General features: G+C 39.3%; 2 protein-coding genes across 3 annotated transcripts; both read left to right on the forward strand.

The window, feature by feature from the left end:
- The first annotated feature begins 12,463 nt into the window (after positions 1-12,463).
- NAA30 (N-alpha-acetyltransferase 30, NatC catalytic subunit) lies at positions 12,464-35,001 on the forward strand. Of its 2 annotated transcripts, XR_013967198.1 has the most exons (6): positions 12,464-12,597; positions 12,862-13,633; positions 18,843-18,966; positions 21,068-21,123; positions 31,544-31,764; positions 32,472-33,060. XR_013967198.1 is itself a non-coding variant. In XM_080809592.1 (5 exons), the coding sequence occupies exons 2-5, from the start codon at positions 12,863-12,865 to the stop codon at positions 31,679-31,681; spliced, it is 1,089 nt and encodes a 362-aa protein (XP_080665718.1). In that variant the 5' UTR covers positions 12,464-12,597; position 12,862; the 3' UTR covers positions 31,682-35,001. The 2 variants fall into 2 exon arrangements, 1 of the variants encoding a protein (XP_080665718.1); XM_080809592.1 differs by having other exon boundaries at positions 31,544-35,001.
- Positions 35,002-42,360: 7,359 nt separating this feature from the next.
- LOC308346713 (prolyl endopeptidase-like) lies at positions 42,361-48,497 on the forward strand (the record flags this gene model as incomplete). The annotated part of the gene is given in 5 exon segments (XM_080809744.1): positions 42,361-42,398; positions 46,708-47,152; positions 47,154-47,484; positions 47,578-47,876; positions 47,880-48,497. Coding segments are annotated over 5 exon segments (1,731 nt in total).
- Between the last annotated feature and the right edge of the window lie 19,322 nt (positions 48,498-67,819).

The following is a 67,819-nucleotide window of genomic DNA, read 5'->3' on the forward strand; positions in this document are numbered from 1 at the left end:
CCAAAGGAGTTTGAGATAGGGGAGGGCCCTGGGGGTATGGAGAAGAGGACCACACAGATACTATCTCCCTGCTTGCTTTGCAGATGGAAATCAAAATGTGTGAGAATTTGCACATACTAAGATGCGCGCAATTGCCTTAAACCTTCCATTTTCTCATGCTCTTAATTTTTAGAGCCTAGTCAGTTAATCAAATTACAGTCCTATTTAAGTACCAGTAAATTAAAATATGTAAAAGACCATACATTTTTTCTGATCTAATCATTAGAACACACTCTTCCTTTAGAAATTTATTATTTTTTTAATCTTAAAAAATAGTCTCTTCCATTGAGATTTAATGGGTCACATATTCCTAGTCAGAAAAAATGAAATTATTTCCATTTTGAAAATAAATATATGTGTATGCCTGTATATGTATGTATCTACATATTTTTATATAATATATATATTTTTCATATATACGTAAAGAATCCAGGAGGAAAAAAATATTTTGTCTTTGATGTCTTTTCTGTAGTGGATCTATATCCTTGTTTTTCTATAAACAGAAACCAGGCAATATGGAAAGTAGACTCACTTCTTTCCAGCATTAAAAAATATAACTCAAATACATGCAAAATTCATTGCATGGATGTTGGCTCTAAATTTCCTTGCAAATTCACTAAAAAGATAACACGTACTGACCAGATTGTAAATGTCTTTTGAAAGAATTATGCTTGATTAAAAACATTGAATTATTTTATCTTATGCAAACATAATTTATTGTTGTGCAAGATTGCCCTCTTGTGTTTTCTCTAGTTAAGTCATTATTATTTTTATCAACTTAATATTCAATTTTCAACTTTTCCATCTAAAATTAACTCACTCCACAACATGGTTGGAGCTAAAGTGTATTACTGCTAAGTGAAATAAGCCAGAGAAAGTCAAATACCATATGATTTCACACATATACGGAATTTAGGAAACAAAACAGGTGAACATGGGGGGAAAGGGGGGAGGAAAACCAAAAAACACTCTTAACAATAGAGAACAGACTGAGGGTTGCTGGAGGGGAGGTGGTGGATGGGCTAAATGGGTTCTGGGCATTAAGGAGGGTACTTGTGTGGAACACTTGGTATTACATGAAAGTGATGAATCACTAACTTCTGTAACCAATATTACATTATATGTTAACTAACCAGAATTTAAATAAAAACCTGAAACATTGAAAAACAAATTAATTAAATAAAATAAAATTAACTCACTTCCAAAGGAACTTTAAAGCCTTATATTCACAACCCTACTGATCAGTAGTTAGTGCTATAGTTTATGGTACACCCATTCCTTTAAATCTCTGAGTTAATTTGTAAAATATCGTGGCCTAAAGTTACAAGGAAACAGAGTCCATCAGAAGTAAATACATAAACAAAAAATTAGAATTATGTCAACAAATACTGAAATCCTGATACTTACTACTCACTTTACCAAGTTATGGAAGGTGCAGCCAATTCGTCTGTTATATGGGTCTGGCTTAATAACCTAGCAGTCAGTTTCCCCCATTAGCTTACTTAGTTATTATGGTTATATAAAAACACTGATAACGTTTTAAATTATTTTTTAAAAGATTTATTTATTTATTTATTTGACAGAGAGAGATCACAAGTAGGCAGAAAGGCAAGCAGAGAGAGAGAGGAGAAAGCAGGCTCCCTGTGGAGCAGAGAGCCTGATGCGGGGCTCAATCCCAGAGCCCTGGGATCATGACCTGAGCTGAAGGCAGAGGCTTTAATCCACTGAGCCACCCAGGCGCCCCAACATTTTAAATCATTTTAAGAAAAATTTCCTTGTCTATTAAATTAGCCAAGATTTCTTTTCAGTGTTGCCTAATTAGAACAAGTACTCTCATATATTGAAATGTAAATCTGGTACACTTTTTTGTAAATCAAATTGGCAGTATATGCTAAAAGCCTTTAAAAAAAAGCCTTATTAGGTTTGCTTCTAGGAATTTATCTCAAAAGCACAGTCCTAAGTACCCCTAAAACTTCATGCCCCAACTACTCATCATAGCCTTATTTATAGCGCAAACACTGGTAACAGCCTAAAGATGGCTGTGTGTTGAATTCGATTGGAATACATAGAGTGGAATTTTTGCAACAACTACAATTTTAATGTAATATTTAAAATGACATGAAATTTTTCTATGTTATGATGTTAAGTTTAAAAAATTCAGGGTATAAATATACATGTGTGTATGTGTGGGTGTGTATCACCATGATTTAAAGAAATTCTTCCCAGATTATGATCAAAGAATAAAACAAAATGCCTCAAAATATTAATAGTGGTTGTCTTTTGGCGGTGACACTATGGTGGCTATTTCTCTATTTTTCACTTGTCTGTGTTTTCCATGTTTTTACGTTGAACATGCGTTACTGTTATAATAGGGGGACCCCACTTGTCACTAATATCAGCAGAATTGAGGTACTGTCCTCATTGTACAGATCAGGAATTTGGTGGTTTTCTGTGCAACTGGCTCAGGATAGGTGAGCCACTGTAGGAAACTGGAGAAGCCCCCAGATTAGGAAAAGAGTGGGATAGTTCCTTAGGATGGAGACCTTCTCTCTCAATACTTAATTCTTTGGGAGAAGAAAAAGGTAGAATTAGGTGGTGGATTTCTTTTCCAAACACAGAAACGAGCAAACAAAGCAACAACCATTTATTTGGTGCTTAATAGATGCTAGGTTGGTTTGAAGGGGTCAAAAGCTAAATGTAATGAATGGCTGGATGAAAAGGATGGTTACACAGTCTCACGTCCAACCATCTCCTAGGACCCCTCAGGGGCACTGTAGCCAAAGAGAGGCTCTTCCCGCCTGGAGCAACAATCCTTGATTACCTTAACTCCCATTCTCATCCATTTTTCAGACTGCAGAGAGAGTGATCTTTTCAAAGAACAAACCTTCCACAGATTCCCAGTGCCTCTGGAGATAAACTCTAAATTTATGGGGGTTGACAAGGCCCTTTATGGTCTGGCTTTGGCTAAATATATCCAGCTTCTTCTTTGGTCTTCTCCAAGCATTCTGATCTTCCCCAGGCTTTGCCCATCCTGTCTCTTGTTCAGTTAACTCCTGCGTAGTTTTTAAGTGTCTGGTTCAGTGTTTCCTTCATTGGGAAAATGCAGCTGCCCCTCTATGTGCACCTATCATAATCCCAGCTTTCCTGATTAGAGCCCTTTCTGGGTGTTATTAAATTCTCTGCTTTGACGGTCTTTATCTGGACTTTGGGCTCTGAGAGAGGGAAGGGCTGAGTCTGCCCTTCACCTAGATACCTAAGTGCCGAACAGGGGAGCAACAGGTGTTTACTGAATAAATGAATGAGTGGATGAATTAAGTGAGATAGCTTCATTATATTCAACTTCCCCCAAACGTCCTCTCTAAAGATGTACTCTAACTAATGAAGGTGCATATTAATATAAAGAGGATACCTTGTGATGATGGTCGTCCTGGGGACGCTGTGAGTTCTTCGTTCAGCCCTGCCATGCTGAATCCAAGTCTCACTTCACAGATCCATGTGCATATGTGTATATACTTCAGAGATTTTTCAAATTAATTTTTCAAGCCCCTTATGGGAGAAAAAGGGGTCACTATGAAACATTAACTAATTGTCTCTAATCCTTTAAAAAAAGATATTTTCATCCAACAATAAAGGAGTAATTTAATTATGATTCATAAAATAATTACAATCTTTAAAGACATAAGAAAATAATATAATACCAAATTTCTATAAAAGTATACACACCACATATACAGAACAAGCTAATCTCTCCTACATATAAAAAGTACATATCACACATTTGCATAATACCAAGATTGGAAGAAAATGCATCAAAGCGTATATTGTGATTATTTCTGAGAGTCGTCACTGTCAGAAAAGTAAAGTACTTTTCTTCCTTGTACTTATGTATTTATACTCCCATACAGCACATATATACTTAAAAATATTTTACTGAATAAATTAAATAATGCAAAGATTTTATACTTAATAGATTTACTAATGCAATGAGCTTTAATGCAGATACTACTTGAAGACACTATAGAACTACAATCATTTTGAATTTGACTTCTCCAATATCCTCACGTTGGGAGTTTTCCATATTTCTCAAAGGGAACAAGGAATATTTTATGAAATGGTTTGGAAAGTAAATTAATGCATACATTATTATGCCAAGCACAAATGAGATGGCATTTTAAAAAAAGAGATTAAAGGATAGGCTGGAGGCAGTTAACTAAGCGTATAGGTACTGGAAGTTGATTAGGGGAGAGGCTAATTTGGGCAGAATTCCCTCTTGAAACAGGCCACAAGCAGCAGTTGGGACAAGCCTGGGAAAGTCCCTCACCTGCACCACCTATCCCAATAGATCTAGGAAGTTGCTTTTTTGTTTTTGTTTTCATTTAACAATAGGTCCACTGATAAGCAAAATTGCCCTCCTGGAAAGCTCCCTGAAGTGCAAAAAGACTAAGAAGATCAAAGGAACCATTAACCACTCCCTGAACTTCAAAGGTTTCTCCTTGAGAACTCAGAGAAGCAGCTGTGAGTTTATACAGGACTGAGAGACTTCCATTGCAGTATAGAAATAGAACAAATATCTCGATTACATTATTTGTTTTATTTCTCTGCTGTGGTCGCATTTTGGATTTTACCAGTTTTGTACACATATTAAAATGAGTAATAAATCTAAATATATTAGGACTAGAGACCTGCACATTCCCAATGAGCGCTATGACGCTATTCTTAGCACTACTCTCTTTTCATGCTTTCTAAATCTAGCTTTTTAGTGTCTTGGTTGGTGCTATATTTGCTCATTCAGAAAGAAATAAAATAACCACTTTGCCTTGCATAGTTTGTGTTTTAATTCAATATTCAAATAAAGTCTACAAAATCACTTGCTTTTCCTGGACTGGTTTCCAGACTCAGGTCCCCAATGATGGAAGTTCTCTCTTCAGTAAAGCATTTCATGCAGGCTGTGGTGACCTACAGCCCAAATAACTCAGTCAGCCATGAGTGTGTAGCACTCATTTTAATAATAAAAAATGCATCTGTAATTTTTTTTACTTTTTGTGAAATTCTTTATTAAAAATTAATTTTTATATTGAAATATCACATATAAATCATAAGTTTATGGCTCAACAAAGTTTCACAAAAAGGATATACTCATGTAATAACCAGCACTCAGATTAAAAAAAATAGATTATAGAATATTTCTAGCACTTCAAAACTCTCTCTTGGGCCATCTTCCACGTTCCTGACTTCTACTCTGAGATACTGACTGTACTAGCCAACAGTGGCCAGACATATATAAAAATAGAGCTCTGGGGGCACCTAGGTGGTTCAGTTGGTTAAGCATCTGCCTTTGGCTCAAGTCATGATCCCTGGGGTCCTGGGGGATCGCTCAGCCTTGGGCTCCCTTCAAAGCAGGGAATTGGCTTCTCCCTCTCTCTCTCTCTGCCCCTCCCCCTGCTCATGCTCTCTCTCTCTCCGTGTGTCTCAAAAATAAATAATAAAAAATTTTGATTAAAAAAATAAAGCTCTAACCCACAACCCACAGCACCCTGCCCACCAACCCTTTATATATCATGAATAAACCAGGAAGCCATACTGCTCTGAGTTGGATTTGTAGGAAGTCACACTGCTACCTCTAGTAACAATCTGGGAGTCCAAACTAACTTCTGTAACAACTGACCCCAATGGCCAGGACTTGATTAATGATGGATAGCTTCTCCAATTTTTGTCTCTACTTCCAACTTAGAACGAATGCATGAAAGTCAAGTATGCACCCTCAAGTCAATCCTGTAAGTGCTTATTTTAAGCAGAAGAATCTTAAGCAAAAGACTCTAGAAGATACTATTAGATTCTTAAGTCCTTCGAAGATACTTTTCTTACCACTTCTAGTAATAAAAGTCCTATATAAATAAACTTGTTTAAGACATTTACACCAAGAGAGACATCTACAATCTGAAAAGGTGTAGAACAAGATCGATCTTTGATGCATACATTCAGAATCATGTATTATGCATCTACCAGGAATAAGAGGATAAGACATAATTCCCACTCTTAAAAGTCTTCTAGAAGAAGCCACAGAAGAGCAAAGAAGTCATGAACAAGTTTGGCCACAGAAATCCAAAGCAGTCACTGAGCAGGGAGAAGTCAGTTTTGCAAGTAGAGAGGGTGTGTGTGTGTGTGTGTGTGTGTGAGAGAGAGAGAGAGAGAGAGAGAGAGATTAAGAATGGTGAAGGTGATGATTTCTAGGACCAGTAGCAGAATGAGCACAGATACAGAGACCAGAAAACCATCTTGCACATTTTGGGTACTACAAGCAATAGTTTGGTTCAAATTTCACTCATCCATAGATACAATAATTATTAATTAAATACTTTGAGTTAAAATTGTGAATGTCAAGAAATAACTTCTCCTTCAAGATAAGATCATCAAGAAGGCCTTGTCTATGCAGTGAACATAGAACGTGGCCTTCCTAGAATCCATTCCCCATTCTTCTAACAGAAACTTAATTTTGTTTAGTATGTACCCTTCCCCCCACAACACATATGCCTCCAAAGCAGCTCACTCACTCCTAGTTCCAGGTGGCCCAAGAGAGGGTACACTTAGTCTCTTTCCAGTGACTGACTTTGGAATAGCTCATGACCAATTCTGATAAACGACACACCAAGAGAGGTTTGCTAGAGGTCTCTGGGAAAGTAATTCTTGGTGCGTTACTGAAAGCCCCTCCCTTCCCCTCACTGGGCATGAATCAAGAAATACATGGCTCCAAATACTTATGGCAACCATATGGTAACTACAAAGGAAGCAGGTTTAGCATGGAGCTGACTCTATGAATGGCAGGAGAGAGAAAGAAACCTGGGTTCTTAAATAATATCATTGAACCAATTGACCCTGAACTTCACCCTGCCTCTGACAGTCTTTTACATGATCTAGTTCACTGCCTGACTTTTTAAAAAGCTGGATTGAGATGGTTTTTCTGTTATTTGTGGCCAAAGCACCCTAATCTAGATTTGATTATTAGGCGAAGGGGAGTCACTGAAGAAGTTTAAGCAGGAGATGGACATAGTTTGCATTTTATGAGGACAGCAGTGGCAGAAATGTTGAGGATAGATGGGTCGGATGGGAGACTGGCTAACATTTATTGAGGGCACACCATGTGCTTCTACTAGGCTAAAAACTCTACACATATTAATTCATTTAACCCTTCCCATCCCCTATGAGGAATGTAGTATTATCTGCATTCAATAAGAATAATCTGAAGCTCAGAGACATTAAGTTGTCCAAGTTCACAGAGTTAGTAAGTGGCAGAGCCAGGATTTGAACCCCAATTTTATTATAGACATTTCTTCACACACCCCTTACCCCCAGTAATACATATCAGGAGAAGAGTGTATTCCTCTCAGCCACAAATGGGCCTCACTGATCTAAGAGTAAACCACTGACTGGGTTTCCAGTGACTGACTCAGGAATAGGCTGGTGACCCAATTCCGGTCTGGCTTCTAGCCACCAATTCATGCTGCACATTTCATAGCATTATTGTGAGAACTAAAGTGGGCTATTGCTTATAACATACTTAATACATGGTAGGCTGACAGTAAATGCTAGCTACTGCTGTGATGATTACAGACTACTATATATCAAGAAAAACTGAGAAGGAATGTTCAGAGAAGGAGGGCAAAGAAGTATGGTATGACAGAAGCCAAGGGAAGAGTTTAGGAAAGGCATAGCAAAATCAAATGCCATGGGAAAATAAAGTGACATGAAGAGTTGAAGAGTGGAATGGATCTAGTCTTTGGGACATGACAGGTGACTTTTGCCAGGGAGGTGTTAGTGGAAGGGTTGAGGTGGAAGGGCCACCAATTGGCTAAAGAGCAAACTTGCATCTGGGTGGAGATGGTGGCTACCTATTGCAGATTAGCAGTTTCACTGTGATGGAAAGGAGAGAAAGTCAGCATTTATAAACTTTTGAGGCAGAGAGTGAGAACAATGATGGGACAGGTGCCAAAGGGTACTGAAAGGATGACATCAAGCTCACAGGTAGAAAGAGGTATTAGTCTTGAAAAATTGGGCCATCTTCTACCCTCTAATGGTTTTCCTGGAGGTGGGGAGGATAAGGGTAAATTCAGATAGAGATGCATTTATTGACATGGTGGGTGAGGGTGGAGGGAGTTCACCTTTGGAATAGTTCTTTTTTCCTAGTGAAGTGGAGGCAGGGTCATCTGCTGAGGAGAGTGTGAAGCAAGTAGTGGTCAATGATAGTTGCTTTTGGGTGAAGCTAGCCTGGAAAACTGGTAAAAACAACTCTAGAGTACTGACAGCTGAGGCATAGCTAAATTGGAGACCAAGAATTTTCAACAGCTTTAATATATAGGAATATAAGATTCTCTCGAGCATCTTTCACCTACCCAGATAGAGATAGAAGAAAGAGCCTGTCCGTGCCCTCAGCAAGTTATGGAAGTATGAGGTTCAAAGTAATGGAAATAGCGACCATTTGAATGTAGTCCTCTCTGGTTCCTCATACACCCCCAAGGCCCTCAGTCATACAAACAAAATCTATGCCTACAACTGGGACTGCCAACCACTGTTGTCAAAGGGTCAGAGGGTTAAAGAACAGACTGTCACTCCCTCAAATTCAAAGGGAAGAATCAAATTGTTAATCAAAGCACTTTACCTGGGAATCTCACAGTGTTCCAAGATTACAGGTGGTAAAACAATACTCATCCTTTGATTAAATGCTATGCATCTCAAATTTGATGTATCCCCTTTCTTTCATCTAGGATAAAACAAAGTTAAAGACACTCATATTTAAGGCTTTATGTCCAATGGGTAGGATTAGTAGGACTAAGAGCAATATGGCATGTAAAATAAAACTACACAAATATTTAAATTATTCAGTATGTGTGCCTATGCCACAAACATGACATCCTGCTGAGTCAAGAGAACTTAAAGCATCTCTCCATTATTAGCATCTTCATTCCCCCAGTTACCTTTCAGGTAGGTATACAGCTAGGATTCCCGCTTAAACCTGGCTAACAAGAGAAAAATGTCTACCTGTTAGAATTTGGAAGGAACTTTTCTCCTTCAGGAAGTTGCCTTAAGATATTGGTTCAAAATTGCTCTTGGTTATTTTAATTGATTTAACGAGCTTTTTCTTCTAAAAAACTTAAGGTGTGTCCTTTCATTGTTCAAAAGAGAACAAAGGCAATAGTAAACAAGTGACTATTGTATCATAAGGTATGTCAAAGCAATGAAAATACCAATTATCCAGATAGAAGACTATCACTGGTTACACCTCCCCTGCTTGGACACCATGCCTTCTTCTGAAGTCATCACTCTCAGAGAGAGTTGTCTTTTCAGAGCTTCTTAATAGACAAATATGCCTAAAGCATTAGCGTGAACTAATCCTATTTTTATACCTAAAATAATGCTGCCATCATATCAGCATATAACAAACATGAGTAAAAAAGAAAAGGCTTACAAAGACAGATTTCTTAGAGAAGTCTTCTTAGAAGATCAGCATTGGGATTTTAATACTGGGATATAAAGTGGAGTCACAGGAGCTTAGATATCAGAGAACTTATTAGCTTATGAACTAGCAAGGAGGCCAGAATTTACTTTTTAACTATAAACATCCTAGACTGCTGAGAGAATAGCATAGTGTAGGGAAAAAAAACAACAACAAGTCTCCTTTTAAGTATTAGATATGTGAATAATAAGTGAATAAGACTCCGTCACTGACCTCATGGAGGTCTTTCCAACTCTCATCTTTCTGAAAATAACTGTGAGACAACATTAAGTGAGCTCCTCAGCAAGAAAGCTCAGTGCCAAGTTACAGTATGGAAAGAACACTAAGACTTACTGCCACTCATTCCTTACGATGGAGTCACATTAGATAGGGTTACAGTTCACAGATAACAAGAGACATTTTTCTAAGTAAAAATTAACTTTAGGGGCACCTGGGTGGCTCAGCTGGTTAAGCAACTGCCTTCGGCTCAGGTCATGATCCTGGAGTCCTGGGATTAAGTCCCACATCAGGCCCCCAGCTCCATGGGGAGTCTGCTTCTCCCTCTGACCTCCCCTCTCATGCTCTCTCACTCCGTCTCTCTCTCTCTCTCTCTCTCTCAAATAAATAAATAAAAATCTAAAAAAAAAAACAAAAAAACTTTAAATATGTTTTGGGGAGTTGTGTGGGGCCATTTTGGTCATTATTTCCTGCATGACTTGAACAGATCATCGTTTGGCTGACCATCCAGGTTACACTTCAAACCTATGTCATTTGAAAAATATGTATTGTTAAACAATGTATGTACATTTGGAAATATGGTTTTGTTTTTCTTTTTAAAAACCATAAATGGGATCCCATTGTACTTATTAGTTTACCTCCTTAGGGTGTTTAGGAAGTCTTAAGCACCTATGACAACTTGTGCTTTCCAAAAATGGCCACAGCAATATTTCTGGTTCCATGTTCTCTTTAAAAACCTTGCCTCTCCTTATCAAGAAGTAGGGTCTGTTTCCCCAATCCCTGAACTTGGATGAGGCTTTGTGAGGGTATGGAGAAAAAGAAGGCAGTAGAATTGACACTGCATGACCTCTAAGGCAGATAAAAGGTGGCGGTAGAAACCTGGCTCTCCTACTCTTGGGATACTCACCCTTGGAAACTAGCCATCATGCTCTGAGAAAGCCCAGAGCAGTCCATAGTAAAAGGCCACCTGGAGAGATCTACGTGGAGTTGAACTGAGTTCTCCAGCCTGTGACCCCCAGCCATTATCAACCATCGACATGAAAGTGAAAAGTTTTCAGATGATTCTAATCCTCAGCCTTCCAGTTGAGGCCCTATGCATAAAGAGAGCAAAGTCATTCCTGCTGTGCAGTCTGAATTCCTGACCCACAGAATCCATTGGCATAATAAATGTTTATTTTATACAACTGTGTTGTGGGGGTAATTTGCAATGCAATCATAGTAACCGGAAGTGTACCAAATATATTCCATTATATTCAATCTATTTCATTCTTTCAGCAATAACATAATTAACTATAGTATTTAGGTATCGTAAGCTTCTTTTAATCATTCCTGTATTGATAGATACTTAGGTGGTTTGGACTTGTTTCCAATTATAGATAAGGCTGAAATAAATAAGCACCTACACCTCTATTTGTACACAAATGTCAATATTTCTATGGAAATCTATAAATTAGTTTTTATAAAACCTATAAATGAGTTAACAAATACTCATAAGGTACTTGGTGCCTGGCACATAGTCACGCATTTTGTTATTTTTTTTATTACTATAGATTGAACTTGTAGATGGAAGATGATAGTTTGTCCTATCTTTAGTGACAAGGATCCTAACAATTGTATTTAACAGCTACAATACAGTGTAACCCACTTTCCAGAGTTTTTATCATGGCAGAAAGTTGCAAACACAATCAGTCATAGAATTATGTCCCTGAAAACATCTATATGCTGCTGACATGACCAGCTCTACAAATCAGTTTTGGAAAAACTTAATTTGCTCCGCGTGATGGAGAGTTACAAAAGATCCGCTGGAAATCATCATTTGCAGACTAGAGAGGAAAGAGGGAATCCACACGCTCAAGTGCGCGTCGCTGTTCAATTCCATTTGCATCCGCTCCGGCAGACCACTTGGTGGAGTGAGTGAGGAGGAGGTTCAGGACATCACTTTACTGGTGACAGTTTGTGTCACAAGTTTAGGCTTGTGCTTTTCTAGCCGTTGTCACTCTGTTCCACCATCTCTAACTCTTCCCCAGACGTGCTTGTATCTGTCCGGCACCTTTTAATCACATTTACCTCCAAATTCCTGGGTGGGGTGAAAGGGGTAAGGGGGGAGAAAAAGGACTACCTGTCCAGCTTGTCTTGTCTCAAAGGGGCAGACTAATCAAACTTAACTCACACCGCAAACAACCAGTTTTCAAAAGCTTTTAACGGCCTTTCTCTTTCGATTTTCTCCCGTTTTGCTCCATTTTTAAGGGACTCAGGTAACCGCCCTCCCCCCTCTGCCTTCCTCCCTTGCCCCTCTCCGGGTCAGGGCAAACGTAGTACAGCTGAGGAGGAGCAGTTTTAGGGAACTCGTGTGCGTTTGGGTCGGCAGGCCACCAGCCCGCGGGCTTCGCGGCCGCTCGGTGGACGGCGGGCCTGCCCATCGCTCCCCCGCCCAGCGTCTTAACCTCCGCCGGCGGAGGAGTTCCAAGGCCGAGGACAGTGGGGTTGAAGCTGGAGACTCTGAAGCCGTGAGCAACTTCCCCACCCCACAGCCCCACCCATTAGCACTCGGCCTCCCCTAGAGCCCACAGGAGACACCTTCGTCCCCGCCCCTCCACAGGTCACCTCCCTCCACGCCCCTTTCCCTTGGCCCCGGCAGCCGGCAGGCAGGGAAGTGTCGTAAAGCCAGGCCTAGGAAACTTTACCCGGGGTAACAGCCGAGGCGCTTTACGGCGACGGCGGCTGAGTGTGAACCTTGGCGGCGGTGGAGGCGGCCGCGGCGGCGAAGGAGGCGGCGGCGGCGGCGGCTGAGGAGGAAGAGGAGTGGCGGCAGTGGCGGCGGGGACCTGTGCGGGGTGAGCCGCGAGGAGGGGACAGGGAGGGGCCGCGGGTGACAGGGCCAGCGGATGGGTGCGGGCGGACGGGGACGGTGGCCGGCTGAACAGCTGGGCGGCGCTGAAGAGCGGGGGGGGGCGCGGAATTGGGGGGCTGCTCCGTGAGGGACGGTTTCTGCCTTTGTTCCCCCCCCTTCACCGTCGCCCCCCCGCCCGCCGCCCCCTCTGCTGCGCGCTAGTCCGCTGGGTCTCATGGCCTCCCCTCTCGGTCTGTGTCGCCTCTAGGATGGCGGAGGTACCGCCTGGGCCTAGCAGCCTCCTCCCACCACCAGCACCTCCGGCCTCGGCGGCGGCCGAGCCCCGCTGTCCCTTCCCGGCGGGGGCCGCCCTCGTCTGCTGCAGCGAGGACGAGGAGGACGACGAGGAGCACGAAGGCGGCGGCGGCAGGAGCCCGGCGGGCAGCGAGGCGACGGCGGCGGCCAAGGGACATCCGTGCCTCCGCTGCCCTCAGCCGCCGCAGGAGCAGCAGCAGCTCAACGGATTGATCAGCCCCGAACTGCGGCACCTCCGGGCGGCCGCCTCCCTCAAGAGCAAGGTTTTGAGCGTGGCCGAGACGGCCACGACCACGGCCACCCCCGACGGGGGGCCCAGAGCGACTGCAACAAAAGGAGCTGGGGTACACTCGGGCGAGAGTGCCCCTCACTGCCTCCCCAGTAATGGAAGAACTGCGCTCCCCAGCCCGGCAGAGGCAGTGGCGGCGAGCGATCCTGCGGCGGCCCGCAATGGACTGGCGGAGGGCACCGAGCAGGAGGAGGAGGAGGAGGAAGACGAGCAGGTGCGGCTGCTCTCTTCATCCCTGACCGCCGGCTGCAGTTTAAGAAGCCCCTCAGGCAGGGAGGTTGAGCCTGGGGAGGATCGGACGATACGTTATGTCCGATATGAATCCGAGCTACAAATGCCCGATATCATGAGACTGATCACCAAAGATCTGTCTGAACCCTACTCCATTTATACCTATAGATATTTTATCCACAACTGGCCACAGCTGTGCTTCTTGGTAAGTGGATGGAATGCAAAAAGGGTGAACCCAGCAGAGAGATCCAGGCCGTGCAGGGCAGGGAGTGTGAGGGCCGAGAGTGGCAGTGGATGTATACTCCTGCGTTTCATAGTACGTTACATGATGTAAAGTGCATGTGCACACTACTAGTTATTTAATGAAAGTGTTCTGAAGGTAAGACGTCTTCATCTGGCTGAACTTGATATGTAAACGCAACAAGCCTGTGTGATGCATGTTGGGGGTCTTGGATCCTGTTTATATTAGCTTATAATCATGTTTAACCGTCTTTAATTACCTTCCCTCGTCCTCAAAGCACTTTGCAATTATTTAATTTGAACATAGTTCTGTTCGGATACAGGCTTTATTAATCTCTCAATTGCAGCCTAATCAGGGAAGAGTGTATGCATAAACATGTTTTGGTGAACATGATTGTCAGTAAACTTGCTGTGGCCACATTGGAGAATTAAATCTTACAAGCATTTTCTGTAATTATGGAGATTGTTTCCTTTTACTTCAACAGGACAATTAACAGTTGTAGCCAGCCTGTTTTCTAGTGCTAGATTGTAGAAGGCGCTACTAACACTTCTGGTGGCTGAAAGACTCCTGAAACTTGAACAAAATGCCTTTTTGGAATGTAGGAAACTAAGTGTGAAATTGTTACTAATCTAATTTTTTTCTTTAAGAAAATGGTCGTAGATATACCTAAATACTAGTAGTAACACTGGCTTCTGTGAAGAATAGTTGACAAAATTTTTTTTTTACTTATGTGTAAACAAAAAAGATCTGGCTATGAAATAAGCTAAATAGTTGTATTTTTTTTTTTTAATTTATGTAGTACTGGCAGTACCAGTAGTTTCTTCCCAGTAGTATTGACCAGTTTTAGTCTGTATGAAACCTTTCACTTAAATATTAACTGAGGGTATATGCATTATATTTGTGTCCTCACAAGCATTTTGTTTCCATTGACTTTCACTGAGGAAAAGCAACATGCTTTTAAGAAGTATTTTATGATATGTAAAGGGAGAAGCACTAGTGTTATTTACTGTTTTAGCATTGACTTAGTTGCACTTAGCAAATCCCTGCAAGACATTTTGACAGTGCTTTAGAAATCCATCTTTTTGATTCCATATGTTGATAATCTGAAAATATAACTCCAGTATTGTAGATAATGGTAGTTCTGCTATTTTCTATGTTCAGTTTACTAAACTTCAATGTAGTATGTTTGTTTAAATTGTGGGAACTATCTTACAGTCTACAAAACTGCTCTTCCAGGATTCTAACCACTGTATCAAAATAGAAGTTCTTAGCCATGCCTATGCCAATGAACATGGGAAAGTGATTTTATAGCACTATTCTATATGTGATATTAAATGCCAATGTAATTGCTAAAAACTTATGATTGATTTAATTGTAAATTTACCCACAAAAGCATACAATTGAGTCACACCTTAAATTGAAATATGTATTTCTGTTAGTTACAGAAAACAGTTGTATGTATAGTATTTAGGCAACTTTGGGTTCTGATACTACCTTGGTCTTTCTCAATTTGTCTGCCATTTTAGACTCTGATAAACTTAGTAAATTTTAATTTTGGTGATATTTCATAGACTTCTTCCAATTCATCAGCTAATTTGTACTTTAGCTCTTTAATAGCCAATTTGTTTAACATTAAATTCTGAATATCTGGAAATTGAGATATGTACAGGTGGTTGACATCTAAGATTTGCTAGTGCAAATACATATCTGGAGGTATTGAACATAAAATAGTAGTTAATCAGAAGCCATTTAGAATTGGGGCCTCTATGTTGGCCCCAATTTTTGAATTTCCTATAAGAACTAATTTAAAACAAATATAAGTGTGTATATTTATTGTAAGTCATATCATGTTAGAACTGTAAAGGATCTTAAATATAATCTAGCTCAACTTCACTCTTTTTAATGCAAAAAAATTAAGGACCAAAATGACTTAAAATGTTTAAATCTTCAGATAGTTAGGGGTGCCTGGCTGGCTCAGTCAGTGGAACGTGCAACTCTTGATCTCATGTTTGTGAGTTCGAGCCCCAGGTTGTGTATAGAGATTACATAAAAACAAAATCTTAAAAAAAAAAAAAAAAAGCTTCAAGTATTTAGTGGCTGAGAGGTAAAGCTAGAACTTTACCTGACCTCTCAATATGGAAATAAGCAAGAACCTGAAAAATTACATATTCTTGACCTATTCAGTGAAGATCATTGTGTTACCAAGTTATGCCTCATCAAGGTACTGTTGTCCTTGCAAACATGAATAATCTGAAGAGATTGAAAACCTCCAAAACGTTTCTGATTTCTGTATAATCTGTAATGGATCAAATGGAGTGTATGAGGTTGAACCTTAGAAAATTGCCAATACTTGACCTTATCTGACTAACAAAAATGACGGTTTCTTATGATTCTTCCTAATAATTGTAAAAGGTGTGAAAGTAGAGTACCAGACAAATGGGACACTGTCAGTTACTCTAGTCTTAACTAATTTATCTCTACCTTTTTTGAGTTCATGATATTTTCAGCTGTTGGTGCCTTTTTGAACATCTTAAGCTTACTACCAGTGATGTATTATAGTCTGTTTATTCTAAATTTAACTTCATGGCTTCCTCTGTTTTCTCATGTATAGCATTCTGGAATTTGGGAATTTCTATTTCACACAACTTACATTTTTCAAGTTTTATAGATTAACAAGCATTTGGCCTTGTAGAGTTAAGTCTTAATCTTGCCAGGAATTTTTCAGTTTCCATCCTTGAAAAAAGAACACATTTGATAGTAAGAGTTCCAAATATATGTGCAGAGCTTTTATTTAGAAAAACTGACAAGCAGTTTAGCAATTCTTTTTTTTTTTTTTTTTTAAGATTGCCTTTATTTATTTGTCAGAGAGAGAGAGTGTGCACAAGCAAGGGGAGCAGCAGTCTCCCCACCGAGCAAGGAGCACAGATGTGGCACTGGATCCCAGGACCCTGGGAACATGACCTGAGCTGAAGGCAGATGCTTAACCGACTGATCCACCCACTTGTTTCCCAGTTTAGTGATTCTTTTTTTTTTTTTTTTAAGGTTTTATTTATTTATTTGTCAGAGAGAGAGAGACAGTGCAACAGGGGGAGCAGAGGGAGAAGCAGGCTCCCCACTGAGCAGGGAGTCCAATGCGGGACTGGATCCCAGGATCCTGGGATCATGACTTCATTCGAGGGCAGATGCTTAACCAACTGACCAACTGAGATGTCCCTAGTTTAGTGATTCTTGTAAGTGTATAACCATCAGTAATTTATCAGAAAAAAAATAGAACTTCCTCACTATCAACATCTTATTAGTAACAGTATATTATATATTGGGCTTTTATCTTTTTTACTGATTTTGTACCTGATCTTTGTTCCTTCATACTCTTAATTAGGAAGAAGTCAATCTAGTCCTAGTGTGAACTGGTGTAATACTTGTTTGCCTATTACTTCCTTGGTCAAAGGACGAAGATTTGTTTGAAATTCCTATCCAATTTGAAAGTATTGTCCAGTTGTATTGTTTCTAGTGGTTCTGATTTTGAAGAAGCTTCTTTTGGATGGTTTACTAACTGAAGTGTAGCTGTCCTACAGTTTTGTGTCATAGATTTATATAGGTTTCCATTTTCCTTAACTTATCAGGTCAAAAAGTTTTTCAGTGTACCATTTAATGTGTACAACATGTACACACATACTCAACCACATAAACATATATTTGAGGTGAGTTACTTTCGAATCAGAAAAATGCTGTTAAGAGTTGTTCAGTCTGCCAATTTTTGTGTATTTTTCAGGTCTTATTTCAGGAAGAAATTTTAGTTTCCAAAAGAATTTTGATAAAACCAGATTGATTTATTGTGAATGAAAATGGAAATAGAAATTTTTGAGGTTTATTGGATTGTGTGATAAAACAGGAATGAATTAGTGTGGATTGTTCAGTTTAATAGCCCCTCAAAAGAATTTTCTGACCTCGTTCAGGTTTGTGTGAAATGGATTAGAATTACCTTGCCTATAGGATTTCTCCACAATTAAAAAAGGATTTTTTAATCATATTACAGAATGATGATCTGAAAAATGTCAGATCAAAATTAAGTTTAAGTTAAGTATAAACTGGTCTTTTAAATTTTTTAACCCAGTTCCTGATTTTTGTTGTTGAAATAGTTTCTTCTGAAAATTTAATTTTATTAAGAGATAATTTGAAGTTTTCCTGTTTTTTAATGAGTGCTCTTTATAGCAAACACATATTTCGAGCAAGCTGACATGTTATTAAATAATTGGAGCTATATCCCTGTTGATATTTACCAGAATACAGTATTACTAGAACTTTTCATGAGTGAAGGAACTTTTGAAAAACATTTTTAATGGTACACTGGAAATGTTAATGAAAATGGGGGATAGTTAGCATTTATTCAACATATAACCTTTCACACTCTGGAAAGACATTTTTATGAAAATAACTATAAAATTACATGAAAGCTTTTGCTTTAATATGAAACTCTGATTTTAAGCTCTGGATATTCTTTGAGCTTTATGATAATGATACTGTCAGGAGTGTCCTAAAAATGAGACCATCGTATATCTAGTTTTCATAGTCCTTCACTGAAAAAACGCCTTGGGTAAGATCCAAAGAATACCTTTAAAAAAAGCCTTTTTTCTGAAAATCATTACTTTTTTTTTTTTTTTCTGGTCAAAATCTAACTCTACTGTTCATGTATAGATATTATGTCTTATATTTCTCTTTCAGCAGAACTTTATTGGAATGGAGATAAATTTACAGTACTTTGATACGCAAGTTTTACAATATTTTATCATATCCTAAAGAATTTTCTTAAAAAAATTACTTTCACATATTTCCTCCTTCCCAAATCTTAAACATGTAGGTCTTTATTGCAAATAATTATAAGCACCTCTTATAAGGTACTTGAATATTTGCTTTGTGGAAATCTTGCTTCTTTTCCCCCCTAGGGTTTGGTAAGAAGCATAAGCATACCCTAAACAATGTTGAATGATTTTAAAACTGGAACATTTGAAGGAGTTCTGGAATTGAGATTTCTGAAACTTATGTGATTGCTATTACTAGAATTCTTATCTCTCCTTCCTCGAAAGTGTGACCAATGGTTGGTTGCTGTTTCCCTGGGTAATTGTGCCGTACCTGATGGCAATGTATTCTTCATAACTGTTTGTTTATTTTTAAGGCCATGGTAGGGGAGGAATGTGTAGGTGCCATCGTTTGCAAGTTGGATATGCACAAAAAGATGTTCCGCAGAGGTTATATAGCCATGTTAGCCGTGGATTCCAAATACAGGAGAAATGGCATTGGTAAGGAAAATACTATGTCACTAAATGAATGCATAAGTTATTTTCATTTTTGTTTTTTAAAGCTAAAGATTTATATGTAAATATGTAGGAATGAGAAAGAAGGTAAGAGAAGGAAATTAAGGTTGTTTTTATTTCAAAATATTTTTAAAATGTTCTTAAAATGAATTGTTTTCTTTATTAATGTTTTGTTTGAGAAATTATCTTTCTGGCAAGTAACAGGTGATGAGTTTTTACCTCCAAACATTTCTTTTGATCATATTCAAAATTGTTCGTTTCTACTGTATACTGCAGTTTTCAATAGCATCATTGGGGCACTGATAACAGCCCTCTTGGAGCTGTCTATACCTGTGTTAAGTGGACCTCAAGGCAAAATTATGGAGAAATTGTTACCATTATTTAGTACTAGTGCTAGTACTATATGTACAATATGTCCTCAAACATATTGTACATATACATATTGTACATGTAGTACGTATATATACTATATACTATATAGTACATACATGTACATATGTACTATGTAGTACATATAGTACAATATGTCCTCAAACATATTGGCAGTTCAGGGAGGACCGGGAGAAAGAACGCTTTCTTAGTATTCCCAATTCCATCTCTTTCTTGGGTCTACTTTTCCTGGCATCTTCAGTTAATCTTACGCTTGTGATTTATAATGGTCATTAGAATCATTTGGGTGGTTTAAAAGCAAATGCGTAGGTCCCTTTTCCTGAGAATCTTGTTTGTCCTGTTAGAAGTAGGGCTGGAGCTTCCCCAGGTGACTGTGCTGTAAGCCTGGTTAAGAGCCATTGTCCTAGTGTCTAGGATCCACTGGCTCTTTGTTCAGGATGGGGATCAAACACTTGTCTGACCATGTCAAATTCTGGGATCTAGTAAAGCTAAGTAAGTATTTGTGAAGATTTAATGCCTATACCAGTATTTAATTGCTAGTAGTTTTTTGTCACTTGTAGTTTTTTTTTTATGCGAGTGTTACTGTCCAATTTAAGACTGTTTCACATAATTTGAGATGTCAGTAAAAAATCATTATATTTGACAGAGAGAGAGAGATCACAAGTAGGCAGAGAGGCAGGGGGAAGCAGAGAGCCCGATGTGGGGCTCGATCCCAGGACCCTGAGATCATGACCTGAGCAGAAGGCAGAGGTTTAAACCACTGAGCCACCCAGGTGCCCCCCAAAATCATTATAAATAGGTAGACTTAATACATTTGGTTTAACCAATCTTTCTTACTAGAGGTTAGATTTTACTACTAAGGTTTTTAATGGATTGGACTTGTTAATATAAGCCAAGTTTTGCATTTTTGGCACATTAAAAAGAGCTGATAAGGGCTCATGGCAAATGGTAAGCAATTGTCTGGCTAGTTCTCAGGGCAGAACCTGGTGGCTTGAGGGCTGTATGCTAGCCCATAGACATTTTGTTTGGCCCATGCAATGTGTTCTTCCTCATGTGCATGGTTGGGAAATTAAGAGATTCCTTACAGAATTTGGATTTCTTAAAATCAGAGTTGGCAGTTGTTTTCCCTCTTACGAGCCAAATGCATCTGACCCTAAACTAGGATACATTTTGCGAGACATTTACAGAGACAACACTGGCGTCATTTGGGAATGCTGGACTTCAGTATGCTCAGGCTCCCTATAGGGTTTGTAGGAATCAACCAGTGTTTTGGACCCACTCTGCGTGCCAGCAGTTTCTGGTGTGATTTTTGGCAAAATTAGCTCAAGAGTCTTGTAGTAACTTCTGGCTAGTTCACGGTTTTCCTGGGTTGCTCTGGCCATACCATTATCTTGCCTTTTTTTCCCCCTTTTTCTCTTACTTTTAAACAGAACAGCACAAACTCCTTCTTTGAGCAACTAATTACACCTAAGAAAAAAGGATACATACGGAGATAGGTCTTTTAAAAGGAAACTTAAATTGCTATGTGTAGGTTCTTTTAGCCTCTCAGTTTAAATTTTTTTCTCACTTAAGATTGTGTGTATGTGCATTCAAGGTAGAACCCAGCATTTGATATTTCTGTGCTTATGAATATGATAATTTAGGTATCTTTAAGAAACTAAAATTTCCTTCATTAATACTCATATCTATATTCTAGGTACTAACTTGGTTAAGAAAGCTATATATGCCATGGTTGAAGGAGACTGTGATGAGGTAAGTCTTTCTAAATGTTTAAAACCTTAAACTGGTATTCTACCAGTTTGTTTGTTTTTTTTTTAATAAATATCTCATAAATTACACTGCAAATTTCATTGCAAACTATTATTATATAATTATATAATTGTCACTTATGGTAAAAATTATATTCCTTTTAAAAACACATGAATTTTGACCTAGAACAAATTTTAAGATGATAATGAGAGCTAAAATTTGCTCTTTGTCAAAATGTAAAGGTGAAATCTTAGACATTTTCAGTAAATAATTGATATTCAGAAGAATTGGTATTCAGAGGATTTGTTATCAGTTAAAGTCATATAAGGTAGCTCTTATTACTAATTTTATTGCAGTTTCCTTCCATACTAGCCTTAGTTTCTCTCTAAATAACATTTTTTTTAAACTGTGTGCCAACTGTCAGCTCATATGAAAGACATTCCATTCTGTTTGAAAAAAATCTCTCAGTATTAAACAATGAGAAGGCTGAGGAGAAAAAAGACAGCCACTTTTTAAATGTAGACCTCTCTGTGCATTAGCCTAAGAGTGTCTTTTCTCTTTACCTTGTTTGTACAACCTAACCATGGCTATAATTTCTTTGTTTCCTATAGCACTGTGCTATACACATAGTGAGTGCTCCATAATTTCATGGTGATGGTTGGGAATGTTAAGATTTACTGTCATAATGTGGAAGGAAATAAGAATAAACTAGAGAAGTATAGATGTTTTTAATATAGGCATGGTGACTGGGAAGGAACAAGGTTATATTGTGCTAATAATTTTATGAACAGTACAGGTGACAATTATCTTTATTATTGGAGTGTAACTATGCCTTAGAGAGTTCTCAAAATACGTGAAATTAGGTTTTTTTCCTCAAAAGTCTACAACTTGTTTTGATTACTTTTTTTTAAGGTGGATTTTTTTTTTTTTCTGTACAAAATGTATACAGTCATTAAGCGTGATGTGTGATTTGGGGGTATAGAGTCCCTTCATTCACTGTCCACGCTGTGCAGCTCTTCATTCTTCTTTCCACTTATACCTACTGTTCATCAGCTCATGTATCCTCCCATTTCTAAGTACACATCTAAGCTGTGTAATACTTTTTCTTTACACAAATGAAGCCATAATTATTACTCTGCAATTTTTTTTTTATTTAACAATATGTCATGAACATGTTTCCATGTTGGAATACAGAGCTTTACCATAAAGTGGTCTCACGTTTCTTGTTCACATTAATTTGTATTCTGACAGATCACACTAAATGGTGGTTATATGAGAAGGCCTTCAGGCATGTTGGGCAGCATAGAAGAAACCATCCTGGCATTTCAGGATATTCAACGTTATTTCAGATGAGATAATTCACACATAGTGAAGGAGCTTATATTGTTCACAACTTTTAATATAAGGTCGCAAAGTAAAAGATGCAGTGACCCTGATCATTTAAATGGCTGGTAACTAAAATTTGCAGAAGAGGATTGGATTGCATATGTTGATGGGTGTAAGTCTCTATGTTTGGACCATAGCCACACTGGTTAGTTCATCAGGAGAAGTCAAGCTTCCTAAAAGTTGCGTAACAGTTTGGAAAAATCTTTGGGTTGATAAGACCTTGTTTTAATCCTCTACTGCCTCTGAAAAGAGTGGTTTCCAGTGAAGAGGGATGTACAGACAGGGAGTATTGTGTTCCTTAATGGTATTAACACCTGTGAGTTAGCCTAGTCACTACCTGTGAGACAGGGTAGTGTGCTTTACCTTAACTGAACAAATGTTTAAATATTATTGGTTTTCCTTTGAAAGTTCTGGGGATTGATACAGAGATTTGGGTTATATCGTTTTAGTCTCAAAGTTAGATCCTTAATTAGTGACACATTTTATGGTAGAAATACTCTTCATTGTGGGCCTAAAAATCTAATTCTGATTTACTTACTTACTTTTGAAGAAAAGAGTTTTAACTAATCTTAGTCTGAAATGAGGATAGTTCCATAAGCTTATTTCTTTTGTATGATGTTTTTGCAGTTTGAATAACTCTGCCTCTGGATTAGAGAACTCTGCTATGTTTAAAAAAAAATTGTCTGTGTCCCACATTGTTCAGATAAAGGTTTTTCTCTATGAAGGGATTAGAACCTTTGTTTACTTTTATAAGGCTTTCCTTTTCCCTTTCCTTATGTTTTAGACTATACAAGGCACAATTCTATCCCTTTTTCCCTTCTAATTTTTGATAGTTAAATTTGTCTTTGTTGGTTCCACTTCCTTTTATTACCATTTCATTCCATTTTGGTTTGGTTTCTTCCCCCTCGACTCCAGTGTAACTATTTTCCCACTGATGTATTTGCTAGACCTAGTAGCTTCTTGATTCTCCTCTATTTATTAAACTACTTTTCTGTCTTTAAGATCCAAAATAAATATCAATAACTTTTTTTTTTTAAAGATTTTATTTATTTATTTGCCAGACAGAGATCACAAAGAGGCAGAGAGGCAGGCAGAGAGAGAGGGGAAAGCAGGCTCCCCGCCGAGCAGAGAGCCCCATGCGGGACTCGATCCCAGCACCCTGAGATCATGACCCGAGCCGAAGGCAGAGGCTTAACCCACTGAGCCACCCAGGCGCCCCTATCAATAACTTTTTTAAGTTTTCCTTAATCCTTCTGGACAGAATCATTTGTGTGGCTTCTGTGGTTTTCTTGGCTTCTGTTTTTGAAAAATTTGCTTTGCCTTTCAGTCTGTGCCTTAGCTGCTAAGGAGAGCAGAGATTCCTCTTCTTGTTTACTGCTGTGTTCTTAGTAACTTAGTGTGGCATTTATGATAGAGTACAATGGTTCTTACGTATTTTTTGACTGATTAAGTCAGTTCTTCCAACATTTTATCTGTACCTCTTTTTTTTTAATGCACTTTTGAATTTTGAATTATTACCTTGTCTTTGCTTCTGAGCTTTCTATAAGCTTTCTAGGAATGGCAGTAATCTTACTTATTTTGTACGTAGTAAGATTTAAAAAAAAAAACTATCCTCAAAGTTTATCAGTTAAAATACCTTTTGGTAAAAACAAAATCATGTGTAAAAACAGTCTTGTATATAATTCATTGTTTTGAGGAAAACTGAAATTTTAATTTCTAAGAATATAGTAACCAATTATAAAGTAACCAACATGTGATTTTACTTTTATTAAGTTAGGTCAACCTTCTTTTCTCTTAAAGTGTTAAGAAATTTCAGCAGATTATTGGAAAGAGATTTGAAGAGGGATTTAAATTACATTTTCCACCACTTAGGTTGTACTGCTATTTTTTTTTTTTTATTTTGAGAGAGATTTTAAATTTTCTGCACCTGTAGAGAGTTACATTTGGAAATCTCTCTGAAGCCTTACCATGCACATCCAGTCAGTTTTTCCTTCCCATTCTGTTTGTAGAATTTGCGACTTTGAGTCGTGTTTTATTATTGCTCTTGGTAGCTCTTTTCATTTTTAAGATAAATTCACAACATCTTAAACCAAAATTAGTAATCACAGAGTTAAAATGTAGATGATGTTTTTGTTTGAATAATAATGAAATACTCTCTGGATCTACTATTTATCTTCATTTTGCCTTACTATGACTTTCCTAACTTTTTATGTCAGAATTAGACATGTTAAACAGCATAACTAATATCTTTTTCATTTTCTGTATATATGGAGCTGTCTGTAAAGTTATAACATCGAAAAAAGAAACAAGTGGATTTGTTGCTTCATGAATGGGAAATGCATTACCCTTGTTGCTGACCTGGCTTTAACTTGGTTACACCCCCACATCCTCTGGCTGCCAAACATGTAGTGGCTTCTAGAACAAGCATCTTGGGTTTGTGTCTTACAGTAGAGGAAATAGTAAGAAAAATACAAATAGCATGAAAAAGTGTTCTGGAATGTAGGATTGCTGGATCATATGGTAGTTCTATTTTTAATTTTTTAAGGAACCTCCATAACTATTTCCATGATAGCTGTACCAGTTTACATTCCTACCAACAGTGGCCTAATTTCTTATAACCAATAATAAATCTGTTACATATTAATAAAATACATGTAATATCTTGATATGTGTAAATACATCTCATATTTTTATGATTTTTTTTGATATTGTAAAAAGATGACTTTTAAGCCTTTTATGTTTAACAGTTACATGTTGAACATTTTAGTTTCACTGGAAACATATTTTGGCTATCAGACAGAGGCTGCTTGGTAAAGAACAGAATGAAATGGAGATCTTTAAGCTGTAAGAACTTTTGGTTGAATAGTTTGTCCTAATTAAAGAACTGCTTATGAGAGTCCTGGGTTATAGTCTCTTTGTCTGTGCCATATGATTGTAATTCTGATCTTAAAGGAATGTTATGAAAAGCAATAGTACCGGCCGCCTGGGTGGCTCAGTTGTTAAGCGTCTGCCTTTGGCTCAGGTCATGATCCCAGGGTCCTGGGATCGAGGCCCACATCGGGCTCCCTGCTTAGTGGGAAGCCTGCTTCTCCCTCTCTCACTCCCCCTGCTTATGTTCCCTCTCTCTTTGTGTCTCTCTCTGTCAAATAAATAAAATCTTAAAAAAAAAAAAAAAAAGCAGTAGTAGTATTCAGTAGTATTGATGGAAGGTCTGTGAGGTGCCAGACCATAGGCTAGTGCTTAGGTTCTAGCAATGAACAGCTTGCCCTCCCTCCAGCAGTTCCAGCCTTACAATATTAAAAAAGTCTTTCTAAACTGTAATAGTTTGGCTTATCCTGACAATGGTTTGTTGCTAAGAGAGTCCGTGGAACTTCACAGTAATCCTTTTTCTGTTAAGTAGAATTCTACTTTGGCAAATTTCTTTGGGACCAAAGTAGCCTCATTATCCTTTGGCTTCCTATGTAATACTCCCATGATGTGGACTGAAAGAATAGTTTTATATTGAGTTCACTATAAACCCGGATTTTCTTTTAATGTGTTTATAAGAATTTGAGTGATTAAGTATTAAAAAGTAGTTACTTTTTTTTTTTTTTTTACATTTTGTTTTGTCAGATGATCTCTTTGTTTAGAGAATGTGAGTACTGAGAGAATCTTTTCATTTAAACTAAGGTCAGCCCTTTGTGTAATTCCATTTCTGTGTAATTGGGCTGTATTTCACTAATCTGTTAGGATGCCAACAAACATGAATACAGCTCTTTACCACACCTTACGTGTGTATTTATGTAGCCATAATAAGCTTCAGATGTGTCTTGACTATTTTCAGTTGCCAAATATTAACAAACAGACTTAGATCCCCTTCATTGTGTCTTAAGTAGGTTAGATCTCCCATTTGCTGCCTTGTTTTACTCTGGGAAACAATCAGCGGGGGGAGGCACAGAAGAGTGGATACTATTAAGCTTTAGTTCAGATTTGCAGTCTGGTCTGTTTTTGCAGTACTGGTGGCCTTGAGTTTCATTCTTTTGTGAATTGGAGAAAATCATATCTGTTTCATAGGGTTATTCTGAAAATAACATAATGACAAATGCATGTAAAATGACACAATGCATGTAAAATCCCTTACAAAGCATTTAGTAAGCCTTCAGTAAATAGTAACTTAAAAAAACTTTCACTCCTTTTTCTGTGAAATAGTTCCAGGTTTTGAGTTGTTGTACCTTTATCGCTTGACATGTTAATTGTTTTGACACATTTTAGCTCTAATTAGGTGGTGGCCTAAAACAGAATTCTAGGAGTTACCCAAGAGAATTGTTCAAAATTGAAAACCTGTATTGATCAGATTGTAGTGATCTTCCGTACTGGAAGAAGACACACATTACTAAAAAATAAATTCCATATTTTTAAGAGCAGGGAAAAATTGTTGACTTTTCTTCTTCTTTTTCTTTTCTTTTTTTTTTTTTAAGATTTTGTTTATTTATTTGACAGATCACAACTAGGCAGAGAGGCAGGCAGAGAGAAAAGGGGAGACAGGCTCCCCACTGAGCAGAGAGCCCAATGCGGGGCTCGATCCCAAGACCCTGAGACCATGACCTGAGCCAAAGGCAAAGGCTTAACCCACTGAGCCATCCAGGCACCCCTGTTGACTTTTACATTTTTTTTTATTTGATTTGATTTTTTTTTCAGTGTTCCAAAATTCATTGTTTATGCACCTCACCCAGTGTTCCATGCAATACGTGCCCTCTATAATACCCACCACCAGGCTCACCCAACCTTCCACCCTTCTCCCCTCCAAAACCTTCAGTTTGTTTTTCAGAGTCCACAGTTTCTCATGGTTTGTCTCCCCCTATCTCCCAGTGTCCTCTGTGTTATTCCTTATGCTCCACAAGTTAAGCGAAACCATATGATAATTGACTCTCTCTGCTTGACTTTTTTCACTCAGCATAATCTCTTCCAGTCTCATTTATGTTGATAAAAAAGTTGGGTATTCATCCTTTCTGATGGAGGCATAATATTCCATTGTATGTATGAACCAGATCTTCTTTATCCATTCATCTGTTGAAGGGCATCTTGGTTCTTTCCAGAGTTTGGCGATTGTGGCCACTGCTGCTGTGAACATTGGGGTACATATGGCCCTTCTTATTACTACATCTGTATCTTTGGGGTGAATACCCAGTAGTGCAATTGCCAGGTCATAGGGTAGCTCTATTTTTAATTTCTTAAGGAATCTCCACACTGTTCCAAAGTGGCTGCCCCAACTTGCATTTCCACCAACAGTGTAAGAGGGTTCCCCTTTCTCCACATCCTCTCCAACACTTCTTGTTTACTGTCTTGTTAACTTTGGTCATTCTAATTGGTGTAAGGTGGTATCTCAACGTGGTTTTGATTTGAATCTCTCTGATGGCTAATGATGATTTTTTCATGTGTCTGTTAGCCATTTGTTTGTCTTCTTTTGAGAAGTGTCTGTTCATGTCTTCTGCCCATTTTTTGACATGATAATGTGTTTTGTGTGTGTTGAGTTTGAGGAGTTCTTTATAGATCTTGGCTATCAGCCCTTTGTAGTGTCATTTGTGAATATCTTCTCCCATTCTGTGGGTTTCAAACTCTTTGTTTTGTTGACTGTTTCCTTTCTTGTGGAGAAACTTTTGATTTTGATGAAGTCCTGAAAGTTCATTTTCGGTTTTGTTTCCTTTGCCTTTGGAGACATGTCTTGAAAGAAGTTGCTGTGGCTAATGTCAAAGAGGTTACTGCCTATGTTCTCCTCTAGGATTTTGATAGATTCCTGCCTCACGTTGAGATGTTTCATCCATTTTGAGTTTTTCTTTGTGTATGGTTTAAGAGAATGGTCAAGTTTCATTCTTCTATACATTGCTGTTCAATTTTCCCAGCACCATTTATTGAAGAGACTTTTTTCCACTATATATTTTTTCCTATTTTGTCGAAGATTATTTGACCATAGAGTTGTGGGTCCATATCTGGGCTCTGTACTCTGTTCCACTGAGTACAGTGGAACTGAGTACAGTTCCACTGGTCTATGTGTCTGCTTTTGTGCCAGTACCATGCTGTCTTGGTGATCACAGCTTTGTAGTAAAGCTTGAAATCAGGCAGTGTGATGCCCCCAGTTTTGTTTTTCTTTTTCAACATTTCCGTAGCAATTCGTGGTCCCTTCTGGTTCCATACAAATTTTAGGATTGTTTGTACCAGCTCTTTGAAAAATGCCAGTGGAATTTTGATCGGGATGGCATTGAAAGTATAGATTGCTCTAGGCAGTATAGACATTTTAACAGTGTTTACTCTTCCGATCCATGAGCATGGAATGCTCTTCCATCTTTTTGCGTCGTCTTCAATTTCTTCCATGAGTATTCTGTAGTTCCCCGAGTACAAATCCTTTACCTCTTTTGTTAGTTTTATTCCCAGGTGTCTTATGGTTCTTGGTGCTATAGTCAATGGAATCGATTCTCTAATTTCCCTTTCTGTATTTTCATTGTTAGTGTATAAGAAAGCAACTGATTTTTGTACATTGATTTTGTATCCTGCCACATTACTGAATTGCTGTATGAGTTCTGGTAGTTTGGGGGACTTTTATTCTTAAACCAATTTATTTGTTGTACAACATTTATTTAAATGTTCCTTCTTAGTAATATTTTCTCTTGCTCCTGATTTATTCATTACTTGTTTTTAGACCTTTTAAAAGTTCATATTTAGCAAGTGATTTACTTTAATGAGTAAATTGTATAGGCCGTTGCTTTAAGATGAAGCTTTCTCTTTCAGTACTTTGGTCATTTAAAAGTTTGGTAAAACTTTCATTTGTCTAATGTTTATGTAATATATGTAATATAATGAAAGGTATGTAGGATGTATATAATTTACAAATATTTAAGAGCCTTCTCTGTGTTAGCCGGTATGTTAAGTACATAGGAAACGGCTGTGAAGGAGGTACACATGATCCCTGCCGTTCTTGGGCTCATCACCTAGGAGAGCTGTCACAGTCATTAAATGTTGAATGAGAATGTAGTTGGATAAGGAATGGTGCAGAGTGCTGTTGGGGTAATACAAAAGAAGGGGATACTACTTCACCCAGTCTGGAAGGGACAAACTAACAACAAAAGCAAGGAGGACAGGAAGAGCATCCTTCCAGACAGAGAAAACAACTTGGGTGAAAGGTCTAAGATGGGAAAGATCACGGTGGGTTCCAGAAACTGAACGTTCAGTGTTGATCATGGAGAGCTGAAAGAGCACAGGCAGGGGACTGGGGGGACCTAAAGTGAAGTTGGTAAGGTAGGTAAAGGCCATATTTTGATGGGCCTTTTAGGTTTCTTTAGATTGCTTTTAGATTGTGGACTTTATCTTGAGCACAAAAAGGAGTCAGTAAATGGTTTTAAGCAGGGAGTTAACAAGAGTGTGGAAGACTTTTGAGTTAGACGAATCTTACAATTTCAGTGTTCTGGGAGCTTGGACTAGAATGGTATCAGGGATAGAAAGAAAAGGGTTGATTTGAGAGATTTAAGAGAGAAAATTGCAATACTCGTGCGTGGATGTTTGTAGCAGGGCATAGAGAGGAAAAAAATTAGTTCAAAAATTACTCTTGGTTTCAGGTTTGAGGCATTGTTAGGATGGAGATCTTGTTACTAAGATATGGAATTGTGGAGGAGGAGTTGATCATGAGTTCACTTTTGCAGAGGATGAGTTGAGGTATATTCTTTTCCCTATTATTTATATCCGTTTGAATTCTTGTCAAATGTTTTGATAGCTTGAGATAGAACAGAGAGTCTCATAGGCTTCACTTGGGCCTTTGTTTAATTATACTTTGCTCACTCTTGTCCCGCTTCAAACACCTGAGGGTTAGTAGTAGTAGTTACAGTAGTAACTGTAGCTCATTGTGTTGGTAATTCTCAATGAGGTAGGTTGAGAAGCAATAGAAAGGCAAATAGAGCTGGGTATCTAAAAGGTGGGAGGATGGGATAGAGGATATTTTGGTAGAGGAAGGTAGAAACAAATTTAAAAAAGGAAATTAGAATATCAAAAAATATCACTTACTCATTGTCAGAGCCATTCTAAAAAAGACTCAGAAGTTAATGCTTTATGTGTTCTTCAGCTAAGTGTTGGTGTCCATAATATGTAGTCATTTGTTTGCAGACTGTAGTCTCCCAACTAGCAGCATCAGCATCAAGTAGCAATTTTTTAAAAATAAAGATGCTTGGGCCCCACCCCAAATATACTCAGAAACTCTTGGAGGAGGGGTCTCAGCAGTCTATTTTAACAAACCCTCCAGTTAACTAATTTTGGGGTACCTTTGGTCTAAACAGCGAGTCAGATAGTAAATATTTTAGACATTGCAGACTATAGATCTCTGGTGCAGCTGTTAGGCTCTGCTTCTTGTATTGAGAAAGCAGTCCTAGATAGCACGTAAACAAATGGGCATTGGTTGTGTTCCAATAAAACTTTATTTTCAGAAACAGGCAACAGGCACATTTGGCCCAAGGGCTATAATTTGCAGATTCTGGTGTAGACTCTAGATAATATGGTAGTTGTTGCCAGGATAAATGATGACAAATTAATGAAAATATAGGCGTCGGAGGTCAATTTGAATAGTTTCAAGTACTAGTCCTTTTTCTTCCAAGTTTTTATTGTTGATATTTTTTTTTCTTCATCTTTTTGTCACGCTCTTTTTCTCCACAGGGAAATAATTCATCTTTGTTTAGTACAAAACATATATTCTCATTGCTAAAACTTCCAAACATCACAAAAAATCAATAGAACAGAAGATGTTCACATTCCTACCTCTCCTTGCCCCAAGAGAAAATTACTATCACAATTTCAGTGACTATTTTTCTGGTTTTTTTCTCTTTAACATTTGTTTCACCATCAATTTATAACCAATACGGTATGTTTTTCTTAAATACTTAAAATGTTTATTAATTATTAAATTAATTATTAAATACTTAAAATGTTTATTTTATATGTGATTTGTCAAATTATGAAATTATAAAATTAATTTCAAATATATAAAATTGCAACTCGGTTTTCTCTCTTTTTTTTTTTGAAGGTTGTTTTGGAAACAGAAATAACGAATAAGTCTGCTTTGAAACTTTATGAAAATCTTGGTTTTGTTCGAGATAAGAGGCTGTTCAGATACTATTTAAATGGAGTTGATGCACTGCGACTTAAATTGTGGCTGCGTTGAGAAACTGACATCAAGGAACAACTTTCCAACCACGCAGAATCGACCTTTGCATGCAATGCAATTTGTACAGAATTGCTTTGCAGGTGGATTTAGTAATTTCCATGCAGCTCTTATCTGTCAGTGTCTCATTGAGTGTCGCACAATATTTGTTGCACTTTGGCATGGCGCATTTGTTCTGAATTAAAAGAGATTGTTTTAAACTTAAAGAGTTCTTTTGGTACCAGCAAGATGTGCCAGTTGATAGCCAAGATTTGTTTGTTCATTTGCAAAGTCTGCTGACAATGTCATTTACACAGTGATCATTTTGTCACAGAACCAGTAAGTGGAACATGATTTTTGTTCCTTAAAAAAGCCAATGTAAGATTGTAAAAATCTAAGTATACTAACATTTCACATGAAACCTGCCATAGTTTTCTGAAGGGGGTGGGGGAAAAGCTTCGATTTTAGGTTTTATTTTTTCAATATTAAATTTTCCATTCTTGAATATTGGTACCTCAGTGATTAGTGAATGAAAAAAATGTTATGTAGGGTTGGGTGTGTCTTACAATGAGTAAAGATAACAATTAAATTGCGTCTGCCAGTGCCTGTGTAGATAAGTATATTTGTCTTCATCTCTAGTTTTTGAATGCATGCTCTCTTTTCCTTTTCTTTAAGGCCTTTGCAAGCAAACTTTTGTTTTTATTTAAATTCTAAATTTGATAATAAATTATTTCAGATTTTTATAATTTGGATACTTTTTTCCAGGTGAGTGACAGAGTGGTTTACTGTAAAGTCCCTTTTTTCCTTACAGTAAGAAGTTGAATCTACTTGGAAAATCTTTGAGAAATGACTCAAAAGGGATGAGAAAAGTTGATGGAGCCGGGAATTGCTGGGTTTTTGGATGCACTTTTTTTTTTTGAGAGTGAGGGAATTTTTGGAAAAGACTAGAAAATTAATGTAAATTGGTATGATTTTATTTAATCAAAATTATCACTAAGCTGTGAAGAACAGCTTTTACAAAGCAGTTGGAACTTTTTTCCCCACTTGATTTGGATTTCACATTGCTTCTGTTTCTTAACATGCTTAACTTTGGTTCTTGGTCTTGGAAATAAATTTCAAGGTGCATTGTATCCATTTTAAACTGATTTTCTTTTCTTTTCACTTATTTGAGCAAATTCTTGGGGAAGCTTTGCTTAGTTCTCAGAAAACCAAAAGGGAAAATTGTAAAAAAAATTTTTTTGGAATGAGTCCTATGGGTTTTCGTAATAGTTATCACCATGTTCAGTTACATTGTATTTTGGCCGATCTGTGCAGTGTAACCAATTTTGAAGTTAATTGCTTTCAGTTGAGTCAGGAAACCTGTGATGGATAATTTAACTGGAAAACCTAGGTACCCATTTAAAAAAAAAAAAAAAAAGATGGATGCTCTGTGAAAAATGTTTTGTAGGATTCTGTGTTGTTTTTTCTTCAATTTGGATATGCTTTACTTCTGCTCTAGGATTTGGTTTGAATTTTATTTTATGGCTATAATTACTGTATTTTTTAAAAACCCTACCTCCATTAACAGTTGGTAAAAGCCCCCTTTCAGGAAAGTTTGTTGCCTTTTTTTTTTTTTTTTTTTTTAAAGGAAAGCTGCTCCTTGCTCAGTGTAGTGTCTTGAAAGTGAACATGGTATTAAGTACTTTTAAAATAATGATACACAGATTTGGTAAAAATAAAATCTTCCTGCTGGTGGGATCATTTATCCTTCTTTTTAAAGACAAATATTTCTTTCCATTTTATGTTGCTCTTGAAAGTTTAATGGGCAGAGTACTGATTACATTTAAAATGTGATGATCACACAATACACAGCTTTCCAGCTGACGATTTTGAGTATGTCTTTGCTCAAATGTCATTTGGGCTCTAGCCTTTAGAGTAATGCCAATCATAGTGATGCTTCTGTTATTTTTAATATGGAGGGAACTGAGCTAAAACAGTTAACAAATTTTATCTCACCACTTTATGTTTGACGTGGTGATTCATGAGTAATGATAGTTGATGAACATACAGTTGCTTGACTCACTAATGGGGACAGTTCTAAAATAGATACATGCTAGATTTTCATTTCAGCCATTGTGTTTTTGGCACATTGTCAGTGAAACCATCTCTGCTGACCTTTTCCCCCAGAACTGACCACGTTTTGCTGAACTGCCTGGGTGTTTGTAAACATGACCTTAACATGTGGCTAAAAAGTCAGATTGTTGCTGTATTATTCAGTTGGTGTATGTTGAATATAAATGTCTTCCTTATGTCTTTCTTTGGTTATGCAAAAATGGTTTACTTAAGTGGACTAAAATTTTAATGTCTAGCATGATAACCCAGCATCAAAACTAAGTCTCCGTTCCAGTTGCAGTAGCATCATACATTGATTTACTTCTTGGTAGTGGACTTTCATTTTTCTTATATAATCTTAAAACAATCCCATTTAAAATTGATAGAGTGAGTTCACTTGGCTAAAACTGAGCAAAATTGGTGCAACTTTCTTTTAACGGGGTGCTGCCTCTTTAAGACTGACTGTACTATCCACTGACACTGGTTTGGCAGTTGGTACTGCTGAACATTTTTATACATGCTACCATGAAGCTATATATGTTAGTATTGAAGAAGCTAACGGGTATACTATACTATCATTTTTGATGTGTGGGCTGATTGTAATTTCCCTTACATTAGGATGAAACTACTCGAGAAGTCCACAGATCAGAAGCCAGACAGTAGTTTTTGAAGTTGAAGCCAGCAAAATTTAAAAAAGAGAAAAAATTACTATTGAAAAATTTGTTTTAATATTTTCTGCCTCTTCCCCAAATTACCCTCCCTACTTGCTTGACAAATCTATGTAAAGAAGTTTGTTTGTCACATGTTTTAATTTTACCTTGCCCTGTGTTATGGTATTGGCTGACATGTATAAGACTGGATGTGTATATTTATTATGGTGTCTAAAAATCATGAAGTTCATCACTTTCCAGGAGCATAGATAAAAGCAAATTGGTAGTGCATCAGAGTTACTTTTTAGTGCACCATGACATCACTAAAATGAGTGCTATAATGTTACAGGGCTTTCAGGTTTGTAAAAACATAACCATAAATTATATTGACGTCAGATATGAGTTGAGTATCTATAAAATATCACGTGTATCTCAAAATATTGGACTGCTGTTTGATGACTGGATATTGCTGCATAATTTTCTTCTATTGTCCCATATCCTTTTGGAGAGAGAGATTTAATGGGATTTGAAATGTGCAAGCTGTCTAAATAAGATGCAGTCAAATAAAGTTGGTTAAGTTGTGTTTGCATTTTTCTTTTAGATACAGCTGTGTGCATTTTATGATTGAGTTGTTCTGCTTTTACCTACTAAGAAAAAAAACCAACCAATCCATTCAGTTCCTCACTTCCTGCCTCCGATCCAAGAACTATTTGGAAGAAGTGATACATAATTATTATCTGCTTTGTGTTCTGACAAAGTAAATTCGAAAATAACATGAGTTTGATTTTCCTAAAAGTATTCAGTCAGTCAACTCAGATATCAGATATCAATACAGATGAAAGCATTTTTTTGCATGTGTAAAACCAAAACTTATTTTTTTGTCCTTGTCCCATAGCAATTTATTCCCAAGACCATCTTTCTTTTAATTTACTACCTTTTTGTTTGTATTTAAGTAATGTTTTTGACCCCCTTGTTAAGACACCAAAGTAAAAGTAAAGTAGAGCAATATCTGAGCTATTTACCTTATTCTTGTGAGAAACTTTAAATGGTAGTTATGTATGCTTTTATATTTAAAGATTTATGGGATGTTAGTGGAAGAAAGAGATGTTTTAAATATGAGTACTAAATTACTTTCATCATCCGTGCAGTATTCACTTTGTTGAATACTTTGTTCTTTTGTAGTTAGTAAAAATGTCTGAGTTCATGTTTTACTTGAATCTTATATGGACCTCCTGAATACCTCATAAATTGTCTAAATAATGATCAGAAATTTGATAGCATCCTTTGACACCTATGAACAGAGATCACTATTAATCTGTAGCCCAGAGATACAGTGATATTTTTAAACAACTTTCAGTTTAAAAATTTCATGAGATATAGCACAGTGCACTTTCTTCAGATCAGTGCTGTCCAGTAGCACTTTTTACAATAATAAAAATATTCTTTGTGTGCTCCAGTATGGTAGCCACTAGTCACATGTAGCTAGTGAGCCCTTGAAGAGTAGTTAGTATGATTGAAGAACTGAATTTTTAATTTTAATTAATTGAAATTTAAGTAGTCACATGTGGTTAATGGCTACTGTATTGGACAGCATAGCTTTAGATAATATTTAAGTAGTAGTAACTAAGGAAAGCATTTTTTCAATAGGGTTTTTAAGACTACTAACTTACTGAAATATGAAATGGCAGCATCATGATTAAAAATGATCTCTGAGCAACGGAACAGCCGCACTGTTTATGTTGACTGTTGCATCCATACAGAATTTGGCACCACCTCTCTCCCCCACCCCGTTGTGATGTAGGCCTTCTGAGAAGAGCAGCCCTTACCGTTTTTGTTTGGAAGTCTTTGGTTTGCAGAGATATACGGATTCCAGTGCCAATAATTCGTTTCTGATGAGACTGTCATGTCTTTTTAGTGTTAAAATATTTTACATAGCTAAACCTAGCAATCTCTTATTGTAGATGAATTTGAAGTCATTTCACCTCTAAATAAGATTGGTCATTTCTCATTTTACCAGTGGTCAGACTGCAACATGGAAGTATATCATATTTATACTTTGTTTAATTCTGGAAGACCATTCATGCTGATGCAAAGACAAGTGTTTTGTTTCTGAGAGAGCAAGATTTTGCTGTGTTCTCTGGCCATGTCGTGTGTCACCCTTGATTCTAGCTGGTCATGTAGTTTGTGTTAATTCCTCAAAAGGGCAGGAGTGGGGTTGGAAAACACCTGGCCAAGGGGAGTGCCAGGCTTGGTACAGTTTGTTCCCACTGCTGGGGAAAGAGCTTAAAGCCTGTTTGTTTGATAGCTGTCAGTGTTTAATCATCATATGAAAAGACTTAGGGATAACAAAGACCACCAAAGTGCCAAAATCTAATACTATAAAAAAATGTAAACAATGGAGGGGTTATAATGTAAGGGTTTTATAATGCTAAGAACTAAGCTCATTTTTAGTTATGGATTTTCATTACTACCTCTTTGTATAAATATATCTCAGTTTTCTAATACCTCAATTTCCTGAGAATCTGTATGTACGTTTTTGTAAATAAAAGAATTTACCATATGCTAGGGGAAGGACCTGGCTTTTAAAGAAATTGTATAAAGACCTTTGTTACTGGATTTGTTAACAGTGAATCGATTTGAAACTTCTTTAAAACATTTTATAGCCTTTTCTGGTCCCTTGACTGAGGTGTTTTTGTTTTGTTTTTTTTTCCTTTTTTAGTAAACATGATCTTATTTAGTGAGATCTATATTCGGGAAGCGTGTACCCTCATTTGTTAATTTACAACTGCAAAGATTTGTATGTCTCCTATGTTTTCCTTTCATGCCAAAGAAATACTCTTTTTTAAAAGCCAGCAGGTTGCACGAACTGAAAACTTTCCCCCCGCTTATACAGGCAATCTTCAGTTTTATTTCCTGGGATTTAGATAGTTTCCAGAAGAAAATACCCAATTTTTTAGTTAAAGCTAGTGGTAATAATTTGTGAAAGTAACATGGTTTTAGGAATGCATTAGTTCCATTAAGGAAGTAATGACAGTTTTAAGGAACTGTGTTACATTCAATCCACAATTGCATGAACCTTTTTAAAGTGAATATAAGATATAATCACTAAATTTTGTGTGTGTATGTGAACTACTCAGGATTCAATGGCCTAACATGTAGGGGATTGATCGCTGTTATCTTCAGGGCCAGATTTCCCATGATTGCACACAGCTATTGATCCTATTTTTAAGGGGGTCAAACCTGCTGCCTTAAAGCTAAACCTGCTGCCTTTAAATTTTGCTATCCCCCTCTCTCCAACTGTGGCTGTAAACAGTGACTCTGCATAGTCAGCTAGCATTATACTTGATTCTGTTGTGAATGCAAATAAAATTTGTTAAGTCCATCAAGTATTAACTAGGTAAATGTAAACTGATTTCAACCTTGTCTTTGGCCAAGTCTGCTCGATAGCTTACGATAATTTGGAAATGAAGTACATCGATATGAATGTGAACATTGTGTTTGAGTCATTGTGGGAATAATTATTCATATTTGGAACTGATAATGAACATTTAAAGTGTTTATTTCCATCCTGTGGGGCAAATTTCTTAATTTCTCTGAGCCTTTAGTGATTACTACCAGAAAAGCGTATTCTAAAGAATGAGATAATTTATGTAAATTACCTTAATTCCTAGTAGCTTAGTGTGCAGTAAAGAATAAATGATAATTTATTATTGGTATTTAATGTTGGCATATCGTTAATATACCATATTAGTATACAGTAATTTTGTATTTTGGCATTGGGTTTTGTAGTACCATTTAAACAGTGAAGGTCATCTAAATTTTATATGAGATCTTCTGAGAGTAGCCCAAACTGTAGCAAGTAAAGAAAAAAAAAAAGTTTTGCCTTTTTATTGTAGAGACTATTAAAATAAGTAGAAGATTATAATCTCTTTGTGTAATTAACTAGGTCCAACCCCCATGACCAGTCTGGCCCTATCCATTCCCCACTATCTTCTCACATTTTTGGGGGGGGGAAACAAATCCCAGAGATTGTATCTTATCTATAAATATTTCAGTACTTATCTCAAATGGTAAAGTCTCATTTTAAATAAAACCACAATACCATTATACACACACAGTAATCCTTAATAATCATATAACCAGTATGAATGCTCCAGTTTCTAGGAAATTGTTTTTAATAGCAGTATTGAGGTGTGTAAAAAGTGGAGAATAAATATAATAAGGAGGAGGCTACCTTTGCAAAGAAGATGAAAGATTTCTGTTAGGACAATAGACCCCTAAGTAGGTACATTTGGAGGTACAGACAAGTACTAAGGGGAGGAAAGTGGGAAAGCAGAGTAATGTTGAAAGCAGGGGCTGTTTCTTGCATCCCCACTACCTACTGTTTTCCTATGGGCATAGTAAGATGAAGATGATTATTAGGGTAAAAAAATGGAATTGATAAATCTTGTGAAATTGCTGACAGTGACAAAGGAATGACTCTTTTAGGAGAAGGGGTTGGGCTTTTGAAATATAATCAACAAACCAAGGCAGAAAAGACACTCGGGTGAGCAGGAAAGAAAATGGGTGGTAAAAAAAAAAAAAAAAAGAAAGAAAATGGGTGGTAAAATGGGTACAAAATTTTAATGGAGATGGTTCAAGTGAATGCAGGGTTTTTGTATTGTTTTTTTTGCTTTTGGAAGAAAATGAGATGGGGAAAGGATAAGGAATCACCTTAAAATCAAACATCCCAATACTGTGGTCAAAAGGGATCAGTAGAGAAGTAATTCAGGATAAATTCATCAGAGCCATTATCAGAATTTATAAGGAAATCAAACTACATGGCTAGAGTTGGCAGAAATGCATCAAATCAGGCGACTTTTTGAGTTTTTTGTACTGCTGCTTACACTAAATGCAAATAGAGTGTGAATTACACTCATCTCAAACCAGTGAGTCCAATTTTATTTTTGTTTAAAAGAGCACCTGACTAGAGAGAACACCTGCACGTGTTTGCACAGTCTACTGAGGAGAGGATCGGTGTGGTCTGGCCTGATACATACTTGGAGCTGCTGGGATGTGAGCCCCTCATCTTGAGCTGGAGAGACCTCTGATTAACGTTCCTCTCCACGGCCGAGAGGACAGTGGAGTAATAGCTGTAGTAGGTCAGATATGGCCAGGCTGCCGCCTTACAGTTTTCAGAGCAGCTCCACTGACTTTTACTCAATCTTTCAAAAGGTCTTTTGAGATGGAAAGATAAAACTGATACTCAAAGTGCTTCAGTGACACCTCTGTCGGAGGTCACACGGCAGTGATGAGATCTGAACCCAGGCCTCCCGAGTCTCATCTATCTTGTCTTCCCACCACACTCCTCCGTGTTGGATGAAACCCAAAGATGACAGAGTCCAGTATGTTTAATTCTGGCAGATAAAATTAAAATTTTAATGAATTCTACTAAATTATTTAAATTCAGCGGTTGGATTCAGCTTAAGCTTTCAATGCTCTCTTAAACTGTTTAATAGGTCCAATTTGTAAAAATCCATTGAAGGATTTAGGATCAAGTGATTCTTAATATCTAATTGGTTTCTAATAACTAGGTCTATAGTATCTCTAAAGAGGACTGAAATTTGTTTCTTTTTTAAAGATAAAGTTACCATATGCATCATCTCATTCTTTGAAGGTTGAAATGAATACTCAGAGTTAATTTTAAATTTTCCAGATGTTGTGCTTTAGCCTGTAAGTCTCTTGCCATATTTCCAGTAAACTTTTACTTGTCAAATTTCAAATAAGCCCATGGAAATACTTTTTTTAAGGGAAAGAATGAAGTTCATAGACAAACTATCTTGATTATTAATCAAGTTGGAAGTCTAAAATATGTAAAAATAGTTAAAAACACCTTGCAAAATCAGGGTCATACTTACATTCTCTTTATAGTACTAAGCCTATATTAGTGCAAACATTAGGAAATTTGTGTGTGTGTGTATCTGTGTGTGTGTGTGTGTGTATGTATATTTTTTTTAAAAGATTTTATTTATTTGACAGACAGGTCACAAGTAGGCAGAGAGGCAGACAGAGAGAAGGAAGCAGGCTCCCTGCTGAGCAGAGAGCCCAATGCGGGGCTCGATCCCAGGACCCTGGGATCATGACCTGAGCCGAAGGCAGAGGATTCAACCCACTGAGCCACCCAGGTGCCCCTGTATGTATTTTTTAAATAGAGTCTTTTCCTGGTGGTTAAAAACTTGCTTGAATTAGAGTATCAACTGCTGGTTATACAATGTGAAGTGACTGGGTTTGCCTAATAAAGTTGCTTTCAAATACAGAAGGATGCTAATTAATAGGCAAGATTGGTGCCACTTGGTAACACTGGTCAGGTCAGGGATGTCAACTGTAGGATGGAAGAAGAACTTTGTCATCTCCCTACTCATGAAAAACAGGGTGATCAATATTTGCCTTTCAGGTTGCTGATGTAGGTTCCACTGGAGTGGAACTCTAGGATAGTAGGGAAATTTGTTCATGGCTGTATGTTTTCACTGCCTAGAACAGTGCCCTGGAATGTAACAGGAATAAAATAAATGTTTTTTTTTTTAATTTATTTGACAGAGATTACAAGTAGGCAGAGAGGCAGGCAGAGAGAGAGGAGGAAGCAGGCTCCCCGATGAGCAGAAAGCCCGATGTGGGGCTCGATCCCAGGACCCTGGGATCATGACCCGAGCCGAAGGCAGAGGCTTTAACCCACTGAGCCACCCAGGCGCCCCTAAAATAAATGTTTATTACATGCATGTATCAACGGATGCAAATTGCTTTTTAAGGTTTACAACAGAAAGCTTTCAGACTTAAAATCATCAGAGGTATCAAAGGTGTTAACTGGCTAGACAGTCAGTCTTACATATTTCCCTCCCTTCCCCTTCCTACATTCTTCACGGGAGGTATACATCCTCTTCTGACATTCTTTACCTTTATATCATAAGCATGAAAAATGATGTCCTGCTATGAGGCAATAGCGCTCTTATATTATCTATAAAGCAAGGACCAGGTCTCAAGGACCTGCGCTGGGCCAAGTACAATGCTAGGCACTAAGAAGATAGAGCCAGTCGAAAGACTCCTGAGAGGTTCATAGGGCCAGCCTGCTCTGTGTGATATGCAGAGGTGACCACCGAGTTCCTATGACTACAGAGATGTTGACAAGGCAAAAACTCTGGAAACCCAGTAAGATTTCAGATATTTTTCTTTCTGAATTATTTCCTGCACTTTTTAAAAGAGAAAGGCCTACCGTATTGTGAACATAAAGATTTTTTTTTAGCATGTCAGACATTCAAATCCTCAGACACATAAGTCCAATTACAAAAACTCTGAATCATAAATTGGACCTAAGAATTTGAACAAGAAAGTTTTATGGAAATTGAGATATCTTATTTATATATTCTATCCCAAATGAAATAACTTTCCATAAACCTTACGCAGTTGGACACTTAACTTTTTTTGTTATGGTTATTCACTTGTAACTTTAGTTAGGAGGAATAACTCAAGTACTTTCAAAACTAACAGTGTTTTAAAACTTAGAGTGTCCATGTTCAAGTTTGTCTAACCTGTAAGCTAAACTTTCCCATTCCTTGGCCACCTGATATTGTACTGATACTTCTGTCTCCCTCAACCAAAGAACTGTGTCAAATCAGCTCTCCACTCCACTTGCTGGGGAAGCCAAGAACAGGAACATACACTTTTCCAGCAAAAGCAGCCTACGGACAGCAAGGAGAATCAAGGCCAAAAAAAGGGTCATTTTTATATATAGAAAAATAGATGGAAGCAAAAGGGATCCAGCCAGCTGGGGCCAACGGTCCGGTTACTTACACAGGCAGAACACGGGGAGAGAATATTAGCAGAGATTTTATGGATTGAAGTAGAGGGTTCTGAGTCTTAATACAGAATGATTTTACTTTTTACAAAAAGACATTTAGAAATATTATAAAGATTTTTTTTTCCCAAATGAATGTCAGCAAAATTCATTACGTCTACCTTGAAAGGTAGGCAGCCTTTTTGTTTCGTTTCCCTTGACTGGGGGAAAATATGATTGACCTCTTGTGTGCGTGTGTGTGTGTGTGTGTGTGTGTGTGTGTGTGTGTTTACCATATTTTCTTTTTTTTTTAATTTTTTATTTATTTGACAGAGAAAACACAAGCAGGGGGAGAAGCAGAGGGAGAGGGAGGAGCAGACTCCCCACCAAGCAGGTAGCCCAATGGGGGCTCCAACCCAGGACCCTGAGATCATGACCTGAGAAGATGACAGAGGCTTAACCCACTGAGCCACCCAGGTACTCCATCAATCATATTTTTGACTTGGTTAGGAAGTACTGAATTCTCTTTTGAATGGTCACATACCTGTTTGTGTGAGCCTCACCGTTGTTGTTGTCGTTCTTGTTGTTGCTTTTCCCTAACCCTCAGGGATTTACTTAAATTAACTACCAGCTTATGTATTTGGATACCTAGGTAGAGGGATACCTGGGAAGTAATTTTAATCCTTTCGGTCCCAAGTCTGAGCATGGACCATGAATCCGCATTGGGCAGGCAGTGGGAAGTCATGCAGCACAAACACCCAAGGAGTGGTGGATTGTTGTGGGCCTTAGAAGAGATGTTTTAGTTCCCAACTAGAACACATCATTTAGTTATCCGACCGTCATTGAGCACGTGTACTATGTGCTAGACATTGCGCCTGGCACCGTAGAAGAAAACCTCCACTCCTTTGACCTCAAATCGTCTGTCAGGTCCAAGCCGGCAGAAGTCTAAGGAAGGGAAGACAAAGTGCTAATGAAAGGCCTGTGGTCCTGGGGCTGTTTGTATTCTCCTAGCAGACAGTCCCTAGATTCTAACGGGAAACCTGGGAGCACTTTAAGAAGTCAGATGTGTGGCGAATCAGAGCTCTGCAAGGCAAATTTTGAAAGATTAACTAGGAAAGGAGGGAGAAGTCCTCTTCCCTGTAAGCAGTTTCAAACCGGGCATTATATGTATATCAAAACACCCAACGTTACACCTTAAATATATATAATTTTTGTCAGTCATACCTCAATAAAGCTGTGTGTGTGTGTGTATGAGAGAGAGAGAGAGAGGGAGAGAGAAAGAGAGAGAGATTCCCAGCCCTGCTTTCCACATCTCAGTCCTCACCATACTTGTCTCCCAGCTGATGATGGAGAGATCCAGACTGGACGATATGAATTCTTGGATGCGAGAAATTTCTAACAGGCTTCATGCTTCCACTATACAACCCTCAGATGTGCTATGGTGTTGCAGTGGTGATCTAGGTAAAATTAAATAACTGTAAAAGAAGAGGGGATAGGCAGCAATAAATTTAATCTAGAATATTTACAGATAATATATATTACATCCATAGCTACTTGTGACTTATTCCTGATAGTAGTTAACACATATATGTTTTAAAAAGTGTTCTTTTTCATAGAGTTAATGGCATCCCTATAATGATGTCACTTGTGCTCAACGTGATTCTGATATTCTTTCTTGAATGGAAGAGAAATGAGGAGGGTTCCTCCAGGAGATGTGTAAGGAGGTGTGTCACATTTTAAATATCATCCATAGTGTACAGGAACAGAAAAAAAGTTTGAGAACTGCTAGGACTGAACTAGGAGTTGGGGATCATAATTTTCTTCCAGTTTTGTCCCGGCTCTTGGATACTCCCATTTTATTTTAGTAGCTACTGTTCAGGAGAAGCTGTTTGACATATGTAACACTCAGCTGAGGAAGAGAGAATGTTGAGTCAAGAGTCTCTAACTAAGAATATAGAGGGAAATGGGGCACCTGGGTGGCTCAGTTATTAAGCATCTGCCTTTGGCTCAGGCCATGATCCTAGTAGGATCAAGTCCCACATTAGGCTCCCTCCTCAGTGGGGAGCCTGCTTCTCCCTCTCCCACTCCTCCCTGCTTGTATTCCCTCTCTCACTGTGTCTCTCTCTGTCAAATAAATTAATAAAATCTTTTAAAAACCCACAAAAACCAAATTGTCCAACAAGCAAAGAAACAAACAAACAAAAAAGAACACAGAGAAAAATGAATTAAAAATGGTGATAACTATTTTTCAGCATCTCTTATAAACAACCTCTTCTGTCTGCCTTTTAACCAAAGCCAGCTAAAGATAGCTAAACACTTGCCAGTTGGCCATGGTAATGAGGCAACCAGAGGCACTGGCAGTACCAGACTCAGCTTTGACCTAAGGTAGCTCTTATTTGCTGAGCACTTCCCTTCTCTTTTGGGTTTGAGTTGAGACGGTTACCTTAAATTGGTTTTCACCTGCGCACCTCAGGATCTCTCTTCACCGAGATGGCATATTTGGCACAGAATCTTGACCCTGAGTTATTACTATAAGCTGGAGTCTAGAGCAAACCAGAGAATGTGGAGGCATAGCACATAGCATCTTGTCTTGTGGTTCATTGTATGGACTTTGATATTAGAAAGCCTGGGTTCAAACCCAGATGCAGCTGCTTATCAACTCTGTGATCCTGGAGGCTTTAATCGCTCAGAGCATCTGGTTTCCTTTTCTGTAACATGAAGAGAATAATGATAGTCCTTATTTCACGGGGAAATAGGCAGGCTCAAATAAAACAACATAGGTTACATATTTGGCAGGGGGCCCACCGCAGAGTAAGTATTTGATACACGTGACTAGCTTGTACTATTATTAGTGGAAAATATCAGGACTTGCATTTAGCAAAATAAAAAAGCAAGTACTTACTGCTTTAGCAGTGAAGATCTGAACATTATGTGAGCTTCGAAGACCAGAATTGGGGCAAGAGAATTGAACTGTGGACACAAGGGCCATCTTTGCAAGGGGGATGTAACCTTCAGAGCCTTCAGCTACGGGGTTATCCTACACTCAGCCGAAATCTGTTGTCTGACGGGAGGGGCTGCGTTTCTTAAGGCAGAGCTCTGAACATCCTAGACAATACCTCCTTCCACCTGGATTAAGTTACTAATGTTCCTTATAGGGCTGTCCTCCTCAAGGATAGATGTGTACTACTCACTTATTTATGGAAATTAAATCTTTCCTTTTATATTTAATCTACCCTTCAGAGTTGTCACTTGGGATGACACTTTTTGTTTAATGACATTTCCGGTTTCTGGGATTCGGGTATGCTTACTTTAAAATCTCTTTATTCTGAAATATTTCAAATTTACAGAAAATTTACAACAGATCATACAGAGGACTCCCATTTATCTTTCATCAAGATTTCCCAATTGTTAATGTAGGGAACCACTCAGAATCTCAGAGTTAGTATAAAGATTATTTCAAGCTCAAGATATTTGAGAATCAAGAAATGCAGGAAGGAACCTTCTTGGGGCTTTCCTTATCTGACTAAAAGCAGCAATTTCTGGAAAATAAAGCTACCATAAATTCCTCCTTTTGGGAAGATCTGCTCCCTAAGGGGAAAACATGAATAAAGCCTTCCCCAAATTCCTTCACTGAGGAGTCTTATGGCCCCAAGGGAGACAGAAAGACCATTCATACCTCTATAGACAAACACTATCACTTTCTTATCTTTCAATTGTTCTCCTAAAAACCCTTTTGTTTTTCCTAAAGAAAACTATTCATTCTTCCCAGAAAAGCCTTTCTCTCTCCTTTCCCTCTATCAAATCAACTCAGACGATTTAAGAAGCCAGCTACTTCCTTCGCTTTCTCCCAAGTGTACGCGGATAAATCCTTTTCTTCTGTTAATCTGTCTTTGGTCAGCTTCGTACGCAGGCCTGGGGGAAAGAACATAACAGCATAGATGACAAGTTTTACTTCCTCTACATTAACATTTTACTACATTTGCCTTATCATTTCCTCTCCCATGGGTATTCCTTAATTTTTTTCTAAACCCTTTGAGAGTTATAGATATGAGCCCCCCTTGTCCCTGAATACTTCAACATGTATTTCCTAAAAATAAAGCCTCTTTTTATACAACCACGAGAAATTGATGCTAAATAATACTATCATCTAATCCACAGGCCTCACTAAAAATCTGCTGATTGTCCCAGTAATGACCCAGTGATATCCTTTATAGGTCCAAGATCCAATCTAGGATCATGTGTAATATTATCTTTCATTTCTTTTAGTCTCCCTCAATCCAGAACAGTTCCCTAGTCTTTCTTTATCTTTTACGACATTGACAGTTTTAAAAACTGACTCTGTAAAATATTTCACAATTTGGTTTTCTTTGGTGTTTCCCCACGTTTGGATCAGATTATCCATTTCTGGCAGGAATACTACCAAAGTGATGTGTAATATCGGGAGGTATGTAGTATTTATTTGTCCTATTACTGTTGTTGCTCCCTTTTGTTACTGTCAGATTGGGTGACAAGTTCATGAAAGTTGATGGTGCCAAAGAGCTTCCAGATGTCCTCGAGAGAGTCAAGTTCAGCTGTATGGCATGGACCCATGAGGGGAAGGGGATGTTCTACAACTCCTATCCCCAACAGGATGGAAAAAGTGATGGTACGGAGACATCCACCAACCTCCACCAAAAGCTGTGTTACCATGTGTTGGGAACTGATCAATCGGAAGATATTTTGTGTGCTGAGTTTCCGGATGAGCCTAAGTGGATGGGCGGAGCTGAGTTGTCTGACGATGGTCGCTGTGTCTTATTATCAATAAGGGAAGGATGTGATCCAGTAAACCAACTCTGGTACTGTGACCTACAGCAGGAATCCAGTGGCATCAGTGGAAGCCTAAAGTGGGTAAAACTGATCGACAACTTTGAAGGAGAATATGACTATGTGACCAATGAGGGGACGGTTGTTCACGTTCATGACAAATCGCCATTCGCCTAACTATCGCCTGATCAACATCGACTTCACAGATCCTGAGGAGTCGAAGTGGAAAGTGCTTGTTCCTGAGCACGAGAAGGATGTCTTAGAATGGGTCACTTGCGTGAGGTCTAACTTTTTGGTGTTATGCTACCTTCATGACGTGAGGAACACTCTGCAGCTTCACGACCGGGCCACCGATGCTCTCCTCAAGACCTTCCCCCTGGAGGTTGGCAGCATTGTGGGGTACAGCGGTCAGAAGAAGGACACCAAAATCTATCAGTTTACTTCCTTTTTATCTCCAGATGGGTGGCCATCGGGTGTCTGGAGCCCCAGAGTTCCCAGCAAGAGACCCTGACTGGCTGTTGACTGTGGGCGAATCGTTTGAGTTTTCCATCATACTCACCTCGCAGGTATCATTTATCACTGTGACCTCACCAAAGAGGAACTGGGGCCACGAGTCTTCCGAGAGGTTACCGTGAAAGGGATCGATGCTTCCGATTACCAGACAATCCAGATTTTCTACCCCAGCAAGGATGGCACAAAGATTCCAATGTTCATTGTGCATAAAAAGGGCATAAAACTGGATGGCTCTCATCCTGCTTTCTTATATGGCTACGGCGGCTTCAACATATCCATCACGCCCAACTACAGTGTGTCCAGGCTCATCTTTGTGAGACACATGGGCGGTGTCCTTGCAGTGGCCAACATCTGAGGAGGTGGCGAGTACGGAGAGACGTGGCATAAAGGTGGCATCCTGGCAAACAAACAGAACTGCTTGGATGACTTTCAGCACGCGGCAGAGTATCTGATCAAGGAAGGTTACACCTCTCCCAGGAGGCTGACTATTAATGGAGGTTCAAACAGAGACCTCTTAGTGGCTGCTTGTGCAAATCAGCGCCCTGACCTCTTCGGTTGCGTTATTGCCCAAGTGGGAGTAACGGACATGCTGAAGTTCCATAAGTACACCATTGGCCACGCCTGGACCACCGATTATGGGTGGTCGGACAGCAAACAACACTCTGAACGGCTTGTCAAATACTCTCCGTTGCACAACGTGAAGCTTCCGGAGGCAGACGACATCCAGTATCCATCCATGCTTCTCCTCACCGCCGACCACGATGACCGCGTGGTCCCGCTCCACTCCCTGAAGTTCATCGCCACCCACCAGTACGTCGTGGGTCGGAGCCGGAAGCAGAGCAACCCCCTGCTTATCCACGTGGACACCAAGGCCGGCCACGGGGCCGGGAAGCCCACAGCCAAAGTGATAGAAGAGGTCTCAGATATGTTTGTGTTCATAGTGCGGTGCCTGAACATCGACTGGATTCAGTAAACAGACTCTCCCGCTCCCTCCTGACAGCCGCAGAAAACCTCAAGGGCTTTCACACCGTCCACATGGAGAAACCACTGGGCGTAATGCTTCCCCACACGGACACCGTTCCTGCACTCACAGACTGCAGTGGAACAGAACTGCTGCGGGAATTTTATCTTTTTAAGGCTTCTCCTTTTTAGCAAGCCCTTGGTGTTGTTTTTTCCACCCTGTGCAGGCACATGTTTAAAAAAAAAAATTTTTAAAAAGGCATGTTTGGATAAATAGCTAAGTGGCAGCCAACACATTGTGAATATTAGATTGCTGAATTCAGAGTCGTAGTCAGGCCTCCTTCATCTAGAGCACTCAGTGAAAGCTGCTTCTTAATCAAAGATGATATCTGGGTGGTTACTTTATCATAAACTTAGTAGCTATTACTCACTTATCTAGTAATAAGCAATGAATAAACATTTTGCGGAGAGATGCTTTGAGATCATCTAAATATTATGTTCCTTATCAAATTTTCACTCACTAGTTTTCCCATCCATTGATGATTCATGATTAAATCAATTAGTACCACGACAGTTGCCAAATGGTGATTCTCTAATTCTGTTATTCCTCTATATTTCTTATTTGGAATCCTCTTATGAGGTAGAGCTTTTCATTTCCTTTCATTTATTTGTATATTAATTTATTTATATCCATATGGACTCATGGACTTCTATTTTGTTCAGTGTGTTAAAATCGGTTCCTATTATTATTTATTAACCCCTCAAGCTTGTTTCCCGGGTCCTTTGGTCATGCCTGCAGCATTTCTTGAGCACTTCTTTGCTTTCTGGCACAACACGATGTTCTAGGCTCACTGCTATTTTCCTGCAATAACCCTGGAAGCAGTCATTTCTTTAAATAAAGAGTCCTGGATTCTTTTAGAGGAGAATGGAATTTAGAAGCCATGAACCTGGTACTCTTTGGTACTGGAATATCATTGCTTTTAGGACTTCTCAGCAGACTAGGAAATATGACACACTCACACATATACGCACATCTGTTTATCCATCCATCCATCCATCCATCCATCTCTCCATATATCTCTATATCCTAAAAACCATGAATTTACACTGAAACCTTCAATTCCAATCCAACAACACAGGGCTTATCCTTTCCTCTCTTATCGGTTTGAACTCCCTTCTCCATCACTGAAAAACCTGGCTCCCATTAGCCTCAATACATTTACGTAGTTGGTCAATTCTCCAGTGTGTAATGTCTTAACCACACCGTGAGTCTCTTTGGCTCCAGCCCCGCTGACCAAATTTTTACCTCCACTACGGGAAGTGGCAGGGAAGAGAAGGTATATTTATTTTCTTTAATGAAGCCTGAAATGGAAGTTCTGCTCCTCGGTGTAATGTAAAATGTTTTTCCTTCTTAAACCCAATTCTAAGTTCAAGGCAGATAAATAAAAGCCTGAAGTGAAGGTTCACGTTCAGTTGTTACAGCTAATGATTAACTTGGTGGGTGGTTATCTACCGCACTTATTCTTATTATGAGAGGCTGATATAACACCATATTGAAGCCATTAGTCAATCATTTTTATTACCTTCTGGACAGATCTGCCCATTTTAGTGCAACTAATGTGTTTGATTAATGTAGGTAAAATACCAAAAATTGGATTTTGCCACCAGTTGACACATCTCAGAGTGCACACATTTCTAAAATTATAATCACTATTTTGGAATTCAGCACCTCAATATACTTAAACACTGTTCTGGCTTAAGGTATCATCTATGATACATAGCTCTTGAAGCCTTAGTGGTCTCAATGAGATTGGTTAACCAGTCCTCAATCTTCAATGAGCATCCAAACTCTTGTGGTGATGGCAACAGTGTGGGTCCCTGAGCCCCCACCCAGAGATTCTGATTCAGTAGCGCTGGGGACTGCCTCCTTTTTAATGAGATCCCCAGAAGTTTCAGGAGCAAGCGGCCCAGAGACCACAACTTGAGAAACACTGAATTAGCATGTTTTCACTCAAGTGCAGGAGAATTCTAATTTAGAAGCTGTAGTTGATCATAGGTAGTCATGTGTAAGGTAGGATTGGTCATTAGTATAGCAGAGGGGCAGGGTTGTTCTGGGGATCCCAACCAGACCACATTCAGCCACTTTTCTGCTGACAAAATCCAAAGACAGAGAAATGAGCATTGGTGAAAGAAAATAGGGAGTTAGGGGCACCTGGGTGGCTCAGTGGGTTGAGCCTCTGCCTTCAACTCAGGTCATGATCTCAGGGTCCTGGGATCGAGCCCCACATCAGGCTCTCTGCTCAGCAGGGAGCCTGCTTCCCCCTCTCCCTCTGTCTACTGCTCTGCCTACTTGTGATCTCTCTCTGTCAAATATATAAATAAAATAAAATCTTTTAAAAAAATAAAGACGAGAAATCCTTGAGTATATTTGAATGCTGCTGGAAAGAGGGCAAATATATGCCTCTTTCCAGCAGCGTTCAAATATATATATTTGAATATATATAATATATATAATAATATAATATAATAATATAATAATATATTATAATAATATAATATTATATATATAATATTATATATAATATATATTATATATTATGATATATAATATATATATTATATACATTCAATATATAGTGAATATATATATAAAAATATATATATATTTGCCCTCTCTCCAGCAGCATTCTATATATATATATATATATATATATATATATATGAGGGAATATATATATATATATATGAGGGAATTAGTTTGGTGAGGCCAACACCAGTAAGACAGCAGACTAGCGTCTCAAAGCCTGTCACCAAAGTGCCAAAAATACTTCCAGGTTTATATGAGGAAAATGTGGGACAAAGGTCGGTGGATACCTGCAGGTGGGCAGTGAAGGTCAAGTTGATCACTGTCTTGGGCTCAGTTACACAGGGTCTTGCTGGTTCAGCCCAGACCTTATTGCGTGAAGGAGTAGTTTCAGGTCCCATCAGGAGATGCTTTGCCTGAAGAGACTTTTGCCTGAGTTAAGAGATGGGCTGGAAAGAAGAACTTAATCAATTAGAAAGTTTGGGCTCAAAATGGAGGTGGTGGAAGTCCTTTTTCATGAGGACCCATGCAAGCTTTCACAGTCAACAAGTCTATCAGTGGGATGAACATTGACTTCCAGCATCTATAATCACAGGACAAATGTATCAGTTTGTTCATCAACATTCATGTGTCAAGGCTGCGCTATGTTGGTCCGACAAGGTTTGGCATCAAAGCCAGAACCTTGGTCGACCAGGGAGAGCTCCAACATGCTGTCCCTCAGGCTTTCAGGCCTTTGGGTTTGGCGGGCTAGTGTTCCTATTAACTAACACTCAGAAGTGACTGGAGACGGACTGCGTGCACATGACACATGATCCTGGTTAAAGTCTTTTTCCTTTCTTTGGTTTTCTTCCTGGCACAAGGACAGATGATTGAAAAAATTACCGTCTTCAGCAGAAAGAAAGCAACTATCCATCATCACTTTCTAAATCATTTATGCTGAGTGCTTTCACAGTGTTGCATTCAATCATCATAAACGACCTAGTGAGGTGACTTTATTATCACAGTTCCACAGATGAGGAGAGGGAGGTGCAGAGAGTATGAAGTTTGTGCATGATCACACAGCTAGTAAGTGGACATAAAGAGCTTTGACTCTTGGTCTTTTGTCTTTAAATCCAGTGCTTTGTGCAATGAACAGTATATTGCACAATGTCTCGTGTTTTGACTTTATTTTTCCTTTCCAAGTGATACTATGGAGGAAAACAGACATGGTCCTGGATGAAAGTCAGCCTATGATAGGAATCATGCAAATTGGGAGCATCGACACTAGCCTTCTCTCCTCTTCCCATGTCTATAATCATTAGAGAAAAGAGTAGACTCTTGTCTGCTATAATCCTGGATCTTGCCCTCTCATGGTGGAGTGGGAACCAGGCTTTGGTTATGCAAAGTGAAAGTGAAGATCCTTTTCTGAAGTGGAAATATTTCATAGAGAGTTTTCTTCCTTTATATTTGTACAATAAAAAGGACCATGTGGGTGACTTCACAAGACAAGACTGGCTTGCCCTCCAAGGATTACTGCAGAGCTCATCACCTCCAGATCTAAAGTGCTACTTTGGATACCTCCCACCTCCATCATCTTCTTCGTCTCAACATATCAGCTAAGTGCCCATTAGAGGAGTCAAGAGTCCAATGGTCCTTAGACCTCAATGGCAGCACTTTCATTCATGACTCAGAAACTTGAACTGGCCAACATCTCCCTGCTTGTAAGAGCCAGAACCAGAACCCAAGCAAGTGCTCCTGACATCAAGCAATTCTTCTTTCTTCAGAGCCTGACAGTGGGAGTGAATGTGTGTGAGTGTGGTGAGTGGGGATGTTTAGAGGTTAGACAGTAGCCCCCAGCTCTCTCCCAATAGTCTCCCAGATTTTGTGTAAAGTACTTGGATCCATCTAATTCACGGTCCCTTTTCCTGGCACCCTGCAACTCAACCCCTCCAGGGGTGCACTAGCACAGCAGCCCCTAAAACTCAGTGCTTTGAGGGGTACCACAGAAATAATACCAAGAATAATAGAAAACATCTATACCCATCATCTTATCTAATTCATCACCAAGTTGGACTAATTTTACTCGATAAATACCTGCCCAATGAGTCCACTTCTTTCCATCTCCATTGTCACCATTCCAATGTAAGCCATCATCATTTCCAGTAGGGTTGCTTTAAGAGTCTCTTAGGGTCTCCCTCCTTTATGTATGCTGGTGCCCCCTGCAATGTATTCTCCTCTTAGAATTGCAAGGTCAGGGGTGCCTGGGTGGCTCAGTGGGTTGGGCCTCTGCCTTCAGGTCAGGTCATGATCTTGGAGTCCTGGGGTCGAGTCCCGCATTGAGCTCTCTGCTCAGCGGAGAGCCTGCTTCCCTCTCTCTCACTCTGCCTGCCTCTCTGCCTACTTGTGATTTCTCTCTGTGTCAAATAAATAAAATCTTAAAAAAAAAAAAAAAGAATCACAAGTCAAGGACTTCTCTCTTGACTGTCCTAAATAGCTTTACCCTAACTGTTCTGTCTGTGTAATATCCACTTATTCTTCAGATGTCAACACCAGCAAGGGTCACTTCCTTAGGGAGGGTGGGCATCTTGGCCTCGCAAGTTCTTGTGCTGTTGCTTTGATAGAAATTTCCTCTTCAACTTCATGACATTTACCTCCATTTTTGGTTTAACAGTCATGTGCATGACTATTATGTTAATGGGTATCTCCTCCACTAGACTATAAAATCCACGAGAAAGGGGGATACATCTGTATCCTCATCTTTCTCTCTCTTCCTTCTTCTATTTCTCCCTACTTTCCTTCAACCATCTCACTTGTTTTGTTTTGCCATAGGAATTCTGTCTTCTCACTGAGTAAAAGGTATGAACTATTCTACATTGAAAAGGAAAAGATGAAAGTCATTCTCTGGAAGAGCAGGCTTGCCGAAGATCTGAGATGTTCCATGAAAGTCTAAGTTAGAGCAATTCTGCCACGCCCCCCTACCACCTTTTACGCTTATAACTTATTTCCCCCACTTCTGTTTTTGTTTTTGCTTTTTTCATTCTTCCACAGTTTTATTTACTAAATTTTCAATAGAAACTTTCAAAATTAAGTAGGCAAAAATAGTATTATGAACTTTCATCCACTGTCACCAGCTTTACCAATTAACCACATCTTGCCAAGCTTGTTCTGTCTTTCTCCTCCACTTTTGTTGGTGGTGGTGTTGGTGGTGAAGTAATTTAAAGCAAATGTGGACATCATATCATTTTGTCCATAAATAGCTCAGTAATTAACACACAAGGATTTTTAAAAACATAACCCCTAACAATTATAATACTTTCATGTAATTTTAATAATATATAATTCCCCATCCATGCTCAAAGCTTTGGTTCACTAAATGAACCTAAAGTTAGGATCAAACAAGGTCCATATGTGGCATCATTTCCTAAGTCTCTTTTAGCCCGTAACTATTCCCTCTCCTCCCATCTTTTAAAATTCCACTTATTTGTTGAAGACACTGGGTCGTGTATTGTGTACAATTTCCCATCTTCTAGATTTGGATGATCGCCTCCTCGTCCAACCTGTTCTTTTATCCCCTAGTTCTTCTGTTTGTTCTTCTATTACTTTCAAGCTAGCAGGGAGATCTCTAGGCTTGATTAGATTAACCCTCTTTGGCAAGAGTAACTCCGAGTGGTGCTGTGTACCTCTTGCATCACATCAGGAGACCTATGCTGTCCCATTTTTAGTGATGTTAAGATTGATCCGGAGATTAAACTAATGGGAGACTGTTCTCCATGGGGCGCTTGCATTTCCCTAGGTTTTGCAAGACAAGATTTTCACTGCCTTTTGTCTACATTATCTTTTCAAGGATGTTTGCATATGAAGAAAGAGACAGCGTCTGTTGCTGGAGCAAAGGACAGAAAAGCTTGCTGTACAGTGTCCAATATCAGAATTCCTTAAGCTTGGGATTTTTTTCCTGTAAAGCAACCCATTTACATGTACAAGGTCACCTGACCCTTTTCTAGTTGCTCTATTAGAAATGAGGCTCAGGGAACCAGTAAAAATGATGATATTAAAAATAGCCACTGCTATTGCTGTGAGTAATTGATGCGCCTGGGTCTCTGTATTAGACTGAATTCTGCAGAGAAACACACAACACACACAGGCGCGGCAGGAGCAGGGGCAGGTGGGGACAGAGAAAGAGAGAGACAGAGACAGAGACAGAGAGACTGATATGTTGTGAGGAATTAGCTCACAAGATTATGGAGGCTGAGAAGGCCAAGACTGTAGTCATGCAGCTTTGAGACAGTGGAGAATCACTGGTGTTAAGTTTCAGTCCAAGTCCAAAGGCCTGCCCAGCAGGAGAGCCGGTAGTGGGATAGTGGTAGGTCTGAAGGTAGGAGGACTTCAGCGTTTCAGCTCAAATATGGAAGGAATTTTTTCTTTCTCAGCTTTTTGTTGTATTCACTCCTTGAATGGAGTGGATGAGGCCCACCCACAGGGGGAGGGCAATCTGCTTTACTCAGTCTATGATTCAAATGTTAATCTTATCCAGAAGCACCCTCACAGACACACCCAAAAATAATGTTTAAGCAAGTATTTGGATACCCCATGGCCCAGTCAAGCTAACACAGAAAATTAACTACCGTACTCTTTAGCCCAGAGTCTATACATTTAATCAGTTCCATGAAATTGGGCAGGTTAATCTGTTAGCTTGTAAATAGAGTAAAATCTCAGACCCTTCATAGCTCCTGATACATGGCTTCATTAAAAAATAGAAAGATTGGTCACTGGGTTCAGGTTGTGCCAACCTGATCTCTCCATTACAAAGCTTCCATCACCGTTTCATCCAAAGATTTAGTATTCATTGATTTTCATTGCTTTGAGTCATCATTTTATTAGGGGTTGCAAAGTGGTGTGCATCTAATTCTATCATTCTGTTTGCATTTATTTTGTAGGAATGTTTCAACAAAGAAGAATTTTCTTGCACGCTATTTGGTTATGCTGAAATCCAGTACACACAGTAAAGGCAGGATTAATTGCTAGTTATTTTTTTTCCTGTTATTTACTAAATTTTTTAAAAAAGATTTTGTTTATTTATTTGAGAGAGAATGAGTGAGAGAGAGCATGAGAGACCAGAAGGTCAGAGGGAGAGGCAGACTCCCCAAGGAGCTGGGAGCCCGATGTGGGACTCGATCCCGGAAGTCTGGGATCATGACCTGAGCCAAAGGCAGTCGCTTAACCAACTGAACCACCCAGGTGCCCTATTTACTAAATTTAAGAATAATGAGTTGGGGTGGTAGAGATCTCCAAAGTGATCATTTTGTTTGTTTTTATTATGAACTAATAGATTTTAAAATATTTCATGTTTTTAATTCATTGCAGTTATTTTCGTTGCTCAAATTAATCCATCTTTGGCCACTGGAACCTCTTCCGATGGCTACTGTCACCTTTAAAGTATGATTGCAATAGCACTCAATAATTTCTTCACTTTCTTGCATAACAAAGCGGCCCAGATCATCTTGCCCCCTTCTGCTGTTCACTGGAATCAGTCATTTCTCCACACTGTCCTGATTTCTTTTGGTAGGATGTGGTCTTTAGAAGACACAATTTGGGTGGAGGGTGTGCTCAAAACTACTGGCTTGTTATTGCTTCCAGGCCTTTTTAGTGGCTAGAGCTGGGAAATACATATTTTTTAAAAAAGGAAAAAGAATCATGCATTCACATTAAAATTTCCAATTTGAATTTTAGAATATACAGTTTTATTGAACTTCTTTGATTTTAAATTTATCTTTATGCTGAAAATCTTGGTTCATAATTATTTACATGTTTTAGTCTATAACAAACACATGATCATTTCAAATATTACTACTATCAGTAAGATAACCAGTACAAGTCATAGTATTTATGGTTCTTTTATCCTTAGGTTTTTATCTTATATCCCACTCGGGATATGGAGTTAAGATGCTGTGTTTCACAGTTACTTGAAACAATTATTTTCTGTGTGGTTATGCCACCAATTTGATATACTTAGGTTTATTTTTTTTAATATTTAGACAATGCTTTTTAATTTTTGATTTAATTTTATTTTTGCTTATATAAAATATTTATACAATTCCAAACCCTCTACCGACTCTGTTCAGCTGCATCAAAATGTGAGTGGTCTTTCCCTACCACCTATTCATTCATTCACTTATTCATTCAACAGATATTCATGAAGCTCCTGGGCTAGTTTAGTGTGGGGTCAACAATAGGGAACAAACCAGATGGCAGTCCTTACCCCCATGGAGTTTGGATCTTGGTGTGTTTGGAGAAACAACTCTCTTGATAATCTCTGAACTTCTCCCTTATACCTTCTCTTCCTGTTCCCCTTTGTTTCTCTTCTCTTCTCCAGGGACTCTGCAAGAAGCAGAAGTTGCAAGTGGTCTTGGGCGGTGAAAGAAAAAGAAAATTTCCCTAAGTGCTCTTTTCTGTTTTCTCTCAATCCATATTGTATTACTAAGTTGCTTAATATTTCTGAGGCTGAATTTATACATATGAAAAATGTATTCCCCATACTCTTGAATCTGGGTTAGGCCTCTGACTCCTTTGACCAATTGAATATGACAAAAGTAACATTATGCCAGTTTCAAGTCCAGCGTTTAAGAGAAGTGATAGTTTCCATTTCCTTCCTGGAAGCAGTCGTCATGTCATAAGGAAGCCCAGGCAGCCACATGGAGAGACTCTGACGGAAAACAGGGAGAAGAATTGAAGTCCTGGGCTGACAGTTCCCAGCTGGTAGCCAACAACAATTTGCCAACATGTGAGTGAGCCATCTTGGACGTGAAACTTCTAGTACCAGAAGTGCTCCCAACTGATGTCATATGGTACAGAGATAAGCTGCCCTAACAAGCTCCATCCAATTGCAAAATTTGAGCAATAAATATTTGAAGCCACTAAATTTTTTTTTAAAGATTTTATTTATTTATTTGACAGACAGAGATCACAATTAAGCAGAGAGGCAGGCAGAGAGAGAGGAAAGGAAGCAGGCTTTCTGCTCAGCAGAGAGCCCGATGCGGGGCTCGATCCCAGGACGCTGGGATCATGACCTGAGCCGAAGGCAGAGGCTTTAACCCACTGAGCCACCCAGGCGCCCCTGAAGCCACTAAATTTTGAAGTGGTTTGTTATGCAACAATAAAGCAGCAACACAGTAGCTACTCATTGAGAAGTAGTCTATTCTAGAATATTTAAAAGTATTTACATGGCTTAGGAACCTTAAATCTCTGGCCAGATCTCAGGGTCTGATGAAGCTATATGTCATCAAGGATTTCTTTTAAGAGACTGTGATGAAGACTGTCACCTACAGTTTAAAGATTTCTAGCTCTGGCAATAGTTTTTCTTATCTGTATTTGCTGCAATCTCCCTATTCATTGTCTTTAGACCTCCATATTGACTTGCTGATGATAAGTTTTATTATAATCATATGCCTTTACAAGTCATAGTTCTTTTTTTTTTTTAAGATTTTATTTATTTATTTGAGAGAGAGAGAGACAGTGAGAGAGAGCATGAGAGTCGAGAAGGTCAGAGGGAGAAACAGACTCCCCGTGGAGATGGGAGTCCCATGCGGGACTCGATCCTGGGACTCCGGGATCGTGACCTGAGCTGAAGGCAGTTGCTTAACCAACTGAGCCACCCAGGCGCCCACAAGTCATAGTTTTTATAGGTCAATCTTTATTATCTAGTTTTCATTTATTGAAAAAACTTGCAACTCATTTGTGTCTATATGAGTATTTTAATTTAATTAATTAATCTATTTGAGAGAGAACGTGAGCATGTGAGCTGGGGAAGGGAGAAAAGGGGAGGGAGACGGTGAGGGAAAGAATCTAAAACAGACTCTGAGCCAAGCACAGAACCAGAGGAGGGGCTCCATCTCACCACCCCAAGATCATGACCTGAGCCAAAACTAAGATTTGGAAGCTCAACCAAATGAGTCACTCAGGTGTCCCCATATTAGCATGTTTTGAATCAGATATGCAGTGAATTGATTGATCATCACAGAATCAGACGATCCCAAGGGATTTCAAAACTCCTCTGGCTTAGCTTTCCCTCACTTATAGACAAATAGATATTTCATTTCCCAATATATCCAGGCGGATTCCAGCCTGCAGGATAAAGGGAAGAGATGCAGAGTGGCCCAACAGATTTGGAAGAGGAAATAGAGACAGTGAAAAATTTAAAACTGGGAGTAGGGAAGGGAGACTAAGTAGTGGGACAGACTCCGCCGTCAGAATTCCGTGGGTGATGCACCTCGTCCTGACCTGACCTCAGCCTGGTCTGCAGGACATCACTGGGTGATAATTGCTGATGCCCCAATGTGTCTGCCTCTACGAGCTCCCAGCTTATTGGTCCTTAGATAGTATTTTCAACACTCGGTATGTCCTCCATTGCCTATATTTCAGAATACCTCCGAAACACGACATTGGGAAAGAAGCCATCAGCTAGATAACACAGACTTTGCAAAGGCTAATGGGAAAAACTGAAGCCAGCTCAGGACAAGACTGAAGGTCAGGGACAGATCCACTGACCTGTTTTCCAGAAAGGGGGATAAGGAATGCCTGACAGCTGACTCAAACCCTGGAGAGGAAAACAAACGGAGAAAGAAATGCTGGAGTGGGTGAGAGGACTGAAAAATGGTAGACAAGAGTCTCAGAGTTCCCAACTTTTTGTGATTACTTTCCTTTTTCTTTTTCCCTTACACTAAGGAGACAAGTAATGAGGATGACCAGCAGAGGGCCTTCAAATGAACGTTAGCACTGAACGCTTTCATGTCTTTGTGAGATCTTTGAGCTTTTGGTTCTCTTCCCTTAGGATTTTATTTTAAGAAAAAGAAAAAGAAAAAAAATCCTCTTCACATTTTACAGGGAAATAGTTGTAAAAGACTATAGACCTCGCTGTGTGTTGCTGGCCCTGAATTATGATTGTTTCCAGTATTTCAAAGAGGTACCAGGTACTTCAGCAAAAGGTCAGCAGGTGGCAAACTTCGACAACCCTTAGACTGAAGACCTGTAATGCGTAGATTCCATTCTAGAGAAATACTGGAGGCTCTGGCTTCATTTTTGGGGGGATGGGTGGTGGTTGGTTTGTGTGTGTGTGTGTGTGTGTGTGTGTGTGTGTGTGTGTGACTCTGTTATGTTGTAAAACACACTGAGTGAAAAATAAGTCTATTTCAAATAGTTATTAAGACATTAACCAATTAAGCTAAATCAGCATACATCAAAATCAGTCACCCAGTCTTTCCGGAAGGTCACCTGTGAGTGCTTAGTTGTCTCAACCCCTGTGGGAGAGAGGGCGGAATAGAAGGTCCCTAAATTCTCCTTCATTCAGAGACTGTGCTGTGAGGTGTTCCACTCAATCCTAAGTCTTATCTGCCCTCAAGAAGCCTCTCCGTGTCTTATGAGCCGGAAGTTGGTGGAGAGAGTTCCCAACTTTACACGGTGAGATAAGGCTTGGATTATATTTTTGGAGGAAATTATTTTGGGACAATGTTGAAGGATGACAGGAACATCTGAGTAAGTCCACTGGAGTACAAAAAATAGAGCATTGTAAAATAACACTGTGTTTCTTTCCTGAAAACCTGGATTCAATGTTAACATCTTCTTTCATTCCTGGAGTCTCCAAATTTAGAGTTTGTGCTAATGAATTCTGAAGAGAAGTTATTTCTTTGTCTGTTCTCTCAGAGGGTCATTTCCTGGCAAAAGGCTGTTTCAGAACTCCTGGAATCTCCTCCATCACTGACATGTTGTTCTTGGACGGAGTGGTGCCTTTGCTTTGCTTTACACCTGAGTGATGTGTTAGGGACAGAGCCAGTGCCTAAGTATCCGTTGGTTGTGGACATCTGTTGCTTTTACTCTGTGTCCTTGAATCCCTTCTTGGGGGAACTGCGTGCCCCAGCTCCACGTAGTTCTGCAAGGCTCTCTGTCACCTGGACTTGCCCTCCCTAGGTGTGGGGATGTAATGTAACTTGGCTGTTGGATTCTTTTGGGGATTTGATTTTCATGCTGAGGAGGGGCATGCAATATGATCTCTTAATTCCGTCCTTGCTAAACTTGAAGGATATTTAACTTTGGCTGCTACTGGTGACGATGCCTGTTATACACTCTAAAGTCTACTTTGATACCAATATGGCTGCTCCAGGCTTCCTTTGATTAGCATTGGCATGGCACACCTTGTTCATCTTTTTACCTTTAATCTACTTGTGACATTATAGTAAAGTCTGTTTCTTGTACAGAGCACAGAGTTGGTTCTTACTCTTTCACTCAATCTAGCCACCTCTGAGTTTAAACTGTGCTGTTGGGGCACCTGTTTGGCTCAGTGAGTTAAATGGCTGCCTTTGGCTCAGGTCATGATCTCAGGGTCCTGGGATCAAATCCCATATTGGGCTCTTGCTCAGCAGGGAGCCTCTACCCGCTGGTCTACCTGCTTGTGCTCTCTACCCGCTGGTCCACCTGCTTGTGCTCTCTCTCTGTCAAATTAAAAAAAAAAATTAATGAAATCTTAAACAAAAACAAAACTGTGTTGTTGACCATTTACGTTTAGTATGGTCATTGAGGGATCATGTAGACATCATAGGTAGATTTCTATTCAGTAAGTCCTATTTAGAGAACCAGGCTAGAGCCATACTGATGGATTGCTGTCTGTGCTCTCAGGATAGATAGATCTTTTGACTGTTATTGCTGCCCTCAGGAAGATATGTTGACATAAAAGCATAAAAGCTATGTCTCTGTCTGCAGGGTGAATAGAAACACTCTGAGGAGGAATTAAAAAAAAAATTAAAATCATGGACCTTCTTATAGGTCTGTTTATTTTTTTTTTTTAATTTTATCTATTTGACAGAGAGAAATCAGAGCTAGGCAGAGAGGCAGACAGAGAGAGGGGGAAGCAGGCTCCTGCTGAGCAGAGAGCCCGATGCGGGGCTCGATCCCAGGACCCTGAGATCATGACCCGAGCCGAAGGCAGAGGCCTAAACCACTGAGCCACCCAGACACCCCAATCATGGACCTTCTTTGTAGCAACATCTGGGGGCTAGAGCAAGGTGATAATGGCAACACAACAGGTTTCTGCAGATAGGGCCTTCCTAGCTGTGCTCCCTAAGCCTTGACTCCTGCCGGTTACAGAGAGTGTACTGGAATAGGTCTTCCAAGGCCTCCAAAGAGGAATGGGAAGGGGATGAAAACTGAGAGCCATGGGGACTCTGTAGAGCACGTAGGTTGGGCAGCCCACTCCAGGGATGACATAGAAAATAGAGTTGATTCTTGGAGGATGAGTAGAACCATCCAAACTGAGGTGGGGGGTCTAAGTCAGCAGGACAGAACCATAGGACTTGCACATAAGCAATCATCCCACAAGGCCTGTGCTGAGAGTATGGTGGGAAGTACCATCAGCCAGGGAGGGTGGGCTGAGTGCTAAGGTCAGGGAGGTCGATGCCCAATATCATCAAGATGAATATCTCTCAGTTGAAGCCAGAGAGGACACAAGGTCACCCCTCACAAGGACAGGGTCATCAGCAAGTCCTGTCTTTCTTACCCCAAATATGGATCCTGGCTGGGGAGACAACAGGGGGAGCTGGGGAGAATCCTAACAGAATGCATTTTAAGCCAGAAATGCCAGAAGTACTTTGAACTGGGAAGAGGACAGATTCAACCAGGAATGGAAATGAGAACTTGAGAGCTAGGGTTACAGAGAAAGATTGTTCCAAGAGAGTATGCTATGACACATTTCCCTTAGTAACCCCACTATTTATCCTGGAACATTTCCCTTGGCCCATTGGTACTTTTATTTCTGTTGGACAAATTCTGAGAAATGATTTGCAGAGGCTGTTGACTTTACACCTCTTTTATCCAGACATTGATTTAATCCTATTATTAATTTTAAAAGTTTTTCAGTTGATTCCTTTGGGCACTGTAAGCATATAATCACCTCATCTGTGAACCATGGTAGATTAGTTTTCACAGTTTCAGAGTCATGTACTAATAGCTTCTGTTTCCTGTCTTGGTGAACAGAACAGACTTCAGAATCACAAAACATTCTTTTTTTTTTTTTCTAATTTCAATGGGAATAATATGGATACTTAACTAACCGTACTGACGGTTACTGTGGGCAGGTCCTCAGTGTTTGCCTGGATTATCTGTGGGACTTGGTTCTCACGGAGCTGCTGGGGACTTTACCCATGATCAGCAAGGGCAGAATTTGAATTCAGGAAGTAGGACTTTGGGAACAGAGCACTTAACCACCAGGCTACAGCCAGTCGTGCCACAGGCTACTGTCCGGAAATTCCATGAGATAAGAACTTTCTTCTGGCTTCCATTCCCCACATTTCCAGGGACCCACCTCTCACCTTGTTAGTCAATGTCATCTTTGTTGCTAAATCCATTGTGTGCTGTTTGACCTTGATCTGACTGGCCTTCCAGGAAGTATTCTGTGTCCTCCTTGAATGGTCTCCTCCCTTGGCTTCTGGGATGTCAGATTCTCCTCGGTGTCCATTGGGCCATGTTTGCTTCTCATGGGCTCTTCTGCTGCTGACCACACCTTAACTATCGGTGGTCTGTGCCTCTCTCTTCTCATTGCCCCCCAACCCCCAACCTCCTCTGGTCAGTAGAAGCATCCAACCAATATGGCCTTCTTCACTTCCCTGGTTTTAAAAATGACACACGGAGCAGCAGCTGCCACATCTGGCCACAAAGATGGCCAGAAGACACCCAAGAAGCAGGCCAAGGAGATGGACAAAGAAGATAAGGCATTCAAGCAGAAACAGAAAGATGAGCAGAGGACACCTGAGGAGCTAAAAGCGAAGGCCAAGGGGACGGGTCCCCTGGCCACAGGTGGAATTAAGGCATCTAGGAAAAGAAAGCTGTTCCTTGTGCCTGAGACTTGGTGATCCTTAATCGCATTCCTGCTTAAACATCTGGATTCCCTGTCACATCCTTTATTGCCATGTATAGCTAGAAGAAAGTGTTGTCTTAGGTTCTGTTGTACATTTAAGGATAAACTTTTGTAAAAAAAAAAAAAACTAATCATTTACAAAAAAAATCCTAAAAAAAAAAGTACTGTCCCAAGCACCTTATACGTATTATCTTACTTCGCTGTCAACAATCCTAATATCCGTTTTACAGTGAGGAGACTGTGGCCAGTGAGGTTAAATAGCTTACCTAAGATGAGAAGTGGCAGAGTTGTGGCAGAGTTGGGGTGTGAACTCTGTCTCTAGAGCCTGTTGGTTCTCACCTCTGGACAGGTGTGCTGCTAGATGTTTAACATCCAGCTTTCTGAGAAAAAAAAAAAAAAAAAGCACTGATTTATAATGTTCGCCATTCTTTTGGTGATATAAATACTCCGTCTGTGGCTGACACAACATCACTGAACCTGGATTTGAAAAGAGATGCTCATCATTCCTCCGGCAAGCTAAGACCAGCCACTGTAGCCAATTCCAGCAACCCCAGCCTCTCGTGCGATGCCATGAGGCAAAGAGGTGGAGTTGGGTAACGTATCTATTAGGTGGAGTCTTTGGTTTTAAGAAATAGAAAAGCGAAGCTGGCCCAAGTAGGAGGGGGAATTTACTAGAAGGATACAGTCTCAGAATGAAGAGCAGGAGGCAACAGGGCCTCAAGAGGCTGGGAATGAACACTAGAGGTGCTATGGGGCCTCGATGGGTCCCTTGTGCCTCAGTCTCCGTTTACTGCAGGGCAGTGCTCCTGTGTCTCTGGCCCACAGGGCAGAACCCTACCATCCATCACTCCTGAACTTACTCTTGCCACCAGCAGAGACCAAGGTCCTCTCTGACTGGCTCTGTTGGGTCAAGAATCAGCCCTGTGCCAGTCAGCTATGGTTAGTGGGTCTGTGTGCCTCTGTTCAGGATCATATTGGGGATGTCAGTGTAGATTAGGACCAAACTCTTCTGCCTTTGAAATTCTGTTACACTGAGAAATCATCGTCATGCTGTGGTCCTCTGGCCTCCCCTTCATCTGGGCCTTCATGACCTTCCTGACTGATGTCATTCCTGTCAGGCTCCCCTTTGCTCCCTCTGCCATCCTGGCCTTCTTGTTGGCCTTTGAGCATTACAAGCTCATTCTCACCTCAGGGCCTTTGTACTTGTTCTCCCGCAGGGCTTCTTATGACTCACACCCTACTTTCAATCAGAGCATCCCTCCCTGAGCACCTGCTAGCAACAGTCACTCCATCCATGCCACCCTCCTACCTGCTTCATTTTTCTTCAAAGGCTTAAGATGACCTGAAATTGTATCATGTATTCGACTATCTGCTCCCCACTGGAACATAATCCATGGGCATCAGAACTTTGTCCTGCTTATGGCTTATATTTTCACCTAGAACAGTGCTTGGAATCTAGTAGACACTCCAAACCTATTTGTTGAATGTATGATTCAATGAATGAATGAATGAATGTATGAATGAGTTGCAGACTTACTATGAAATACACGCTTAAAAATAAACCTTAACTATTATCTTAGCTTTCAGATATGTTTTTGCTTATTGTGTACTTGAAGAAAATAGTGTTTCTTTAAAAATGAGATGTAATCCAAAGTTTTAGTGGTCTGATCTTTCCTAACCTATCCCTTAGCCCACCTTGTCCTAGGCTTCCCTAGAGTATTTTAAATTAGTGACGTTTTGCAGTATTATGTGGAAATAGGCTTTCTTTGTTCATTCAAGGTGGAAAATAGTTGATATGAATAATGATTTGATGATAGGTATGCTGTCTTGGTAAGAAAGGGAGTGCTTTGGGGAGCTGGTGTTTTGTTTCCCTTTTTTAAAAGCTTTGAGCAAGCAGATAACAACAAGTCACAGATGACTTCGACAAGAGTCATCTTCAGTTAAATCCCAGCACAGTAACCCGGAATTATCCTCCAAAGAGACAGATGAGAAAAAATGGCCTCCTGCCTGAAAAAATATTTTTTTGTAAAAAAGCACGTTTCCGAAAGGATGCCAGAGAGAGAGAGAGAGAGAGACATTTCTCTTTCTCATAAAAAAGAGCAAGAAGGATGATATTATTTTCACAAGGGAAAGCATGCATTAGGCCATAGATAAGCCTTTTTTTTTTTTTTTTTCCCAAAGCAGGAGATTTTCAGTTGAAGAAAATTGACAACTTTGCCTCCAGGCTGAATTTTATAGTTTTCACCAGCAACAGCTGTGTTTACTGATGGCCCTATGTTGTCCTGAACAAATTCAAGATTAAGTAAAGGACTAGTGTTCTCAGACAATCACCAAGAAAACAGACATTTTTTTACTGTTTATGGAGCTCCAGGCTTCATGTCCTTACCTTTGAAGAATTACCTCAGAACTTGTTGCTTTTAAAGATAGAAGTTGATATATCTGGTAAAATAGAATGTTCATACTGCTAAAGCTGTAGTTTTTGACCTTAACTGCCCCTTAGCTTCACCTGGGAACTTAAAAAGGTGGTTGGTATTTTGATAGGGATTGCACTGAACGTGTAGACTTCTTTGGGTAGTGTAGACATTTTCACAATGTTTGTTCTTCCAATCCATGAGCATGGAATGTTTTTCCATTTATTATTTTTTTCTTAAAGATTCTACTTATTTATTTGAGAGAGAGAAAGAGTGAGAACATGAGCAGGGACAAAGGAAGAAGCAGACTCCCTAGTGAGCAGAGAGCCCGGCTTTGGGCTTGATCCCTGGACCCTGGAATCATGACCCGAGCCAAAGGCAGATACTTAACCAACTGAGCCACCCAGGCACGCTGTTTTTCCATTTCTTTGTGTCCTCTTCAATTTATTTCCAAAGTGTTCTATAGTCTTCAGTGTACAGATCTTTTACCTGTTTGGTTGGGTTTTGGGAGCTTAAAAAGGAAACACCACCCCAATGCCAGAGTTCTACTCTAGCCCATGTAAACGGGAAGATGGACCCGTTAATCCTAACTCCTGTTAGTTTTCCAGTTATCTGTCAGGTGATTCTAACCCATGGCTGCATGGAGAAACGTTGCCCTCCAGCCCTTGCCACAGGCTGCAACGGAATCCGGTCGTGGATGGGGCATCAGATGGGGTTGCCCACGATCCCGCTCCCTTGCCAAACTGTGAAGAAAGTAAGTTTGTCTTGGCTCTCCTCCCATCTACCCTTGTGTGCCCCTCTCCCCATTCCTGAAAACTTTCCCTCCTGAGCTATTGCTCAGGCATTCTTCTGCCCTGTGCCCACAGTGAAGCTATCAGGCTCCAAGGAAACTCTTCCTTGCTAAAAAATAATCCCACAGAGGGTTCACCCTTTTCAGCGTAGCATTAGCCCTCTCAAAACAAACAACAAAAAAACCCCTAAACACCAAAAAATCCACCACGTAGTAGAAAAAAATTGTGAAATTCCACACAATGCAGCTGGTGAGTTCGAGGAGAAGTTGAGGAGAGGAGGAAGGTGCTTCCGGCTCCTATCAGGTCCCTTCTGGTTGGCAATAGTCTACTCCAAAGGGCCGTTGGGTGGGGTGACTCTCTGTGCCTCGGTTTCCTTGTCTGTAAAATGGGGATGATGTTAATATGGCCACACAGAGTTGTCGTGAGGACTGCAAACAGAAAGCATTTGGGGAATACTGGCCAACATAAGCAGTCAGTGCCCATTAGTGGTTATTACCATCATCACAATTCCCATAATTTCACATTCTTGAATTTATAATTAAGTGAGGGGGAGTTCCACATGGACGGAGCAAATATATTCAAACAGAGAAAGCGTTCCTCGGATAGAGCCTCAAAAAACATTTTGAGCTGTGACATCCTCAATGGCATATGCGTCTAGCTCCAATATCCCGAGGC

The sequence above is a fragment of the Martes martes genome, assembly GCF_963455335.1.
Source record: "Martes martes genome assembly, chromosome: 7".
NCBI lineage: Eukaryota > Metazoa > Chordata > Mammalia > Carnivora > Mustelidae > Martes > Martes martes.

Excerpts from the sequence above, each read along its gene's own strand:
- NAA30 (XM_080809592.1), top strand. The coding sequence starts at position 12,863 with ATGGCGGAGGTACCGCCTGGGCCTAGCAGCCTCCTCCCACCACCAGCA. Across the intron at positions 13,634-18,842 it reads GGCCACAGCTGTGCTTCTTG|GCCATGGTAGGGGAGGAATG; the intron begins GTAAGTGGATGG and ends TTTATTTTTAAG. Across the intron at positions 21,124-31,543 it reads TTGAAGGAGACTGTGATGAG|GTTGTTTTGGAAACAGAAAT; the intron begins GTAAGTCTTTCT and ends TTTTTTTTGAAG.